The 72,089-nt window shown below is 38.1% G+C and overlaps 1 long non-coding RNA gene across 1 annotated transcript; it reads left to right on the forward strand.

Annotated features, from left to right (window-relative positions):
- The first annotated feature begins 9,824 nt into the window (after positions 1 to 9,824).
- Positions 9,825 to 54,232, forward strand: LOC309671345. Its single transcript, XR_014269130.1, has 3 exons — positions 9,825 to 9,864; positions 27,166 to 27,286; positions 54,207 to 54,232. It is a non-coding gene; the product is annotated as an uncharacterized lncRNA (long non-coding RNA).
- The last annotated feature ends 17,857 nt before the right edge of the window (positions 54,233 to 72,089 follow it).

The following is a 72,089-nucleotide window of genomic DNA, read 5'->3' on the forward strand; positions in this document are numbered from 1 at the left end:
TAATACATCAGAGATGGAAAATGGAAAATGTAGGCTAGGTCACGTTTTTTGGTTGTGGTTTTGTTTGTTTGGTTGGTTGGTTTTTTGTTTTTGTTTTTTTTTTTTTTTTTTGTTTTTGTTTTTTTTTTTTTAAGATGCAATTTGGAGCTAACCAAGCTTCTACATCTGGAATAATTCAGGAGAAGTCAGGAGAGGGAGGAAATTAGTGGATGTCTTGACGTGGTGGTGATCATGGTGGTGGAAATACCAGAGCTACCATGAGCTGTGTAGCCAATACTGTAATTGGCTTGAGTTTGGATCTCCCTTGCATTTCATATTTCCTTAATTTCAAAAAGTTCCACAGGTGGGTCACACAGAGGGTTAAACTTACTGCCTTTCCATGCTACAAAAAGAATAAAAGTTACTTTGAACATCCTGACCAAATACTAACAGAGTAGTCCAGATCCTTTTCCCTTCCTGACAGATTAAAGACGCTAATCAATGTATTGCTTCCTTTTCCTGTAAATGCTGACAGCTTCAAAAACAAGTGTGTGTTACTCTGATGTGTGACACATGCGGCATACCTTGTATCTCTGGTCATGAACCTTTAAGCTTTTGCACTACGTGCTGTAGAAACACAGAAAACTCTCATCTCTGCTCACCTGTGAGTCAGAAGATAAGTTTACTGCATCTATGGCACCAACTCCAAAGACAGGGAAAGGGAAAACTATTCCTTCACTTAATATAGGAGAATCCACAGGAAAAAATTAGATGGAAAACGAATCTTCATTTAACTTTGCATGCATGTCTATTTATCCATTTATAGGAATGGTATTTACTGCAGTGGTTCAACACTAGTAAGAAATGTGTAGGAATGGTATTCTACTCCTCAAACCTGACACAGAATCCTTCATCACCACCCGTAAAATAATAGGGACTTCAGCCTGGATTGAGTTGGATGAATTAAATTGTAGAATGAAAGCAACTGGTAGCTCAGAATTAGTATTTTGTGGTTCTTTATGAATTGGTCTCGGAAACTTGCTTACCAAAACTGATTTAGATGCTGTTCATGAGGAGAGTGACACTAGTTCCATTTGTTCATGCTTAGAGTTTTTTACAAGATGGAGCTGAGAAGCTAGAAGCTAGATTGCCAAGGGTAAATATAAAGCCTTCAATGGCCAACTTGTTGGATATGAGAGTTCCTTGCCAGCAGCCAAACAGGTGTTGAGTAAACATGTGATTTAAAGGAAGACTGTGATGTTTTACCTTGAAGAAAGCCTGAGGGCTAGAATAGCAGGGCCTCTTTTAAGTTTGCTTTCTCATTTCACAAAAAACTTTTTGATTATGAATATAGCTGGATTTTTACTAGGCTTTTGAAGTGTCCACTGAAAGGTTTTCTTTGTGTCTCCTGCAAACTTTATATCTGCTTTTGTAGTATTAGGATTTTTTTTTTAACCTGTATCCCTTTTCATTATTTAGTCTTTATTAAAATCACTTTTTTCTTCTTTATGGGAGGGTATGTGTGTGCATGAGCCAGAATCATGCCTTCAACATTTCCAGAGCTGTTTGCCCGAGAAACCTCATCTTGATATCATTTTGAAGTTGAATGGGGAAGGCAACTACACTGAAAGCCAGAAAACACTGCTTTAAAGCCACATCTGGAATTCTTAGACAGTAAATGGATCCAACTTAAAACAGAGAATACAGAGATTTTATATGCCATAAAACTCTAGGAGCCTTGGATTCAGTATAAGGACTGTCACCCGACCTTCATGTTAAAATCCATCTACACAATGCTTTGAAGTATGATTGTAGTCAAAATGGTACCTGCCTATGTATAAAAAGAGAGGGAAAAATCAGTTTCAGTATAAGCTTTAGTGGGGTGGAAATAGTGCCCAAATCTTGCTTTTATCCTCTGCAAACAAAGTTGTTTTGTCTGTGGAGTCCTACACTCATCGCTCTAAATTGCATCGTATGAGAACAATACAAGCATTTTGGCCATATCCACTTATTTTTATCTCATAACAGCAGTTATGATTGCAAGGAAAAGATTTTAGTTTTTGCTGAGCACCTGCAGATCTCCAGACTTTCCACTCGGATGACCTGTGCCTGAATTTTTGTGGTCTAAATCAATTATTTCTGTAATGATTGAAAGTAAAGTTTGTTGCAATAATTGTGATGAGACAGATGAGAGACACCATTATCCACATGTTAATATTCCCTGAGTATCACTTGTTTATTTTAGGTATTACAGAAGATGACATTTTGTTCAGGAGGACAAATGCACTCCTCTAACATGGAAACATTTCTCTGATTTCAGGAGTGCTCCTCAGAGAACGAAAATGTTTAGGCTTTTGTACGTAATTTGATTTCATCAACAGCTTTCTCAAAGGCTTAAGTGGAAGCAGGAAAGACTTCTTAACCCTTAAACATTGGGTTCAATTGGGTTGCCTGCTGTAAAATGGACAACTGCAGCTGGATAGTCCAGAGAAGGTTGTCAGCAGGATTGCTCATGTGTCATTGAGTTCTGCCTTGTTTATAGTTCATCTACCACCTGTGAAAAAACAATATTTTGATCATTTGGTTCAGTTGTTTCCAGATAATAAATACAATAATGAGACAAGATCATGTTTAAGCATAACATCCTACTAGGAAAAGTTTAGCACTATTATAGTTTATATTTAAACTACAATACAGTCCAAAAGATCCAGTGTTATATGAGAAAAAAATTCCTATCGTTCTATGTGACAGCAGAGCAATAAACATGCCATCAGAGTACAGTGCAAAATGCTAAGTATTATTGACACTTCTTCATTAGAGACAGTTATTTTTAACTCCTATTTTCATTATTTCTTCAAGGAAGACTACTGCTTCTTTCTGAAAACTAAAAATCTGTTTGACTTACTTGGTAGTTAAAGATACTCAGAATGGCAGTGATTCTTCATAGTTTTTACTGTTTTGCTGTGAGTATTTTTAAAGACATGTACGCTTCTAAGGTCCACAATGAAATGGCTTTGCAAAGAACATTAAATTTTTAAAGTTTTTCTTTGTAAACTTTCTTGGCTATTTTACTTGTAGTAGTTTGGTCATTTTTCTCTCTGTACAAAGAAAAAAGGGTCTCATAAAGGTCAATCTTACGTAGAGATTGGGTACAGAATTTTCATCGACTATTAAAACAACTATAGCTTGTTTCCTTTTCATACAAGCTTCTGGTTCTGGGATGTCCTTCATTGACAAGAAATTCTCACAATATGAAATACATCACGTGCTGGAGAAAAGTGTATTTAAAGGTGGTGAGTTGATGGAGAATTCCAGGACAGCCTCATTCAAGCACTAACAATAGAAGACCACATCTTGTAATATATGATTCTTTCAAAAGAATATTGTGCCTTTTCTATAATCATAGTTGGGATATAAATGCAAATTCAAAGCAGCATGTTCTGTCTGAAAGATGTACAGAAAGAAATGAACATTCTTCAGTCAGTGGTTTTCTGGAAAAAAAAACACTTTCTTTTCACATTTTTAATGTACTTGAAAAATGAAACATAAACGTCCTGATGTTCCATTTCCATATTTAAAGATGTGTCTTGATGGGGGACCGATGTGTTTTCTCTCTCTTATTCAAACAGTTGCATTGTCTTCAGTTTGAGGATTTGCTGAATATTGGCAGCGAACTGAAAATCGTGGTCTGTCTAGACCAATCATACACTAGACAGTTTCAAACAAGCAAACTCATCTTTTAATTTAGACATACTTAATTGACATTTTTTACCTGTATGTAACATGCAACAACTCTTAAGTTTAGATTTTTCTACGTAACCATGTAACTAATGAAAGAAAATTCAGTCTTTTTACTCATTCTTGGTTTGATTATTATCCTACATGTGTCTGTAGATCTTGAAACTAATACTAAGGAAGTAGGTGCCTTTCCACACTGATTTTGTGAAGTCAACTCTGGAAGACATCATTGATGTTCATTAATGAGAACTTGAGGAAATATCTGGCTGCCTGTGGAGAAATGAATCTGATTGTATTGAAAGCCTGCAGAGTGTGTGCTAACTCTCCTGTCTTTAAGTCTGTGCCTGAATGTTGGAATACACAGAGCCTTTATTTTGACAGAAAAGGAGTAAGTCACTGTTTTCTTAAATGTGACAGGATAGGGTTTTCCAAAGAAATAGACTTATCGTAACTAGTAAAATAAAGACAAAAATGTAAACTAAGAGCTTTTTAGCCAATGGCTTACAAAATGATCAGTACAAATTACAGAAGGCCTGCCCACTAAAACCCAGAGATTTTTGCCTGTGTATATCCCCAGGGAGACTACCACTAATGTGAAGAGTTCCAGCATTGAAGAGGATTTTATGCAGTATGAATTTATTATGCATTTCATGGTTCCTGCGGAATTTTCAATGTCTGCTCAATCTACACATGCAATTTTAATAAAATATGTGGTTATAGTACATTCTGCTCTTGTATCTTTTTCTTCCTTTTCTCATAAAACACTCTTATTGTTTCAGGATGAAAATTTTCTAGACTTGCATGTGTCAAGGGAAGCACTGCAGTTTACAAGGAAACTCCTGCAGCTTACAGTTTTATCAGTCAGCCATGAAAACTATGAGAGAGGGGGCTGAGAGTTCTGTGACAATGGAGTTTCTGATTTTGGTCAGGGCCATTATAATGGGCCTACCATCTTCTTTTTGTTTGCAGACTACTACAGGTGTGTAGATGTGTTTTTTTTTCCTTTGGTTATTTTTTTGTTTTAGTAAGCATTAGTCAGCCTGTAATGTTGTTATTGTTTAGTTATCTTCTGAGGTTCCTTTAAGGGTAGTCGTGAGCCTTTCTGGGAAGTGCAGCTCACAAGTTTAAAACTATTGCTCTAGAATAACAGTTTAAAATTTTTCATTAATTATGTCTATATAAAATCATGAAGTACAGAAGCATTTAAAGAAACAAGACTAAAAGGAAAGAATAAAAGAAGATTATAAATGGAACAGGCAGTATTTGAGGGGTTAGCATGTTCCCATTTAGGACAAACTCCATTTTACATCCACCACGTACCAGAAAGTTGCTGGTATGTATTGTCTGTCTGGGTTTGTACATTACCACAAATGCAGGTAAGAACCCAGTGAAAGCTAAGACAACAGCGCCAAACCAGGCAAGGCTTAAAAGGCAAACTTCTGAAGGAAATATGACTCTTGCCCCTTCAGTTAAAGAAGCGGAGCAAAAGAGCAACTGAGACCCTGACCTCAAGACTGGATCTCTTGTATGTGAGATACAGAGTAGGAGCCAAGACAAATACCACTCCTTTATCTGGTGGAATGTTCATCTAGAATAGCCTTCTTGTGGTTTCGGCCCTCAATCCAGGACACTTGTGTACACAAAATGTTAAGCCTGTCAGTGTAAGAAATCATGTAGAGTACTAATGTTCTTCCACTTTTCTCATTAGAAAAGCAAGCACTGTGTACCATGTTGTTGCTGCCTTAACCTCAGCTGCTTTGGGATTATTTGTCTTGGGCATGATGGCCTTGGCCTTTCATACTTAGGGTTCACGTGGACTTTAGCTATCTTTGTGGGACTCCAGCAGCTGGTTCTCTTTGGACTCTAAGCTGCTTTATCACTGTGGCAGATGCTGGATCTCTCTCACACACAGATATTTAGGGTTTCCCGACCACGCTTTTCAGTGAGCTTTGCTATTTTTACTGTCTCTGGAGCATGTTTTCGTGGTCTGTGGGTTTGGGGATGTGGTTTTTTTTTTTGTTGGTTTTTTTTTTTTTTTTTTCCTCTACCCTCATGTTTGTGGAGCTGAAAGCAACAGTTACTGTAGTATGAACCGGTGTGTCCTAGTTTGCCATCTCTCTCTGTTTCTGCTGCTGCTTTCATGTCAGTTTCCAGTCAACACCCTACTTGCTGAGAAACAGAGAAAGTTTTGATATTGTGCAAGCACTGTCCAGCAATAGCCAAAATATCAGTGTGTTACCAATACTGTTTTAGTCACAAATCCAAAACGCAGTGCCATATCTTCCACACAGGAAGTTCCGTTCAAATACACGGAAACAGTTCTTTACGGTTCGGGTGACAGAGCACTGGAACAGGCTGCCCAGGGAGGTTGTGGAGTCCCCTTCCCTGGAGATTTTCAAGACCCGCCTCGATGCAGTCCTGAGAAATGTGCTCTAGGCAATCCTGCTTTAGCAGGAGAGTTGGACTAGATGATCTCTAGAGGTCCCTTCCAACTCTGATAATTCTGTGATTCTGTGATATGGGCTGCTGTAAAGAAAGTTAACTCCATTGCAACCAAACCCAGTAAACCTTTGCTTCTTAACTAGAACTGTGAAGGCTGGAGCAGGTGCAGTTCTAGAAATCCTGAGATTTTTCCATATTGGGCAGAAAATGCTCTTCTGATGTAGCCAGAGCTAGTAAAGACAGTTGCAATTGCATGTGACTGCTCTATTTTCATATGCTCTGTCTCTACTTGTATATGCTACTATCTATGGAGCACCAAACGGCAATGTAAGTGTGAAGCCTGCTGAAAGAATTTGTGCCAGATCTGGAAGTAGAGCACTGCAATTATTTGTAGGAAGGTTTTTATTCTTGCCGTGATACTTTGTTAGTACAACAATCACAATGGTGATGGAAAAACAGTATGAGCTTAAGTGATGTGGAAGTAACTGAAATTCTGAACTGAAATTAAGAAAGTGAAGAGCTCTGAATTACCTTTTTCTCTTAATGTTTCTTAATAATACATACTTCATCTTTTGACCTCATCTCTCCATTGTTCTATATTTTGTTTTCTCTAATGCTTCCATGATGAGCAATACGGATCAAAGAGATTAGACCTTGTTTACTACTAATCTGACATAAAGGTCATGATTCTTCTGCATTTCAAGGTAAAATGATAAATAATCATGGTAATGAGGCAAGTCTCCTTGTTTGAATTATGATACAATTAAGTTGCGTCTGGTAGCGCTTCATTTGCAAAATGTTTACAGAACTGTTCTAACACCATCCATGGTGCTGATGCACAAACTGGGAAATAATCAAAAAGGCGTATTTGTTACAGGCTTCATTGGAAATAAAGAGGAAAAGAGAAGCCCGCTGTTCTCCAAGTAGAAACATACTAATCCTGCAATGAGTAGGGGAGATGGGGGAACATTAAAACTTCAAATCAGCACAGAAAAAATACCAAAGGAATTTAGTGTTTTCATTAATATTGGTCTTAAGCATGGTTCTTCACTAAAGAACTAGTTGCATAAAAGCTGCAAGATAAGCTTGTTCAAAGTACTGAATATCAGCATTTCTTGCTTTCAAACTGACTTTCAATTATTCAAGTGCTGCTAAATTTGCTTTAATTAGTAATACTTTAATTGTAGGAGGACAGAAAAGTGCACTTGGAAGGTGGTAAATTTCTTGATGTTTTAGATTTTTTGCTTTCCTCTGGTACCATGAGTGTTTTCAATTCAGCCTGAAAATATAAAGCTGAATCTGCAGCTTGATGATTATTAGACATGAGCATGTCTATGAGCTCTGTCACAGCCTCTCTGTGGACCTGTTGACCTTGCATTAATTAGAAGATGTCATTCCCGTTGGGATAACAGATCTGCCCTTATTGCTCATGATCTGGGATTAATTTAAAGGGTGCAGTGCAAAATGTTATGTAGACTTTTGTGAGAACAGTCTGCTATGGGAACAGCTGGTTTAGCATGTTCTTGCCCTGGTAGGCTTTCAAGCCACTTGGACGCTCTTTCTGCGGCAATCAGTGCTGGCAGATGCCCTTTTATGTTCAGAGGTGAATCTTGTCCCTGGAAAAGTCATTTTGTAAGTGCAAAATAAGGGCATTGCGGCTTCACTGCAGGAGTCAGTACTTGATCTTTTCCTGACACTGCTGAACAGGCCTTGCTGTCTTGTATATTAGAATGACTTAATTGGAAGATTGGAATATTGTTGAGAACTTCAGCAGTTGCTGAGGTATTTCTTTTTCCCCTTCTGTCCCATTTGTTAAAATTGAACAGTCTCTGTAAATATGTGTAGAAGAATAAAAATCTTCCCTTTGCAGAGTTCTGCTGAACAAGCAGGACTGTATTGGTCTTCCTCAGAATTAAATACCAGCCAGACCTGCTGTTCATATGTGACACACTTATTTGCATTTGCTCTGATCTTTTGCCCAAATGAAAAAAGCAGGAACTGAATAGGATTTAATTATGGGCTTATTTAAGCTTTCTTTTATGCAGACAGTTGTGGAGTGTATATTTATCTGAGTAGAACTTTAGAAGCATGGTCCTTTCTGCTCTCCATTTTCTTTTTTTAATAAAGAGCTATCTAGCCACTGGTGTTTGGTTTGTTGCTTTTTGTTTCATTTCCTTCTGATGGAAGCCTACGTTTAGTGTAATGACATCAGGCTAATTCTTTCATAAAGAAAATAGAAAATTAAATTATTAATTTTTCTCTCGCTGGAAGTCCTAAGCAAAAATACTTGCATTTTTGTTTCTGGGGTATGTAGTTTTATAGGGTTCTATTTCATCGTAAGGAATTTTATTCATCAGAGTGTGGGGGGCATAAAATTTGACTAGATTAATCTTTCTACTGTTTGATAGGGCTTTTCATTGCTTCTCAGAAGAACTTGCCAAATCTAACTTCTATCACTTGGGTTTTTGGTTTCTCTGGATTTATACTAAATGATACTTACCCTTATCACCCATAAACCAAACTGTCTTAATTGTGGCTTAACCAGTTCAATTAACATCAAAACCAGACATAAATCTTCAGCTGTCTTTAGAAGCAATGTTTTTTTTAAACTAAATTTGTGTTCTTTTTTCATGTTTTTATGACTTTCTCATTTACTGGGAAATGCGCACTAGAAACGCTAGCCTGTTTCCACAGAAAGTTGCCTGGTGGGTGAGCAAGGTGTACTCAGTATGGTGAAATCATGTTGCTAGATGAGTTTTATCCTAACCTATGATCAAGAGGTGAGTTTGTTACTGATCCTTTCTGTCTTGCAGAATTAGTTTTGTAGAATTCTAGTGCTGTTATGTAAGTATGAATCACCTAATGAGAAATACAAGCGAACTTTTTTTAAAAAGAACTCTGCCTGTCATATAAAGATTTTTTTGATAATGAAGTGACAGTTGGGAGGCATTTTTTTTCTTCAGTTATTCACATGCAAGAGATACTAAAGTATTTGTGTTTGTATATACACATACAGATATATATAGAGAGAGATGTGAAAAGAGAGAAAGTATCTTAACCACGACATATGTTTCTATTGAGTTTCATCTATTTTCTTCAGTGACAAAGCCACATGATTATCCCTGTTGGGATTGCAGGCTAATACAGATATGGAAGAATGAGCTGGATGCTATATTGCTCAGTCAGCCAGGTGGTTGGTTAGTCTGGTTATTTTGTGCAGGGGACAAATGTGTAGCCTCTGGCAGAAATAATACAACATGATTTTTCAGATCATCTCATTCTTTCTCTGCTGGCAGTTGGGAAAAAGATACATGCTATATAACTAAGCTTTGTGAATTGAAAGTCAGTAGTAGTGAATTGAAAATCAGTGAGGAAGAGCAAACAGTATCTTTTTCAGTGTTGGAATGTTTCTTGGAGATTAAGGGAGTATACGGAATATTATTTTAAGCACTTTCTGGTTACTCACTTCAGCTGTCAAAGTTACTTAGGCAAACCTCCTACGCCTCTTAATATTGCCATTAGAGAACAAAGTGAACATGTAACATGTAAGGGAAGCTTTTTAGAATTTAAGGTGGTGTCCTCCCTGCTGAGAGAAGCATGCGCAGTGTGGTCTTGCAATACTTTGTTTTAACTTAATGGTGCACGTACAATGGCGAAGAAAGAACAGATAATATCACAGAGAAAAGCTTTCCTGATAAGCCAAAGGTAAAGAGACTTTCACTGCTATTAGATTTTATTACTGTTCAGGATTTCATAAAAGCCATTTTAGATTCAAGCAAAGCTCTTAAATTTTTTTTATCCTGTAATACATAAAATAGAAAAATCATGGTTTGAATTAGCTTGATATTCATGGTGAATATAGTAAGGAAAAAGTCCACTGTTAACTTTCATTTAATCACTCAGTAAAATTCAGTTTGGTGTCATTTTAAGAGATTAATTCTACTCTATAAGACCGAGGAATTCTGTGAGAATTAATTTTCCAAGTAGGTATAACTTTGTCCCACACTTTGGAATATTTTTTCTGTTTAAGCCAATGACAAATCTTGAAGGCACCATGTCCCTGATGATACAAGGGTATTTTTCTGTGTGTCCAGTTTCTTAAGTTGCAGCACAAATGAAAGCTCAGTATTTCATAGGACTTGATTGTCCTTTTTTCTTGTGCCTATGTTGGCTACATTAATGAAAAAATGTTTCATACCTGAAAGTAGAAGTAAAGGAGAAAATGGGGGACTGATATGAAGGAAAATTCACAAATGTATGCATTTCTGCTACAAAAAAAAAAAAAAGTCTGTTCTATTACTACGTAAGAGAAATGTTATGAATTAAAAACAATCCATTAACTGAATTGGCAGATCATCCTGTAAAGAAAAGGGTCATGTAGGACAGTCTGTAACCTCTGGAAAAAGAAATCAAGATAGTTTCCTGGAATTAGTTTAGCTTAGGATCCTAATAGTACCCCTGGATAAATCCATCCATGACTTTTCCACCTTCTTTTGTTGTTACTCTTCTGTCAACTCCATTTCCCTCTCTGTTTTGGTCATCTTGTATTTTGTTCTGATGTGCCCTATGATTCTGTGTTTAGGGCTATTGTGGTTAAGAGATACGAAACTTGTTATTGTGCACAAACTTGGTATTTGCCGAAGTAAAGTCTACTGTGCTTGATTATGTGCTAGCATTAATGTCCATGATTTTATTTAATACTTTAGATGTCATTTGAATACATTATTTTTGCAGCTATCTCATCCCCATTGTATTTTTTGTCTATACGTTAAACTTCGGAACTAGATAATCTCAGAGAAAACCTTATTTGTTTAGCAATTGTAGCAGCAGAACACTTAAGCATGACTAATTGTTGTTAGAAGGAAACCTATGTTTTTCTAGCTAAGTGCAATGGTAAAATCTGTCCCTGTACAGAAGGCTAATAAAAACTTGCTTACCACTTGATCAGAAAATCCACATTGATGGAAACAGGTGTTGCTCAGCTGACTTCATGGGAGCAATGCAAATGTACACATTTGGATTTGGCTCGGAAACTTGAAGTGATATAGGTCCTTGAAGGTTCAAGTGGAGAACAGGCCTTTTAGCTAGGTCTTTGCACAAGAGTGAATTTTACCCTGGGTATATGGATTATCCTACATAAAAGGCCTTCATCGGTTTTTACCATATGGTTAAAACACATATACATATTTTTTCTGTTACCTCCAGGCACTGTGAAGCAGCTGGTATTAATGAATAAAAATAGCCAGCAAAATCGTGGCATGTGGTTGCTAGGAGCAATTTATAGGAATCTTGTAGATTACTAGAAAGAAGAAAAAAAGAACAACCCCAAAACACATGACCTCTGAAAGCATGTATGAACTCTAAGTTTCATCTGCATTTTGGGCACCTGTACTGGTCAAGGCAACAGAATACGGAACTGATTAAAAGATATTAATTCTATTCCTATTGCTAAAAATTATAGGGAAGGGAATTGGAGACAGTGTGGTGTGTTGGGTTTCTTCTTTACACACCATTGCTGTAGTTTGTCATATAGTTGATTATAGTATCAACATATTTTTAGCTTCATGGAGAACTTTGGAAGAGATTATGTGATTTTTGAGTCTTGGAATAAATGAAATGTAACTTGCAAGGTGAGCCTTGGAAGGTGGTCTTACTGTAATGCAAAACTACAAGCTCTAGTAATTTATTTCATAGCCCTTGTTTAGATTTTTACCTTCTAAAAAATAAAGCTGACCTTCCTTCTACACAGAGCAATGACAAAATGCAAGATTCTTATTTTTCAGAAAATTACTCTTAGTGTTTCATAATTGATAGTTATCGAGCTCAGTGGATGAGCGGCAAACTTTAAACATTCACTGAGGGTCATCTTATGGTTTTTTTTTTCTGTTTGGTTGGGTTTTTTTGCTGTTTGGGGTTTTTTGTTTGTTTGTTTTCTTAAATGCGAGCCAGTGAATTCATCATTTATTTGTCATAAGGCCTATGGTTCAAATAGTGGGAAGATCAATAAAGCATGCAAATTCTGTAGGGTGCAAACACTAAAAGAGGTTATGGCGTTGTAGTGAGAAAAATGTTGAAACTTTATTTGTAGTGAGACTATAATAGCTACTGCTGTTATTAATTTTTATAAACAGGGAACAGGAGCAGCAGTAGGAAGGGGTGTAGAATTCTGTTCTACAGAACTGGGGAGACTGGCATCAGATTCTACCTTAGGTTAGTGTGGGAGCGAAGAATACAAAAAAATCAGAAAAAGATAAAAATAAATTTAGAACTGGAAAACATTTTACAGAAAGACATTTGAAATTCTCCATCATTCATTCAATTCATACAAAAAGAATCTGACAAGTGCTCAAGTTAAGTTAAAGTTGGGGAGGAACAGAAATCCTTGATATAGAGAGATGCAGCAACAGTGTTTCAAAACTTGTCAAAGAAATTCAAATGAGAAATAAGGATGTATTTTGTAGTGAACATGATTACCAGTTGGAACAAATTACCTAGAGGTGTGGTGGTTTCTCTTTTTTTTTTGTTTCATAAGGAAGGCCACATGCCTTTGAAAGGTATTGTAGACAAAACTGGGCATGATGTAGGAGTATCCAGGTGAAATACTGTAGGTAAGAGGAGGAGGAAGGTCCTCTACAGGATATAGTCATCTGTATTATAATTTGTCTTGAATGAGAATTCCCAGTTTGCATATGTCACTCTGACTGCAGTGACAAAGAATGTCACTTGCAGAAGCATTCAGCTGTGAGCAGATTCTTCTTCCTTATAAGGTTGAGGGGAACATAAGCAGGCTAATGATGTCAAAAGAGGAACAACGTATTTCCTGATTATGCTGCTTGGAGGATTTATGAACTCCAGAAAATCCAACAGGGGTAAATGCCTGGTGGTTTTGTAGCTTCATTACAGAAAAACTCTTGGAATATAGAAATCATAAACATCAGGCAGGCAATTCTAGTGAGAAATTGTTTTGAGATTAAAACTGCTAAACTGTGTTTTTGCGCCTTTAACTTCTTTCAAAAGGCAATGCTGCTCACTATTGTTAAGTTTAAATTTTTGTTTATCCACCATTGTTCATAATGGCTTATTAAAAGTTTGAAAATATGTATATTATTAACCAGCATTATCCATTATGCATTTCTGTTTGGCAAGTGTGAAATGCACGTGTGGATGGTTCTCATACACCGCTTTGGCTTTGTGTCTGAAAACTGATCACCTGCATTTTTTGCTGATTTCCAGTGGCCAGTGTCAGCAACCATTTGCTGTTAATGTCAGCTGAACAAGAGTACCTAGGAGAGGCATACCTTGATTTCAGTAAAAAAAAGTATAAAGATGGAAGTTACTTTTAGTTTAGATGTTTACCTAATCCTAACAGAAGATGTAATTGCAAAGAAAAAAAAAAATACTTTAGGACAATTAATCTTTCTTGTAACAAGATATTAATACAAGCCTTGAACAGAAAATAGTTCATTGTCGTTTATAAAGATGGAAATAAACATCTGTGGTAGTAAGGGACTTTAAAACCTCTTAGAACAGAAGTGTTTGTACACAGAATTGTTGCATTTTTGCTAGGCAAATTCAATTTCTAAACTCCCACATGTGAGGCATTTCTAATTTTACCCAGCTGAAATTTAGCATGCTAGCTGCCGCCCCTGATTGCTGTGGTTTTTGTTGCTGGGAGCGGGTTGGAACTCTTAATTTTTGGAAAATTCTTGCTCATAAATTGCAAATCATTCTTCATTGTGGTCGGAAAAAAAACAAACCACTCCTTGAGTGTTTTATATCAAGTAGTGTGACTCCCCCTGTAACATATTCTTCTTACTAATGTTTTTAAGTGGAACTGCTGCATGACAACTTGTACAACTTGTATACAAATTGTCTTCAAGAGGAAAGTGCCGGTTCACTCACAGAGGTCAATGGTGCAAACTCACAAAATGGTAGTGGAAAGCAGTGATGTTAACACAGAGAGAGCAAGCTGCCCCCTGGAAACTGCTCGTGCATGCAAGTTCTTACTTCTGCTGCCTCATGGAAAGTTCTCGGTCAAAAAGAGTGACCCAAGTTAAGTGTGCATATCTGTGGTTCTTTTGGAGTAGCAGGCTTGCTGTGACCACATAGCCTAGCCCCTACAAAGGTAACTTTGTTATCTGGTGGTAGAAAAATGTGTAGAAAGTAAAGAACTTTTAAATAAAAATTCTGGACTCTAGGTACTCTATTATGCCAGTGTGATGTTATTGTTTGTTACAAAGAGTTGTAACAATATAAAGTAGTTTCAAGTAGACAGAGATGAAGAATAAAATAACACCTGTCCCTGCCATGGTCAGAATACCTTTTCTGTTTGACTGAAGCAAAAACTTTTTTTTTTTGCACTGCAAGCACTGTTTACAAGGAATGGAAGTATTTCAGTTGCTAACCTGATACTGTACTTTGAATAAATCCTCAGTTACAACCCTTTATCAAAATCCTGAGAGTTCAGACATATGGTTTTGGATGTCTCCATTAGTGCTACTAAGAGGCCCAAAGAAAAAGGTAAGGGGTATTGCATTCCAAAAACACCCAAGTTCGAAGGTGGCCATTTTTCAGATGGTTTCAAGGTTTTGTATTTGTATCCAGGCATACAGAAACGCACACTCGTAATCACAGGGTTGCCATTTGAAGAGTGGATCGTTAGCTGGCCAAAAATGAAATATGTATAAAATTGCATTGATATCCATATCAAATGGATGTATGTATCACATCATTGCCTACTATATAGTCATCTTGCACACAAATTGATAGCAACTGTCCTGTATAGAATACTATTGTTGCTTAAATGTACTATTAATTCTGAAAAACAAACTTATTTTGCTGCAGAATTTTCTATGCCATCTTAGAAATGTAGAGTATTGGGATACATCTAAAAATTTCTACATTAAAAAATCTGAAAAAAGAAAATCTATATAAAATCTTTCTAAAAATCACTATAAAACCACAGATAAACTATTGTATACTTTTGAAGTACATGAACTTAATACCCCTCTTCTCTGTATTTGATATACTGGAAAGTCCGTTGAGACTGTATGGGAATATTACACCTATTCATGCTTTTAAATTGACACCTGAAGATAACGTTTTCAAATCTTATGGTACAAAGTGTGCTGTTATTACATCAAATTGTTGATGGTGATAAGAAGTATGGAGATCTCAATGGCTGTTTTAATGCTGGCATATATTGCATGTGCCTGCTGAAATGAATGCTGTGTATTTGAGTTAACTGGGAAGCAGTCTTCCAAAGACAGTACAGCCTTTCACTATCAAGGAAGAAGAAAACATTGGAAGATAAGAAAATATAATGGTAATAAGGCATACTGTGATGAAAAGCAAATGCTGAGTACATTTGGTGTCCTGTCTTCGGATTTATAAACTTTTTTAATTCCTCTGTTCTCTTTCCGTACTTGAAAGAAAACTGTACTGTCATTTACCCCGAGAGCAAGGTCCGAGGAGGTGATTTGATTAATCTTGATAAGTAATGCTAGATAGAGTTGTGGGAGGAGGTCAGAGATTTACCTGATCACCAGCTGGAACCATTAGTTTTACTACAAATAGCATAGTATTGTTTGTTAGTTAACTCTGGGAGAACTTATTTGTTCTATAACATGCAAAATTAAATAAGCAAACAAAATACATAGTCTTCCCTGATAAAGAAATTTCATAGAATTAAAATGTTTAAAAAATATGTTGTAAAGGCATAATCCTTTCCCCAGAAGACCTTTCTTTCAAACGAATTTCTTCGTACATTCTGTGTCTTGGTATCGTGTAAGCTGAGTCCTCTGGCCGTAATGAATATCGGTTAGCTGACCTTTTTAAACAACAGTTTAAATAGTTTGGTTTCAGCCCATAGTTTTTTGTAAAGGAAACACATTAAATTATTGCTTTTTATTTATTACTTGCATTGAATCAAATCATTTTTCCATAAAAATTACATTATTAAGACACGACATTGAACTGAGAGGTAAAGAAACCCGATTCATTATTAATCATGCAAGGTATAGCCCAAATAACACATGCAAGAGTGCTATAATTGTAGTTTTTATATTCTGAGGGCATTTGTAAGACTCTGAATCTTTGCCCAATCACCTTTTCACAATTTAAGACTAAATCCAAGCTCTTCAGGAAGAGAATCAATGAACTTCTAAGACCCTAGTAAAGTAAGACACTAGGATCTTTCACCAGAATGCCTACTTAAAATTATTAATATTAGCTCCTTTTTTTTTTTTTTTTTTTTTTTGCTTTAGTGTTCAGTAATAACAATGCCAAAAAGGACCTGGGATTCCTAGGAGACAAGGAGGACATGAGGCAGGTGTGGCCATGCATTGGCAAGCCCAGGGGAGGGCCACTAGGATCATCAGAGGACTGGAGCACATGAAGCACAAGAGGAAGGTGAGAGAGCTGGCTTTATTCAGCCTTTGAGAAGGCTAAAGGGAGACCTTATGCCTGTCTACAGCTATCCAATAGGAGGGTTTAAAAAAGACACAGACAGACGCTTCTTGGAGGTGTGTAGCATAGCAAGAAATAAGAGGAAACAGGCACAAGTGGCAATAAATGAAATTGTTAGTTATTAGAAAAAACATATTCACAGCAAGGGTAGTCAAATATTAGAAAAAGTTGCCCAGAGAGGAGGTTAAATCTCCATCCTTGGTAGTGTTCAATATTCAATTATCCTGAGTAATCTGCTTTGCACAGGGTGTTGAATCAGATGAACTCCAGAGGTCCCTTCTAACCTAAATTATTCTATGATTCTTGCAGGAGAAAAGGGAAGAATACAAGGTTTTACTTAGAAAAAAAATAATTAAAAAAATCTTATTGCTCTGATGAAAATTGCTTCTTGTGATTTTAAAACTGACCCATGGAAGAAAATACGGACACTTTGAGGGGCATGCTTTGGAATAAAAATACTTGCTTTTGTTTGTTCTAACAAAGCTAGATGTATGATATTTCCCCCTGTCTTATAAGACAACAAAATTATTTATCTTTGTACTGTATCACCTTCCTCAGCTGTAGAAAATCATCCATTCAATGGGAGTTACCATCTCTTTTTTAACCTATATCTTCAGGTGGCAAAAAAAGGGGGATAAAAAAGAAAGGAAAAGGTAACTAGGAAAAACTAAGGAAAAATACTTCTCAATTGTTTTCTCATTGTAGTCTTTCTCTCACGTTAAGGAAGAAAGTTATCCTTGCAAAGTGTAAAAAAAGGCTTTGAGACCAAAGATTGCTCAGTATTAGCATGTCTTAGACCTCCTATGATTTCCATAAAATGTACTGAAATGCTTTTAAGCTCAAGCCTAGGTTTTACTACAATAAAAAAAATAGAATAATTAACTTTAAGAGTGAAGTAAATTAAAAGTGATTGATAGGGAGAGGCATGACAGGTTTGAAGACTTCCCCTGATCCTGCTCCCCTCCAATTCTTCTGCCTACTCTATTTTTGCAGGCTCATCCTTACCATTGTCAATTCAGTGACCCTGTCCTCTGCAACTCTCTCACCTGTTGCATCTTGTAATCCCTCTGACTTTCTTCCATCAATTTTGCCTTGTGTCTGCCAAGCACAATCTTTTACACCCTTCTCCAAGTTGTCCACCTAATTTCTTAGAGGAGCAATGAAATGTAAATAAATAAATAAATAGATAAATAAATCATCTTGTCTGTCAAGAGGGCACTGTACGGTTGCCATGAAGAGGGAAAATGGACATAAACTACCATCTGCTGCAGAAGAAGCAGCCTGAATTTGAGGAGGATTTGCTTTGGCTGTTGGACAGCTGAGTTTCTGCACCTGTAAGTCAAAAAGTAGTGAATATTTTGCTACTTGTTTTCCACTGTAAACTAATTGTATTCAGGAAGGGAAAGAACAGAAGCAACTCCTGTCACCTATATTCTTATTTTTACAGAAAAGGGAACATAAGGTGTATTTTGTACCAGAGCCCAACTGTGTTGAACAACTGTATGCACAATGTTTTATTATTTCATTTTTCTCTTGGCCTTTTTTATGATTGTTTCCAGATGTGCCCATTCCAAGTAAATATCTACTAACTTTCCTTGGATCAGTCAGAAACCACTAATGAGCTGTTACATAGCATCTGTGTCAGACTACTACCTGTTTTCAACTAAATTATCGGCTCTTCCAGTTGCATTTCTTAAGAGTGTCTGATCCAAAGCAGCACTGGATATTTTTGATTTCAGATGAACTCAAGGGTGGCTAAAGCACTCAAAATCATGCAGAATCAGCTTTATGAAGATATCCAAGATGGACTTTTGCTAACGTGTCTTTAAAATTTCAATGACAGACACATTTGTTGCACAAAACAGCCAAAGGCTTATGTCTTGTGCCAGTTCATAGAATCACAGAATCATAGAATGGTTTAGGTTGGAAGGGACCTTAAAGATCATCTAGTTCCTGGGCAGGGACACCTCCCACTAGACCAGGTTGCTCGAAGCCCCATCCAACCTGGCCTTGGACACTTCCAGGGATGAGGCCTCCACAACTTTCCTGGGCAGCCTGTTCCAGTGCCTCACCACCCTCAGAGTGAAAATTTTTTTCCTAATATCTTTTCTAAATATACTGTCCTCCAGTTTGAAGCCATTCCCCCTCGTCCTATCACTACATGCCTTTGTAAAAAGTCCCTCTCCGGCTTTCTTGTAGGCCCTTTTTAGGTACTGGAAGGCCGCTATAAGGTCTCCCCAGAGCCGCCTCTTTTCCAGAGTGAACAGCCCCAACTCTCTCAGCCTGTCCTAATAGGAGAGGTGCTCCAGCCCTCTGATGATCTTCGTGGCCCTCTTCTGGATCCGCTGCAACAGGTCCATGTCCTTATGTTGGGGACTCCAGAGCTGGATGCAGTACTCCAGGTGGGGTCTCACCAGAGCAGAGTAGAGGGGCAGAATTACGTCCCTCGGCCTGCTGGCCACACTTCTTTTGATGAAGCCCAGGATGCAGTTGGCCTTCTGGGCTGCAAGTGCACGCTGCTGGCTCATGTTGAGCTTCTCATCAACCAGCACCCCCAAGTCCTTCTCCTCAGGGCTGCTCTCAATCCATTCATGTTCTAGAACAATAGGCAGAATCAAAAAGATCACATCCTAGGATTGCTGTGCTGGGTTAGGATGTGTTTTTCTTTTCCACTTATTTCTGTTGCTTTGAATGTCAGAATTGGTCTCCTTGTTGGGCCGACTTTGACTAACTGCTGTCATGCATATGCTCATTTCACTGCACTTTCTTCTTCTCGTCCCACAGACAGCTCAACAAGCTACATGCCAGAAGCTTGATGGGAGCTGGAAAGAGCATGAAAGTGTCCTTCTTGGCTTTATTTCAATATCTTTGCCAGATCCTGATGTTGGGTGGAACCCGGAAAGTATTCACACAGAAAAACAATTAAGAAAATACCATGAACAGTATTAATTTGGTTTTTAATGTGAATTTATCTGACTCATTTAAACAATATTTATTTCAAAGACTGGAAACACTTTTTTTTTTTTTAAGTAGCAATGAAAATGTACTAGCTCTTTTTTGTAGGTACTAAGTGAGCTGGATGAAGAGTAAAAACTTTATGATTCCTTAAGTTCTGAAGGACAAAATAGGCTTCAGATTAATTAAATTTGTCGTATGTTGTAAATATTGTCTGTTCTTGTTGCTTATAATAATGACTATATAGTATAAGAAACTATATAAAGCTAATTATTCTGTAACAGGCTATGTTTCAATAAATGCCTCTTATGTATATTGACATAGGTGAATTTGTAAGTTCCAAAGGAAATCAAAGGACTTTAACTACTTCAACTAAGATTGACCAGAATGGATGAATAATGCATCTGGATACACTGGAGACTGTAGAAGCACAGCCACTATACTTTAAAATAGGTTCGTCATTGTAGGGCTTGACCTTCAGGTGTTGTTCGTCTGGATTTGTCTCCTTGACACAGTTTTGTAAGTATTCTCTCCAGCTCTAGCTCTTCAGCCATTAATTTTCTTCAAATATGCTGTGTTTTAGTTACAAAAAGGCACTTCCCGCCAATTGTCTCACCTTTTAGGCAAACAACAATGTCGAGCAGCAGTAATGCTTTTTGATTCCCTTATTCGATTTTGATCATGATGAGTGTAATTCTCTTTTAGTTGGAGAATTGAAGATTGAATTTTGGTCAAGAAGGTTTGTCTTGAAACAGGAGCAGCATAACTGAGTAACACTTCAGTCATGGGAAAAGACCATAATAAAAATGTCAATAGATAATCAGATATAATGCTCATTGCAGTTGTGCTACATGCAGTTGTATGTACCTTTTCAAAATTTTCTATTTTTGTTATGAAAAGCATAGACTTGCATTGCAGTTCAGAGACTGGGAATTCTGAGACTAAAACCAGACTTCAGTACCAGAAAATTCCTCTGTTGGCAACACTCATATTATCCAGATTCCAACCTCTAAATGTGACCAGGTGAACTAGAAATATTATCTCTTCGGGAATGGGAATGTAAGATTCCATATTTCTACTCTTTTTCCAGAAAGGAGTGAATCCTTTCTAGAAAAGGTAAACTCGCTTGTTCATTTTTTCAGACAAGTATATTGTAGAAGCATGAAGTCCAAGTGTAATCTCATCCCTTCCTCTGTCTTAGCATATGTCTGGTGATTAATCTATTTTCTTTTATTTTAATGACTTGCTTCTTTACTGCATTGTTTGACTAAACATAGTCAAGTGGGGCCTAAACTTTGCTCTGTGGCAGATACCCAGTTAGGCTTATGCTGAAATATTTACAAGCTCGGGCCTTAAATAAGGAAAAAAGAAAGGTGGAGGGGGGGAGGGGGGAGCAGGGTCAAACTTGAAACCATCTTAAAACTTAGAGAAACATTCAGTGCATTTGCAAAATAATTTTACTCTTGGTTTGGCTGTTGCTTCCTTATTTTGAGTATTCTGATACACCATGTCCATTACCTTTCTGCTTGAATTTTGGCTGAGAGTGCCACAGTGTAAATTGTATAATGAATTGAAACCCCCTGTTCAGCATTTGGCATCTTTAAAGGAAGGCAAAACTAAATTCATGTGACATATGAAGACTGAGAATATAGCACTTCAGCTATCAGTTATTCTGGCATTAAGTAAGGAACCGACAAGAACAGTTGCAAACAATTTTAACCACCATTTTACTGAGAGGAAATCACAGAGACTGAAAGTAAACTTAAGTGTATAAGTTAGGCTCATAAACTTTTCACTATAGCTTGAAGGCAAGAAAGCTGACGGCAAAGGGGAAGTGTAAATAATTTCCTGAGCAGTGAGGTAGAGTTTGATGTCAACAAGCTAAAATTAAACCAAATTAAATAATAAAGCTCATCTGGCAAAATCTCTCACTTGTTCCACAGTGAGTTGGAGGAAGACAATGATCAAACTATTTGCTTTTGCATTTTGCTAGGAAACTATTCATCCCAAACCCCTTCAAGTCAATGGAGAGATTATTTTTCTACTAATAGGAAGACACTGTCATCATCAATTGCACTGAGTACCCTGTTACATTGCAAGTGATATGGAGGATTATTACATGAATAAAAGGAGAGAATTTAATAAGTCAGATACAGTTCATAAAGTTATTGTCCGAGTTATAGTTACAGGAGATATTGTTCAGCTGGCACAATGTATATTGATAAATTAATAACCCATTTGTTGGACAATGAACGTTAAACCCTGGTGAATAGTTTGCATCAAGTGCCTGAATGTTTTGATTTTTCCTATGTAATGTCTGTGAATGTCTTGTGTTTACCAAAACTGGTCCTTCTACAGTGGTTGGTTTGTTTGATGTGGGCTACTTGTCGATAACAAGTATTTGTTATTTCTGGCATAGGAAATAAGAAATCTGGAGCTGGCTTGCTGTAGCTTTTAATACCTGAAACCTTCCAGATCAGATGCATTAGTTAAAAAACAAATTAACAGCTCTCACCCACCCCATTAAGTTCTCCTCTCCCAAAACAATCAAAAGCCCCAAAATAGCCCCAAACCTTTTGACTGCAATTGCAACTGCTTCAAGGGGAAAACAAGTACATCTATGTTCTAGCACTCCTGTTTCATTCTTGTCTCAGTGTTCTGGGTGCACTGTTCTTATTCTAATTATAGTAAATTCAACCCTAAAAAGAAGGGCTCTCTTATGATAAAGAGCATGGGTCTTGAAACAAATGTGTTTGGCTTTGCTGCCTCTTTCCCATGTGACCTGGAGCAAGGCACTGTGGCCAGATGTTCAGAGGTGCCTAGCTGAGTGGGATGCAGCTGTCCCACAGGATGGAGAGCTCATGCTGCTCTGTCCTACCACAGCAATTTCTTCTGCCTGGTTGATGAATCCACCCCTTCTTAGACATCTATCTTCTACTGGTTTCGTTGCTCCTAGACTTACATTATCTATCTGATGATCCTCTGTCTAGAAGGAATTTTTTCCTCTCTATTAAATGCTAAGTTTTCTGTGTAAGCGCAACCCCATTTTCTTGTAGCTGCTAGTGAATGCTGTAATACAAATAATCATCACTTAGTGTGGTTGAATTAAAAGACACACCTGGCAAAGTTGATGCAGAGAATAAATGACTATACTATTCCTGCCTCCTCAATGGGTAATTTTTAACTCTTCTAGGCTCTATTTCATTAAATATACAGGATTATCAAGTGTGAACTAGTGATGAATAATATATTAGTACCACAGTAGTAGTGTGGCTTTAATGTAGTAGCTGTTTAACATTTTGCATTCTAGAGCTTGATTTGGCCCTGTTGTGCCCCTCCTCACCTCTGTGCCCATGCCCAAACCCTGCCAAAACTATGTGTCTTGATACTTTACACATTTCTTTCTACGTCTACAGTTGGCATTTGCTCCTGCCTCTTTGGGAAGGACTTGGAGCAGAGCTCCTGCGTTGGTGTGGTCAATGCATTTCTGCTGGCAGAAGTTGTGTTGATGTAGGGGGTTGCATATGCCTAAGGGACACAGGCTCAGGTCCCCCTGCCATCTTGAACTGCAGCCTTCAGAGGGAGTGAAGTTCCTTAGTGACAGTTTTGGGCAACAGATGTGGGACTAGGCATTATAGAGAAAAAATAAGTTCCCTAGTACACCTGAAGCACTGTTACTCCTGCCTTGGAAAGGTTTAAGAGGGATGGAAAACTGTGGTATTGGTGTCAAAACAAGATTTCAGTGGTATCTTTCCTATTCTCAAAAATACATTTTGAATTTATTGGATGTTTTCTACTGACAGTAGTTGGTTGTTGGTTTATCGACGTCAATATAAATTTAATTAGCAGTGCTGTTAGCCCCTGTAGTCAGTAATGCTGTTGTTTTCTAGAAACTTCAAGTTCCTTAGTGAATATATTCCCCACGTAATTTCCCATCTTGTTGTTCTGTCTGGTGGACGTTATAAGACAATGGCATGTAAAATTACATTATTAGATCAAACCTGTTGTTAGAGTACCATTGCATGTATCAGCTATATTTACTTCGATATTGCTTATATCTTGCAGATATCATGTAATAATCAGAAAGTTCATCAGATGTTAAAAAGCTGTTCAGAAAATTTACTATCTGCAGCCCCAGAAAGCCATAGTGTTGTCAGAGTTTGAGACAAGACAGATAATGCCCACTAGTTTTTAACTTGATATGGATCCTAAGACAGTAGTAAACCCAATCCTGAACTGCTTTCTCAGGCAAAACTTCCACTCAAGTTTCTCTGAGTGAAGACCAGAGGCTGTGACATCTTCTGTGATTAAACTCAACATTAAAAATCTCTTCCCCTAGTCTTTCATGTTGACTTCAGAGTTGGTTCTAACAGTTTTTCCTTTTAATAATTTGCCTGCAATAGCATGGCAGCTTCTGATGGATAATTCATAGTATTCATGAAAGATTATAGCAATGGATGGACCTCACTGAGGCGTTTTGAATCATTGGCGATTCAGAAAATAAACAGTACAGATCCAAACTGTTGGAGTAAACAGTGCTCTTTTTGTTGGAATAGACTTTGCATAAAGACAATCAACTAGCCAGCAGTGCAACAAAATTGTGTGTTTAAATAAATTCAATATCAGTTGTTTGAGTTTTAAAAATATTGTAAAAGTAATCTGTGGGGAAAAAAAATGCATTCAGCTGTAGCACAAGACTAATTTGCCAAACAATCAGCTGAAGCAGGAGGTTCCAATTTTGCAGAGCTCTAGGGGCTCCTGGCAGAAAGGAAAACTGTGTTATATACATGCTGACAAGTACAAGATAAGCAAGATTTCCACTTGCTGCAGTCTTGTTGGTTTAATTACCCTCCAGTGCATATTTGTGATAGCCACTTGGGAAGTCAGTACTGAGGATACAAGTTTAACTCAGATTCTGCTCATTATCAAGTAATTGCACATTTTGGCAGAAAACATAGGGCCTGGCTTAAAAGGGGTGAAAACTACCACAGAAGTAAAACTCAACAGAAGCACCTCTCTTTAAATCAGTTTCGAAACCTATGATCAGCAAAATTCCAAAACCAAAAAACCTCTTTGCAAAGTGAGTCAAAGCTACTTAAGTGTTAAACAATACTATGTCATTTGCATAATAGACAACCAACCACAAAGCTTGTCACTCTCTGCTTTAATATACATAAATATACTGGAAGGAATCTATAGTATGGGTTGAAACGTGCAATTTTCTATTAACATAGCCTGATTTCTGCTTGATGTCATGCGAAATTGAGGCAGATTCTGTAACATTTTGATGATATTTCTTTTTGCTGTTCCAATGATGAAATCATATGAGGAAATGCTACCTATCTGGTAAAGCAGTTATAATTTCCTACTCTTGGATATAAAGTAGTTGATCTTGTTACACAAATAAACAGTCTAATTGCTTTGTGATATGCTAATACTGTAGAGGTTTGCCCTTGAGGGTGATACTCTATTCACATTAATAATACATAACTGTTTTCTTTCTGACTTTCAAAACTGCATCTGATATTTATTTTAGTTAAAATTTCCAAGTTTTCACTGTCAATATTTGAAAAGAGCTTTTAATCATACCCTACTTTTAATATTTAGCACTCTGATTTTTTCAACATAAATTAGCCTCAAATTATTTGTAATTCTCATGTTTGAATTTCCCATTTCATTATATTTTTCTAGTAGTGTAACTGTAAAGGGCACAGTATAAGAGCACATTGTTAACAGCTGTGAATTTATACATAATTAACAGCAGAGGACCACCTCTTTGGTCCATGGCATGATGTAACTTTAAGCCATACTTTCCTGATTTCCTGTCAGAGAAAGACGACTTTGGGGTCTGGACTTAGGCTGTTTGGGGTTTTTTGTTTGTTTGTTTTGTTTTGTTTTGTTTTTTGTTTGTTTTGTTTTTACACAACTCCTAGTGCAGTAGGTCCATGTTCTCAACAGGTCTTCCAGGCACTGTTGCAATATAGATACATAATAACATTAACTCTCTTTGATAATGCATTCTTCTTCCAGTTGACTATTGGTGTTATCAATTATTTTTCTCTTAACTGTACTGTGTTAGCTTCCATCCCTGTTCCCCCTTCCATATTTATTTCATCATTTACAACCCTACTAGGTCTTCTGTGAATTATTTCTCTGTTGTTAATGAAGTTCAGAATATGTCCCAGATAAATATAATATTCAATTTTTTAATTTAATTTGTTGTTAGCAACTTCAAAGACAAATAGATTATTAAATATAAAAATGAGATATAAAACATTCTTATCCACTGTGATACTTTATGCGATTGTGTTTTATATTTTTCTTATGCTTCCTTGATTCTGATTACAGTCATAGAGACTTTCTTAAGATGTTGTTTGGGTTGGTGGTTATGTGCCTGAGAGTAACATTACTCTCTTAATATGGAAGAAGCTACATCAAATCCATACCTGTGAAGTCTGTGCCAGGCAAGTTGTACAGGACAAAATTTTTCTTGGCATGGTCACAGAGCCAATTACTTTTATTACTCAACAGGATTAGTGATTCTTCATCATTTGCTGTAAACCATAATTTAACATACTATGAAGATACTGCCTGTGAAGATACTGAAGTTGATAAATGTTAGCAGATAAAAGCATACTCTGGAACAGTGTCCACAGCTGCTTGCTGTGTTCTTGTACTCTTCCCTGAGTCGTGTGTCTGACCACTTTTGGGGAAAGGGTGCGGGGCTCAATGGACTGTTGATGTGATCTCATATAGCTGCTGCTTTCACATTCTATCAGTGTCATAAATTTTCCACATCTGCATATCTGTGCAAAGGAGGGAGAGAAGGAGTTTAAGAGAGAGTATAGGCAAGTTTCCCAAGAATACTTTTCTTAGCTTGCATCAAAGTTTATGTGAAACAAAGGGATAAAAGCAGGAAAGAAAATAGAAATGAGGATATAGAAGCTTCCATAATGAAAGAAAAGTGAAACTCAGATCTTGATGAACTGAAAGAAGGAGAAGCTTATATTAAAACTTTAGGTATAATACCAAGTATTTTCAGTATGTCTGTCTAGTCAGCTTGTCCTTCAAGAGTTTCTCAGACAGTATGCATATTTAAGGCAAGGCAGGAAGAAAACTTGGGATGATTATAAGCTTCGTTGCAACATTATTCAGGACTTTGGAACAAATTTCAAATGAAAGGATAATTTGAAGGTAAGTGGAGTATGGAATTAAGTACAAAATAGGATTACTAAATGGAGGTCACAGCCAACTAACCTGATAGTGCTTTTTTGAAATTATAATAACTGCCAACGCTACACACTTGGATCACAATAATGATCTTCCTGAAGTCAAATACTGAAATTAAGTAGACACCAGACTGAGTTGGATCAGCTCCAGAGCTTATTTGACAATGATCATGCAGTTCTTTCTGTTTGTCATTAACAAAAATAAAGTTGTCAGGACAGTTTGCTCTTTTGCTGCTGTTGGTTTCATTGGCTTTCCAATGTTATGCTAATAAAATCTTTTGTAAGCAGATGCAAATGAGACCTCTTTTAGCAACAGCAAAACTTTTTAACAAAACTTTTTTTTTTTTCCATGCAGAGATACATTTTAAGTGCTGAATGGAAACCACATGAAGAAGGCAGATATAAATGTTCTTAATGCAAATCTGCAAATCTGTTTTTGCTGGCTTTTTTTCCCCCCTGCTTTCATGTTCAGCCAGGTATGTCCTATTAATGTAAGAGTCTAACCTTCTACAGATTCCTAGAAAACTCAGATGGGGACTGAAGGATAAAAAGTTTGATATTGTAATTTGACTAAGGTCAGTTGGAAAGAAAATGCAAATAAATCTAAACAAAATACAGGATCTTCCTGCACTAAAGATCCAAACTTAATTGCTTAGGTCCTTATTTAATGCCCTGAGACAGGCTTGGAAGATTATTTTTGTGTTAAGGAAACAAACAAAAGTGTCCTCCTTTATATGAACAATGACATCTAATTTATTATGTCCATAAAGGCACAGTATTACTGATATTTTAGATTGAAAATCTATTGAACAGGAGGAAGTTATGGCTGGGTTTGGTTACAACTCTGTAGCTGTCACAGGCTGCCAGGGAGTCTCCATTAGCTGGAGTAGTAAAGGCTGGTGCTTTGAAGAAGAAAGTCTCATGTACTATTACCATTTCCTTATGAAGTTCTTAGTCGTAACTCATTTATTTCAATAAATAAGTTTACCAACATGGGCTCAGTATAATATATAGAAAACTGTCATAAATGGCCTGTTCTTCAAATGAAAGCACAGTAAAAAGAATAAGAATTCTTCTTAAATGTCAGAAACTGAGCTGATGAGAAGAAACATATATAAAATGAAGAGCTGCACTGCAGTCACTCCTGCTTCCTTCTCTTTATCCAGGCAAAAGAAAAAAAGAAACCATCTTATTTCCCTTTCCTTTGATTATCTTTGTAATCTGTGCTAAATACTGAAAGCAATGGGTGTATTCTTTGAAAGACCACCAGAATTATATGAATGTATTTTTGTTCACAGAGTATAAAATTAACAGGTAACAGACTCAAAAGACAACATCAGAGAAGCTGAAAAGTGGCAAGGATTGCCACTAAACCTGTTTGAATGCACTGACATAACGGCACATCCTAACACAAGTCAGGCCATAGGTTGGAAAAAAATGATACCAAACAGCTCATATGATCTGCAACCTACTAACTTTTTCTATTTTATGTTAGAAAACTTCTGCACTCTAGAGACTAAAAATTAATGTAGAAAATAGGAATGTCTTTGTTAAACCCCAGACAATTCATCATTTCTTAATTAGGAAGTTCTTTGTTTGTACATCTTTACTCAGAAATGGGACCACTATTCTTATTTCCTTTGCTCTGTTGATGTCAGAAATAGTTCTTTTAGGAAAAAATAAATTTTAAAAGCAAATTCTGCAGTAGGAGAAGCCTTTTGTGCTCCTTAAGTTTCTTACATTTTAAGTACTATAGGAAATGCTTTTCATTAGGTGAAGAATAAAAGAAGCAAATGTTATTCTGCATGCCCATGTTTGGCATTTGATGATAAGCAGACAAAAAGTCAATGTGACCCATATGTTCAAACAATATGCTGCTGGGCATATTTTCTCTAATGCATTGCAAATGAGATCATGCATTGTATACCTTGCATATGCATTCTGTCATATTTGCCTTTGCAGAAAATTATAAAAGAATATTTTGCGGAGTCATGTAATTGATTTTTCTTCTCTATTAGTCTTTTGCATGGAGGGTGGAGGTAATGTGATTGGTCCCCTTGCTTAAAGCCGTTGTCAGCAAGATGGATGAGAAATGATCGTTGTGAATTATTATCTTGTTTCATATTCTAGGCCACTTGTGAAAATGGAAGTATATGGTGGATAGCAGAAGGGGTGTTCTAAGTGTGGCAGTATATGTGGTGTAACACAACACATGAGTTTTCCTCTTAGTCATTATCTTTGTCATGACTGTTTCTCAGGAAGATCTCACTTCTTAAAAGAGCTTGCCAATACCTGCTTGCAGAAAAAGTTTGTGCCTTCAAACTATAGGAGAAAATGAGGGAATTTCTAGGTCGGTTGCTTGACACAAGCATCTTTTGTTTCATCTTGGTAGCTGTTCCCTTGCCAGTCCAGCTGTGCTCAACAGTTATAGAGCCAGTGGAGACGCAACCTTAACCTTGTCTGATGTTGTGATCCATGTCTCATCATGGCTTAGTACTAAAGGTAAATTGTACTAACCTAAAAATCACCTTTGGTTTGAGAGAGGTAAATTATTTTTTTGAGTATTCCAATTTGAAATATTATTTTTTTTCTGTGATAACGCTAAATAATAAACCAATCACTGAGGTGGAGATGCAGGGAAAAGCTGCCTGTTTTTCTGTAACCTGTGTGCTGCTAAGCTAAAGTATTCTTTTATTAATTTTAAGTGTCATAGCAGAAATATACTTGAGATAGGTAACCTGTTTTCTATTTCACAAATGTATATGAAATACACCTGTTTGCAGAAACCATGGCCATTTTTCCCTCAAATGTGACAAATGACTTTGTACACTGTGTTGTTTTCAGGGATCTTACTTTTTGCTCTGCCATTAGTGAGGTTTTAATCTAGTTCAAGGTCAGATTATTTAGGGACTAAAGAAATAGTTGTTCTGTGGCTGTTTGTATTTTCTTTTCATATTGGAAGTCACAAAGTTTACTTAATATTTTTGTTGGCTTGAATAATAAACAGAGCCTCTATGACAACCAGGTGATCAGGCAGTCAGCATGGGTTTATGAAAGGCAGGTCCTGCTTGAGTAACCTGATCTCCTTCTATGACCCCCTTAGTGGATGAGGGAAAGGCTATGGATGTTGTCTACCTAGACTTCAGTAAAGCCTTTGACACAGTTTACCACAGCATTCTCCTGGAGAAACTGGCTGCTCGTGGCTTGGATGAGTGTACCTGTTGCTGGGTAAAAATATGGCTGGATGGCTGGGCCCAAAGAGTGGTGGTGAACAGAGTTAAATCCAGTTGGCGGCCAGTCACAAATGTTGTTCCCCAGGGCTCAGTACTTAGGCCGGTTCTGTTTAATATCTTCATAAACGATCAGGTGCACCCTCAGTAAGTTTGTAGATGACTCCAAGTTGACCAGGAGTGTCTTCCTGTTTGAGGGTAGGAAGGCTCTACAGAGGGATCTGGACAGGTTGGATCGGTGAGCCAAGGCCAACTGTATGAGATTCAACAAAGCAAAGTGCCGGGTCCTGCACTTGGGTGACAACGAGCCCACGCAGTGCTACAGGCTTGGGGAAGAGTGTTTGGAAAGTTGCCTGGCAGAAGAGGACCTGCGGGTGTTGCTCAACAGCCAGCTGAATACAAGCTAGCAGTGTGGCCAAGAAGGCCAATAGCATCCTGGCTTGTATCAGAAATAGTGTGGCCAAAATAGCGTGGCCAGCAGGACTAGGGTGGTGATCTAGGCAAGTGAAGTCCAGTACTCGACAATGGGGAGGCTGAACCTTGAATATTGTGTTCAGTTTTGGGCCCCTCACTACAAGAAAGACATTGAGGTGCTGGAGGCTGTCCAAAGAAGGGCAACGAAGATGGTGAGGCGTCTAAAGAACAAGTCTTATGAGGAGTTGCTGAGGGAACTGGAGTTGTTTTGTCTGGAGAAAAGGAATCTCAGGGGTGACTTTATCACTCTTTACAACTACCTGAAAGGAGGTTGTAGCAAGGTGGGGGTTAGTCTCTTCTCCCAAGTAACAAGCGATAAGACAAGAGGAAATGGCCTCATGTTGTGCCAGGGGAGGTTTAGATTGGATATTAGGAAAAAATTCTTCACCAAAAGGATTGTCAAGCATTGGAAAAGGCTTCCCAGGGAAGTGGTGGAGTCACCATCCCAGGAGATGTTTAAAAGATGTAGATGTGGTGCTTAGGGACATGGTTTAGTGGTGGACTTGGTAGTGTTAGGTTTATGTTTGGACTTGATCTTGAGGGTCTTTTCCAAGCTAAATGATTCTATGACTAGATATAGGCATCTGATTAAGAGGCTTAATTTAATTTAATTTAATTTTACTCAGTGGAGTAAAAAAATTGAACCTTTTAATTAGGTGCCTTAGCATGGATTTGAACAAACAGCTTTTTTCATTCCTTATCAAAGTTTGATGGGCATTGTTGAATTTTGATTTCTGGCACTTTGTGTTATTTCACAAATATACGTAGATGTGTGCCTATACATCTGTGTACATAAGCTATCCCCAGTGTAATCTCTTACAGTTTTGCAAAAGTTAATAATGAGAATCCCCCATCAGGGGCAGGGATGGGGAGAACTGAAGGTCAGTCAGTCATTCACATAGTCAGCAGCTTTCAAACTCACACTGAGAAAAGCTGAGTTGGATGGAGTGAGATCTCAGGGGACAGTGGCTAGAAATACTGTATGATGTGCTAATATTGGCCAAAAGTCTTGAGGAATCTTTTAGCTATGTTCTGCTTTGGACTAAGAAGGAAAAATGCTGCTTTCAGTTTTGCTTATGCTTTTATGAACAATTTTGAAAAATGTAGAGAGATCACAGATACCAAAAGTGGATGAGGGGCACCCTTGGGCTTTGTTGCATGCAGAGGTGAGATCCTGTCTTATCTCCCACTTGCATTCCCTTCTTTATACATCTGAAAGGCAGGACAGCCTCTTATGTCACAGCATAGCTGTGAGAAGTTGGTTTTCATTAATTGCTGTGGTTCCTGATTCTTGGTCCCTATTTTGAAAGTATGGCCTGAATGTCATGTTCCCAAATGTGTTACTTTTATATTTCACAGAATTGAAATTAATATCATCTGAAAGGATGCAGGTTACTAGGAAATTCAGATCAGTTTGTGTTAAACACCTGTCTTCCTTGTTATCGCTGTATTTTACTGTATCTACTGTCATCATCTTTAAGGACTTCTGGAGGTTATAGACAATGATCATTTGAGTGAAACCTAATACTGTAGAACCCACAAGAAATAATGCCATTTGATGTTTTTCCTGATACCGACTCTTAACACCTTGTTTTTAAGCCATCTAAGGTGCATTTCACTTCTTCGTGATTTACACTGAATGTGATGTGGAATGAAGTCAGAGATCTTGTAAAAGATCTGTTACATCCATGCAGTTTCTTTTTTCCCTTGAGGAGTCAAATGTCTTTGATAAGACGCTTTCTAAAACACTATCAACTGGCATTTGTTACCTTCATAAGTTACTAGTTCAGTAGCTGTCAACTGTACACAAGTCTCTAAAGACAGTCTGCAAAGGCAGACTAAAAGGAAAAAAGCACTTTTTCGGAGGGCTTAGATTCACTCTCAAGGAGTCTGAGATCCATTGCAAAATGCATATGGATATGGAAATTAGAAAAGGCAGAGGACTACTGTTTAGCTCTGTATTAAGTTAATTCCACGTAAGGTTTTTCTTAATTATGCCCTGGAGTGCCACCAAGCTATGTGGCCTACTGATACCTTGTCGTCTTCTGTATACCACATAGTGAATGGAGTTTTTTTGGCACTTACCAGGATTTCAAGATTAATTAAAAAAAATTATATGATTTTATAATCTATTGAAGGACTCATCAGAATTCTTTTCTTCTTTTTTAATTCTTAATTGTTGCTTCACATTATCCTTGTATTCTGAAGTACTGGATGATAAAAAGTTTCTGACTAGTAGAGCAGAACACTGCATTCAATGGAATGGAAAAATAGCTGACTTGGAGTACTCATTATTTTACATTTTAAATTAGACACAGATCATACAGAATGCATAACTAATCCAAATGGTGCAGATTCATTTGTATCTATACATTTCCTTGAAAAATAGGTATGTTCCCACTTTTATTTGGATATTCAGTGTGATCTGGACAGGCTGGAGAATTGGGAGGAGGGAAACCTTATGAAGTTCAACAAGGGCAAGTGTAGGGTACTGCATCTGAGGAGGAATAACCCCATGCATTAGCACAGGTTAGGGGCTGACCTCCTGGAGAGCAGCTCTGTGGAAAAGGATCTGGGAGTCCTGGAGTACTGTGTCCAGCTCTGGGCTCCCCGGTTCAAGAAGGACAGGGAACTGCTGGAGAGGGTACAGCAAAGTGCTGCAAAGGTGATTAGGGCACTGGAGTATCTTTCTTATGAGGAAAGGCTGAGGCACTTGGGTCTTTTTAGTCTGGAGGAAAGAAGACTGAGGGGGGATCTTATCAATACTTATAAATACTTAAAGGGAGGGTGCCAGGTAGATGGGAACTGCCTTTTTTCAGTGGCGCCCCGTGATAGGACAAGAGGTAACGGGCACAAACTTGAGCATAGGAAGTTCCATCTAAACATGAAGAGGGACTTCTTTCCTTTGAGGGTGGCAGAATACTGGAACAGGCTGCCCAGAGAGGTTGTGGAGTCTCCCTCTCTGGAGACATTCCAAACCCACCTGGACGCCATCCTGTGCAACCTGCTGTAGGTGACCCTGCTCTGGCAGGGGGGTTGGAGTAGATGATCTCCAGAGGTCCCTTTCAACCCTGACCATAATGTGTGATCTCTTTATGGAGCCTTGAGTTTCTTCATTATAGAAAAACCCTAATTTTTATAGAATGAGGGAGTTTTTCTTTGTGCTAACCACAATAAAATTGGAAGGAGATCTACTCTTATTAAAACTGTTTCAGGCAAAACAATTTATTACAACCACGAAAGTACTATTGGTGCACCAGTTATAAGGAATGAAATTTTAGAAGCATCTCCTGGGTTATTTCAACAGCCACAGAGTTCAGGAGGAGTATAATGTAATGCTTTCATTTATTTTGAAGGAGTAAGAGAAAATGGGGTTAAGTTTTATTATTATTATCATTGATCATATGAGAAGTTGAGAAAAAGCTATGCTCAACATATAAATTGTTGAATTTTGCTTTCATGGGATGAAGTGCAATCAGAAATTGTCTTTATTTAGATGCTATTAATGTTTATTTTTTATGGTCCAGTGAATATCTCCTAATTTTTTGAGGTCTATACTAGTCTCAGTTGCTTTCAGTCCACTTTTACTGTACATGCAACACCTCTGGGTCAAACCAATCACTACCACAAACTTCAGCGAGAGTGAAATGTGCTTTTGTATCTGCAGTTATGACATTCTTTCCCACAATCTGCTTCCACTTTCTTTAACAATAGCCTCCATGTCTGATCCAATAAGCTAACACATAAAAATAAGTCAGCTTCTGAGCCATGAGTACTTTAAATGATAGAGAAATGTCTACCTCACTTTTTATAAAGGCTTTTTTTTTTAGAGCCTTTCAGACCTTTATGCATTTACTTACTGTAAAAATATTCTACTCAACTACAGTTACTTTAATCATGTTGGTTGGAAATGGAAAGAGAGTAACAAACCCCAGACTGGTAACACTTTAAATAAGCAAGCAGTGAGCAATTAGAACAAGATCACAGGAAAAATGAGGAAATCTGTAGCTCAAACTATTACAGTTTTAATAAAAACAGATTTATGCAATTCTTGGTCAGTGTAAGCTGATGCTGCTGCTTTGAAGTCAAGAGATCTAGACCATTTAACTTAATACAGGAGTAGAAAATTATTGCTTTCTATATATGAAGTGTCATTTTTTTAAGAAGTAAACCAACATCAACCCACAAAACACACACACAAAAAAAACCTTATCCCAAAAGAGCTCCCTCCCATCCCACTTTAAATTGCTGGTTTACATCTGAAGTGTTCTTCAGGCCCATATAATCTATTGGCTGCTCTCTACCTGCCTGCACTGTGAGGACAAGCTTATGGGTCGTCTCTGACCCAAACACGTGTGCGTGGCTCCCAGTCTCACTACCCACATCACTCCACAAACTGCCCTGTCAACAGCAGGGAACAGGACAAACTACCATCTCTGGTGGTTCCAGGTGCACCTTGCTCTCACATGGAAGAGGGAAGTTGGTGGGAGGACAATTTTAGTGCTTTTGGGTGATAACCAGCCTACCACGCTTTAAGCCAATGTGTTTCAGTGTGGATGTGTTTCCTAACTAGCTGAAACCCTTTTTTCTTCCCTATCCTTATTCTCAAAAGCTAAGGTGAAAGCATGGTGGTTAGTAGATGAAAGATGACATGATTGGCTTAGTGAGTTATTTTGTAGCTATATGCCCTTCTGGGGTCTTGTTCTGCTTTTGAGACGAGTAACTCGATAGATATTCAGCTGTGCTTTCTGCATGCCACATCAGGCTTTCCTGTGATCCGTGTCCTACTTACTCATCACATTTTGCTTTGTGTTTATGTGAATAACATTCTTTGCTGAAGCTGTGTAGTACCATGCCCCACGTGTCAGCCAGAATGTTGTTCTCAGTGTGGGAAAATAGTGGCAAAGGAAAAGATTGTTGCTGGATTTTTTTTGCATTTAATGTTTATAGCTGAGAAACCTGAGTTAAATGGTATGTTACTACTAGGCCGGGGGTTTACCCTGTTTCCATAAAATTACTATTTGCGATGTGATATGAGCTCTTGGGACAGACAGGGAGTTAAAAGGTAAGGCTGTCTTCCTCCTTCTGACCAAGGTGCAGTGTATTACAGAGACAAATGCACATAAGGGGAAGATTTCTGACCATGAGCGAGAATAATAATATTTCAATGTAATTTAGAGTTCATCAAATCCGACAAAACTGTGTAGACCTGTAGAACTAAAGTGAGTGCAGCTGTGTTCTTTGCATTGTACTTTATGTTGTATTTCATGGGTAGCCATAACTATAGGTTACAAAGCTTGTTTAATTTATACTGGCAACACTGAGTGTCTAAGAAATAATAGTACAGTGGTGATGTGTGAATCTCAAAACATTTAGAGGTTTGTTCTAGTTTGGATAGCAGTAAAAAGTGCAGATGCTGATCTGAGCCTATTGGAGCGCTCAAAATGGGCTGGGGACCCCAGTACAGAAGTAGTCTCCTAAGTTTTTTGGCCACTGTGAGAATTAATTTTGAACTGGATGGAGAAATGCCCAAGGCAGCTGAGACCAAATGGTAGCAATCAGAAGCAAAGACAGCCAGAGAGAAATGCAAAAGCAACACAAGTAATGTAGCCAGTTTCATTTCAATCTAACTCTGGCATGTTTTTTCTTATTGGCTCTGAAATCTCTTGGCATATAGATCAAGATATCCAAGCAGTTTAAGCAGAGATTTACTCTTCATCTATTTGAAAATGCTTTATGCGTGCATAAGGAACTTCAGCAGAAACTATTGTCTTCAAACTGAAAGTCCAATATCAAATTCTAGTCTTTTTGCATCCATACTTGTTCCACCAGAGCAAGTCTGCCTCTAAATGTCATGCCCCCTTCAATGTTTGAATGCATCAAAGGAGAGTAATCTGCTGTCCAGTGTGGAAGTCAGATGCTGGGGTAGAGAGTTGTCTTGTCTGTATAGCAAAAGAAGTTAGCATAAAAGGTTTGAGACGGAAAAACAGTGAAGTTACAGGATCAGAGATGAGCTTAACTACAAATTTCCAGATTTTCTGACATTTAAGGGTTGTGTATTTTAAAGGACAGTCCTCAGCTGTAATTCTGTTTTACCTAAGTATTTTTATGAAGAAATGCCTTTAGATTTACTAAAATGCCTAAAATGACTAAATAATTTGCACTTCTAGGTGTTGTGAGACCTGCATTGCATCAGAAGTTCACCTGAGACTGACCGCTCTCCAGAAGGCTGTCGAGTGGTGGTGTCCCATGAGGCACCATTTATAGTTCTCAGGAGACTGCAGACTTAGAAATAGCATGAGCAAAAAGAGTATTGGAGGCCTCACAGAAGTTTATCAGCTTTGCTGGCATGACCTGTGGAGCCTGCAACTTCTGTGAGCATTCCTAATTAATGAGGCTTTTAACTTTTTGGCAAAACCTGGGCTTAAAAAAAGCCTAAACCAGATTGCATATAGTCAGAAACCAGAGTCTCTAAAGCAACCATCCATCGAAGAACCCCTTTTTGATTCCATGATACTTAAGGAAATCTGTGTTATTTAGATATGGTAGGTTCTTGATAATGAAAGTTAGGACCAGGAGTTCATTACAAATCAGATTTGTCAATATTTATTCCTGTATAACTCTTGCTGGCAAAATTCTTTGGCCTAAAAATTGTGCTGTTAATCCCTGATTGAATTAGATGTATTTTTAAGTGTCAAGTAAATTGATCAACCCTTCCTTGTTTTTTTATTTACAGAACTTTGAAAACTGCCAGATGCTGCTGGCAAGTGGTACTTTATAAGGGTTCTTGTCAATAGCCTGAGGCTGGGTAGAAACACAAGGGCAGGGAGGTTATTTTTGGAATGTGCAATGTGATGTTTTGTGTTGCATGTTTATTTTAAGAGAGGCAAGGGACTGTGAAGGCATTTTAAGTTTTAACCTTTTTCCCCTGATAGTTTTGGGTTGTTGTGTTTAGGAGAAAAATTGTTTGGGTGTTTTTTGAGAAAATGACTGATGATTGTCTGAAATTTGTCATTGGTCCTCTTCAGCACTACAAACCACATGACATTGGATAGTCTGGAGGAAGGAAACATGTCTATAGGCAGCAGTATTACTTCTGTGTGTCTATAGTTTAAGAAAATATTCTCCCTATTAGACCTTCCTAGTTGGCACTGAAGTTGTTGGCAGTGGTAGTTGATGCTCACTGGGAAAGAAGAGTTTGTGCCTGCGGATCCACACTCTTCTGATCACACTCACTGTTCAGAGAATACCAAACATGTAGTAAGTGTCCAGCCAGTTTGTAAGAAAACTACAGAAATTGGGCTAATTGCTTAGACTTCATGCAGTAAATTTGGTTTTGGTCACTTGAACCACCTGTGATTCTTGGGGGAAGAAAAAAACCTGTAACAGGTGTGCAAGCTGAGCTGCTGGTTATATGCTATAATTTACTTCCATAACAAAAAGTTAACAGCTCACTTGTCTGAAGTTAGTCCCCTAGATATAGAAGCAAAAGTATTTTTTCAAAGATGCTGAATATCCAAATTGGTCCCATGATTTAACTGATGCAGGAATTGAGCTGCAGCTGTACAGACCCAAAACAATTTTTTTTGGTAAGCAAAGATGTCCTTGAAGATAAAATGTAGTCAGGTAAAACACAAATATGACAAATTTACGTAAGGCAGGACAAAGACTGTAATTTTTGTCAGTTATGTCAGGGAAGATCCTGACTCCTGTGCCAATCATTTCATGTCTATCCAAATTATTCTTTTTATTGGAAATAGCCCTTTGTGCCTATTGAGGGCTGGTTTGCATAGAAAGTTTTACATTTCTTCAGTTCTTTAGCCTTTGAATAGGAGAGAGGAGGGAAAACAGAAGAAAGAGTATAATTTTCAAACAGCACCCCTGAACTCTAAACTTTCAGATTTTTCAGTGTCTCATAATTAAAAAATGGTTTGTCTGATTATTTTGCAATAAATATCCTCCTCTGGGTATGGTCTAGACAGGAGGAGGTATTTTAAATCGAAAGGCACCTTTCATTCCCTCTGTTACAGGAATTCAATATTGGGATTATGGTTTAAAGGAAACTCTTACCTTTTGACTATGGAATTATTGGCATGACCTTATTATAGTGTGTTGGAATGGGGTTTTACTGGTTGTTACATTCAGGAGTTTTTCTGGCCCCTCCACTTTAGGGGAGAAAGTCAGGTTGCTCAGGAAACCTGATGACTGCAGTGCAGAAGCTGGCTGGGAAAGTCCGGATCCACATGCATGAGCAGTAAAGGATGCAAATGAGACATTCCAAGAAGGAGTGATAAGTTTGGCAATATTCATGTGGCTAGTCTCAGTGAAGGGAAACAGACATTATAAAGCCAGAACTACTTTATTTAATCATGATGAATCTCAAATAAGAATCTGCTAGTTCCATTAACCTAAATGCATTGAAAAATTAATATGATGTTTTGTATAGATACTTTTTGACAATGTAAATCCAGCATCTACATTTCTGCTATTTAATCACTTTATATATTTAACTGAGTGATATTACATACAGAAAAATTAATCTGTGTTAGGTTAAAAAGGGGAAGACTGTTCCTTACCTCATTCTCTATGGTGTAAACTGGCATAGTTTCATGAGGGCAAGGGAGTTATCCAAGGGATTAAATTAGGCTCTGCATACAGAAAAAGAGAGGCAGACCTGTAACGTGAATTTCAAACCTGTGCTTGAGAACATCATTAAAATGCACCTGCACAATCAAGAGTTTTTATTTCTAAGTGGCTTGTTTTACGTCCACTAGCTGTTCATAGTGTTTGTCCACTCACCAGTGTACTCCTGTTGGGAGAGGGCACAAAATTTCCACTGAAGATCTTCCAGCAAGCCAATAAGTATTTCTGAAAATGAGATCCTGCCACCCTTGGGGAAGATGAATTGTTTACCATCAGTAAAGTAAAAAATACTGTATCTTAGTTAAGAAATAGCACTGGTGGTATTTGCTTTCACTTCATAGCTACCAGCACTATATAGTTGTGGTTTATTAATTTGTCTTTATTGCAATGTGGCTGTGCTTTGCCTGTCCACTCTACATACAAAGTATATCTTGATTTAAAGCTGATTTTTTTTTGTTTTCTTTTTGTCCAGGTTTTGATATTCTTTACTTTGCATGGGAATATGGTTTGAAAGGGACAACAAATGCAATTTTATGATAATCTCTGGTCTCAGATCAGAAACCAGAATAATCTCTGCACTGCAGACTGACACCTCATTTCTTTCTCTTTAAGTTATAACTGTGTAACAATTTCAAATTAAAGCTCAATGCAAATCCAAGTCACTAGAAATAAACAGCTACCATTTTAGTAAAAATGTACTCACCATCTATTTATCTATTACATTATAAAAAAACAAATTTGAGATCAGTTTTTTATTTTTAGTTGCTCCTATTCAGCCTGGAGAAGAGAACGCTCCGAGGAAACTTTATAGCAGCCTTCCTGTAGCTAAAGGGGGCCTAGAGGAAAGGTGGGGAGGGACTTTATCAGGGAGTGCAGGATAGCTAATCGCTTTAAACAATCTCTGGTTGCTAGAGCCAAAGAAGATCATACAGATTTAAATGTTTAAGCAAATCAGTGACACTATTAATTCATAAATGCCTTGTTAGCAGGCTGGAGAAAGAATGTTTATTTTACCACATACGACTGAACTATACAGATGGATATGTGATTTCTACTGAAGTTTGAATCTCATCTGAGCTGAGTTTTAGGATTTTATGTTTATCATGTGTCAGCATATTCCAGAACAATTTCAGTTAGTTCGCAAATAACCAAAGTAGTAGTAGTAGTTCAGGCATCCTTTCAAAGGATTATACTCTTATTACATGTTTAATAATAAGGTTTTGCAATCATATACTGTTCAAACCTATGTCTGTTCAAGGCCAGCACTGTAAAATTCTGCTTTTATTGTATCTTGCCTTTACTAAAATTTCACTCAAGTACAGAATAATATGATAGAAATATATGTTATGATATCAATCATGTCTATGAAGCATGATGTAAATTCTTGCATTTGTCTTTACAAAGGCAATGGGTGGATAGGACTTTGCATACACACCTTGTGAAAATGGTTGTTAGCAGCTCCAGAATGAGAATATGCTAAGTGCAAGTAATTGCCTTTATGGGTAGAACTAAACTTTGGATTGGGAGACATTTATTTCTAAGTATTGACTTCTAAATCATTAAAATTACTACAAGTTTTCTCTGAAGATCTTTATGGATAAGAAAGCTCTAGAGAAGAAATAGGACATACTGAACAGGCAATTAAAGCTGCATTGTCATTATCTAAAATCACTGAGCAAAGTTGCATTAGTTTGAGGTGGTCATTTGAGACTATACAAACAAGATGAACAGGTAGACATTTATTGAAAACAGGAGTTAAAATTGGAGCATGTACAGTTACATTTTTTTTTTTTTTTTTACATTATTTTTAGGAGAGGAACATGCCTGGTTGTAACTTTTGAAAACAAAACAAAAGGCTGATACTATAAACTATGTTTATCCAGTAAATATATCTGTGACCAGAAGGGAAAGGTAAGACTAGCCACAAGCAGCTATCTTAACTGAATTGTAACATGCTTTTGATCAAATACCCGTAAATCTTCATCGTATTCATGGGCAATTGTATTTTGGCTTGCATGAACCTGAAGTCTTCATGTACCTGAGGTTAGGGAAATGGGATTTCTATCCCACATTATTTTTGGCCATTGCCACCCACAGTGCGCTGCTGCATAAATAAAGTCTAAAAAGCAATCCCCCAAAGTTTGGATGAGTCCATTTAATAAATCATGCACAAAGGAAATAAAAAATTCCCTTTAGCCAAAAGGAAGTGATAGAGTGGAGTATGTGGGTTCATCTGGTCAGAGTAATGTAAAAATGTGTTTACTCCTCATTTTACATACACTCAATGTGTTGATATGACATCATTCCCTATAAAGCTAGGAATACTGTGCACACATAACCATGAGTTTGTATGAGATGTAGTGAATATCCCATGAGAGAGGGAACAAGACATAATTTAAAGTTGGAACCTGGAGTGATTTATGAAGGTCATTGTCTTACTGATTCAGATACTTTCCATATGTTGTTGTAGAAACCCCTTTTTGTACCGTACATGTAAAACATGTGTAGCAAATTAGTTCCTATACAACTTTCCTCCTTTAAAATGTTTTGGTTTTAAAATGTTGATGTGTTTTTTATCTCCAATCTGTGATATCCCAAAGTATTTTTATTGAAAGAACACTTCAAGCTGAAAGATATTGAGATGACTTTGCTGAAGTTTGGTGTGGTTGACAATAAACCTGGAAGTGCTTTTGATGCTAAAACATCCTGTTGCACTGGATTTATGGCTTGACTTCTGTATCATGCTTAGCTGATACAGACTACGCCCTCTATCATGCTTAAAGCCCTGAAGGTACTGACCTAGTATGGGAGGAATAGAAGAATTTTTCTCTTACCAGCTGTAGTACATTATAATTCCATATCATTCTATTTTAGAAATTATTTGAAGATGGAACTAGTTACATTAAAATTATGTGATGGAAACACGATTACTAAAAATACATTACTTTTTGAGGCATTAAAAGACTCAATTTAATTTACTATAATATATAAAATACTTTTATTGCAGGGAGACTTTGTATCACTGGTTGCTTAGTAAGTGAACAGACATTTATTAATGAAATAAATCAACACCACCCATGGCAACTTGCCGCAGAAGTACCTGCAGAGGAGATATGGATGAACAAAGCATGAGAAAAAAATTGTCTGGTCCATGCTGTGCCTTTCTGCTTGTAATTTTCTAGAACTTATTCATTTTCCAGCATTATTCACCAAACAATGTCTGCAGAGTAATTTGGCTTGTAGCTTGTTTGGAAGCAATTTGTAGTAAGTATTCAAAATATACTTCAAATGAAGATTTTTTTTGTCATTAATATGGGGATCAGTTTTCATTCTTTGTATGTGATCCCTTACTTTAAAAAGTCTATAGATCACAAATGAGGCTCCTAAATGTTACTGTGATGCAAGTTAATAATAGCATGAGTCATGATATTCCTATAGCTTGAATTTAGATCCTCCATAATGATCTCCACAGACTTTAGTGGTATTCAAAACAAACTTTAAAATACGTTTTTCAGCACAGACATTTGGGACTGACACTATAAGATAAATTAGGCACACTTTCTGTACTCTTTTTTTAGAAATCGTTGTTTCAGTGGCTGTGTCTGCTGTTAAACTTTTTGATAGAGTATCCATGGAAAGGATGTTCTTCAGTACTGAAGAACAGTAATTGTAATTCAGTTCCTGGATTAAATGAATCAAAAATAAGTGTGCAACTTGACCAACAATTGCATTTCCTTGGTTTATTTCTTTCCTTGAAGTGCACCCCAAGGAATGAAGCTGCTGAGCGTGCAGAAGGCTAGGCTGAGCATGCCGGTGAATAGCACAGTAGCAGGCCTTTAGACGTCCTTTATTGTATCCTGCGCACTCTTAATGTACCAGTGCCCCATTGTTCTCCAGGCTTCCATGCTGTGTAAGCTTGTTGCTGGGAGGGGAGAACAAATGAGGCTGTAAAGCTTTAACATCTGCTGTAGCCATGAGTGGTCTGTTGGATGAGCTGTCTAGCAGGTAGGACAGCTAGTTCCTCAGGTCTGCTATCATTAGCCAGAGCCACTGCTGCTCACCCCCTGAGGATTGTTAATATATCTTTTTGGGCTTGAGAAAAGTTTGTCAGCCAAAATAAGTACTTTACTCATAGCCTAAAGGGAAAGACAAACAACTCTTTCCAAGGCAACTGTGGAAGCAGCTTCTACATGCATAGGATATAAGGCAAATTTGCTGGGCAGATTTGTGTTACTAATTTTCATTTTTATGTTTTCACAGAATGAAATTTATTTCTGGACAGGGGACTGAAACAAAGTGTGTGTTATTTTTACACTCTCAGAAGAGGAGCTGAGGTGAAAACGAGAAGTGAGGGGATAGAATGCTGGCTCTGAGTGCAAATTGTTTTTACGTTATGGTCATCTCTTACTGTATTACCCTTGCCTACAGGGAAGCAGTAAGGAGTCAGTGTTTGTGCTCAGGCACTAGCCTGCTGACCACAGATTAAAGAATTATGAGTATGCCAGTTGGCAAATTCAAAATGAGTCCATAGTTGCCTCTTCCAGGTTTTTCTTGGTGCTTAAAACAATTTATCATTAGCTGCTTTCTGCTGCTTGTAGAACCACTGGAAACCCCATCCCAGTCAACTGCTTATTATCTCTTATGTCAATCAGTTTCACTTCTTTAGTCTCACTGGGTGATAAGGCTAATCAGAGAAATGGGAACTTGCACATCAAAGCCCTGAGACAGCCTCTTCCAAGCAGAGTCCTTCCTAGGCAAGGACTGCACCTCTTCTCATCACTAGTTTGGCCTTTCCTTATGCCTGATGCTTCTCTGCTTCAACAGCTCTCCTGTTTTTCATTGAGGCACATGGTTATCAATTTTTCTGACTCTGTACTGAGTCATCTTCATTGGGTTGATTCAGGTTCTCAGCAGAAATTAAAGTGGAAACCAAATGCATCCTCAGCATGGAATAATTCCAATTGTCTCGGCTGAAAAGATGAGTAATTTATTTTTCTTGATGGTGTTCTGTTCACTCGTGAAACTGGTATCCCAGCCTGAGGCGTGATAGCCAAGGATGAATATTAAAGCTTTTCTATCCAGAAACACAGTTTTTGTATAAGTGGTATACAGCAGTTTTGTTCGTTTCCAAGGACTGCAATGTGTGGAAGACATTTCTTTTTTCTTCGCTCATGTATCATCAATTGTTTATTAGATTCTGGTTCATAATCTTTGTTAGCTGCAGTAGTACGGGGACAGAAACAAACAGTTAAAGTTTCAGATCTAGAGCAGGCTTTGTGGCTTTATAGCACTGACACTAAAGGGGGGAAAATCACCGTTCTTTGAATACCTTTGCATTGGCAGTTTGTTCGTAGAATGATAAAATAATTTAAGTTGTACAGGCTCGTAGGACGTCATCTTTTCTAACTGCATGCTTATATGGATATTCCTACATTCAGAAAGGAAAGTTGCATTTCAACTTTGACAAATGCCAGCTCATTTGCTTCCACAGCGCGTATTGCTTCTCATCCGCAGCAGGTGGCGCTGGAATCCCTGAAATGCGCCATTTACCAGACGCGAACGCGGTTTTACACCACAGGTTCTGCCTAAGCTGTGGAAGATGGCCTTGGTAACATGTGTCTTCTAATATAAATGATTTAAAAGCGGAGTGATACCCACGAAACAGGAGAGATGGGGAATAAATAATAAGAAAAAAGGAAGTTTTGGAATGAGTGACCTTAGGTTGGGTATAAGGACTATTATTAATTTCCTTGGAATGGATCCAGGAAAGGATGTGAGTACTGTTCTTAACATCCTATTCGTAGCAGAAAGCACTTTCCAGAATTGGGAACTACATCCCTAATACATGCATTCAAATATATAACTAGCTTATGGACAAGTAGAAACAGCCAGTCCTTTTTTACACAAAAATTAATAAATTACAGTCTGATTTTTGGTGCTTTTTATCTTCTTTCAGGACAGGTGTTTCAGTTGTTCTGTGCCAAGCGCAACAGAATTTCATTTAAGAACATGCTGCTAAATTTTCAGTTTAACCTAGCAAAAGCATGACTTCATTTTACCCCATTTAACAGAAGGCAAGGATTCTGGCATGATTTTATACTGAATGCCTACTCTAGTGACTAAAACAGAGTTAGGCAACTCTGATATTTAGGGCCATAATGTATGATTTGGAGGCTTAATAATGCAGGCCTGATAGGCAGAAATGCAGAAAGATGCAGAAATTCTTCAGGCACAGGACACTGTGCACCATGAATGCATATTTCAGAAGCATTTTTTTTTGTAATTTTCTGTTCTCTGAACTAGCAGCCACTGCCTCCCAGCGCTTGGTAATCCCTCCCATCTTTTTACAAAGATGTTCTGTTTCTTTCCAATATAGTAACTAGTGGGAAGGAGTAAGTGCTAATAGAGAGACCCTAGAAGAATGAAATTAGACATTTCAATGAAAAAGGGTGAATAGGAAGTAAGATCTGTCTTTCTGGGTCTAAATAAAATAACTTGCAAGCAGAGTCAATAACAAAAACACTGACAGGACGGGATTTCAGTTGGTATTAGATCATTATGGGGCCATCAAAGGTCCCTTTGCTGCTTTTCTGTCTAAGTACTTAAAAAGCCCCTGTAATAATGCTTCACCTCTGGTCTTGGAAACTAAGGAAACTGGGATGACTGTAAGTCTATGAAGATACCAAAGATGAAGTGACTTCTATGTCATTAGCCATAATAACTGGTGGGATTCCAGCTAGACCATAAATAGTGCATTAAGGCAGGATTATTCTTGCAAATCAAAAGAAAGAATTACACCTAACCATGTTTTGTGAGTGTCTGTCCTGATTCCGGCAGGGATGGGGTTAATTTCCCCAAGGAGCCGGCAGGGGAGGCCGGCATTCCATCCCACGTGACCCGTGCCCAGCTCTAAGAGGAGCTAGCCGGGACCCATGCCCAGCTCTAAGAGGAGCTAGCCGGGAAGAGGGGGGGGCAGTCGCCACTCGGGGACGGGCTGCACGGGTGCGGGTCTGGTCGGTGCGCGGCCGTACTGTAGCGGCGGTACTGTAACTACGTCTTTATGTCTCTTTATCGGTGTTACTGTTTTTTCTCTTCCCGTTTGCTGTTCTGTTAAACTGCACCATCTCAACCCACGAGTTTTGCCTTTTTCTGCCGATTTCTCTCACGGCTGTGGGAGTCGAGCGAGAGGCCCCGTGGTTCTTTGTTGCTGGCTGAGGCCAAACCACGACACTGTATGTGCGCATACTGTTTTGTGTTTCAAAGAGATTTTTACCTGTGGTTTACCTGTGATATCTGTCACTATTGCTGGTTTCTGGTCCTATAATCAAGATACCAGAAAACAGGAGAAACATAGTAGAAACATGCTGAGTTTCTACTGATGGGTGACAGAACTGAATTCAGGCAAGAGTCTGACTGCTAGGCTGCCTGTCTGCCAAAATCTTTCTTCTTTTCTCCTAGCATTGCGTGATTACTTCTGCACAGGAGCCACTTATGACCATTATGCACTCATCTTCATAAAGTCTGCTTTTTTTTCCCAGAAAGATATCTATATGGTCAGTCATACTTAAAAGATTGGATTTGTCTGGCACTTCTGGTCTGCGTACTTTTAGTCTGGAAGCACATAACTATATATTTGTATCTAGCTTTGAAGTACTTGCCCCCTGTGTACTCTCTCACGATCTGGAATGGGAGCAACCTGGTATCATGACATTAGACACTCTACTTGAGGGGACATGATCTGAATCCTAATTTCCTGGCTGCGTTGTGGGCCAATTATATGTTAATGAACCTGCCAGTCCACTGAAAACAAGTTATTACTTATCATTTTGCTTTTAGAGGAAAAGGAATTAATAACCTCTGCTTTTCCTTTTCTATATTCTAGAAAATGCACTTCATACCTTTGCCTGGCCTTCCCTTGTTGGTAAATACTGGGCTTGATTCTCCCTTGTTTTCCATTCTGTTTTGATATTACCCTTTGTTCTAGGAAGGTGTAATAAGTTAACATGTCAGGAACAGTGGCATTTAAAATTTATTTGGCAAAAGAATAACTAACGGAAGAATCATGTCTATTAACTTTGCCTGAAGTTCCTGCTCATAAAGGGCTTGACCTCAAGCCATAATATTGCATTAATTGTGTAAATATAATTACAGAATATGCAATCCTCAAAACTAAGTGGTATATGACATGGTATATGACCTGTTCCGGGTGAACCTGCGTTGGACTACATGATCTCTGAAGGTCCCTTCCAACCCCCTACCATTCTGTGATATGTGCTATCACTGAAAGGATATGTAGTTAAAAAAACCCAAACATCTGCGGCCATTGTTTGTTATCAGTGTACATCACCAGTCAAGAATGGCTTCGACATACAGAAGGTTCTAAAAATAAGTATTAATAAATTCCAACTTAAATATAAAGCCCGTACCAAGGAACAAATAGTATGTTATGGTGTACAGTTGAAACTTTGAGCCTACCGCAAATCCCAGAAGCACGCATTCCCAAAACAAATGCTTTCCAGCAAATACCAAACAAAAATAACTTTTCAACAGAAGATGTCTCCGGAGTGTAGAAAAATACCATCCCTCTTAGGACAGTCATGCAGGAGAAAGTTAGTAAATAGTCATCATAAACTCCAGCTTCTTCTGTGGACTCAGCCAATAACCATCATGCCTGGGTGGTGGCGAGAAGAACAAGATTATTTTCATCTTCTCTATGTGACAAATTCCTCTGTCTTCCAGATTAAATGAACTAAAGCCCTTCACTGCATCTGGTGTAATAAAGTTATACTATTACCTTCTTCTAGTCCAGATGAGGCAATCATAAACGAACACTTTTCCCTTACAGCTGCTGCTGCTGCTTCTTTTGATCAAAATCGCTCTTGTTCTTAGTGACTGTAAATCTGAAGGAGGAAGTGTTTTTAGGAGATAGAATAGACATGCATCACCCTCTTTGGTAAGCATTCAAGGCTTTTTGTACTCTGGGGATTGCAAAAAAAACTCTGCATATTTCAAGATCTCAGATGTTGTTCTTTATTAAAGGGATTTTCCACAGCGAAATCTCCAAGCATCTCATGGATACTATTCAGCCCAAATGAATTCATAATTAAGAGTTCAAACAAAGCAAAATCCGGGATTTTTTAAAGAATCTTAATAGATCTCACATTACTAGGCTGTTACCAGCCCAATCCAGAAGGGAATGAATAATGCTTAAACCATTAATCCATCAGGGTATTTGAGGAAATGGAAAGCATCCATCCTATCTAAGAAATAATTCCACAAAAATTGTTCCATTGTCGAACAGTCTGGGAAAGCAAGTCCATTAGTTTGTTGTTTTTTTTTAAGCTAGCAGGGTTTTATTAAGACAGCTTCTTTAACTGTGTGATATTATGTACGTTATTTCAACATAAGTTGACCTAGAACATTCAGATAGGGTGTATTCAGGGCAAGTGCTGGCACATAGGCTTTATTCCCAGATTAGTCCATTCTTACTTCTAAATAACTGGTGGCCACAATCCTTTCTTCTTACTACCTGCTGCAATGGCACCTCAAGGTATTTATCTTGGTCTCTGCCATCTGAGAACAAGGATTCTGGGTAGATGCTATGGCTGAACGAAGGTAGAATCACAACTTGGCAGCAACCTGGAAAGAGGAAGATGAGGAGATAAGTGCTCCATATTGCCTCATGCATTCATATTGGGTAGGTTGGATTTCAGAAAGTCCCAACCCAGATGGAAATTTTAGAATATTTTAGAATATTAAACCATATCTCTGGTTTATCACAGGAGATATACTTCACCCAAATATCCCTTTTCAAGACCAATCACTTCGCATAAAGCATTTCAGTCTGAGCAGGAGGTTAACTTGAGGCAGAAAAGAGCAATGTTTGAGGCTCTTGTAGTGACAGGAACCCAAGTAGGTGCTATATTCCTCACTGATCTGTGAAGCAGAAGGATGTTTCCCACAGAATCTTTCACAGTCCAAGTTGGGAAAAAATGGTTTTATGACATCAGACCTGGTGATCTCCTTGGTCCCAAGAATTCCGTTGTTCTAAATTTCCTTCTGAATCTGTGAGAGCAGGTGTGCTTCACATCTTACTATTAAAGACTGAGGCGAAGAAGAAGTTAAGTACCTCATCATTTTCCTCAGCATTTGTCCCTGTGTTTCCCCCCACATCCACTAAAGGATGGAGATTCTCCTTAGCCCTCCTTTGGTTACTAATGTATTTATAGAAACATATTTTTATTTTCTGATGTCTTACTTCACCGAGTTTCACATATGTCGTACCATTGGTTGAAGAATAAATGTTTATTATCCCGTTCGTTACCTTTAACTCAAACTATGATATAGTAATATGCAACCAGAATATTTGAAAGAGACAACACAGGTAAAGATTTTTATAAAAAATGTAGGCTAAGGAATATAAGAAAATCTCAGGTATTTTGTACCAAAATAAAACTATAAAGCATTTGATTTGAACAGATTGATGTAGGTAGTCAGCAATTCTCTTCCCCTTGATTTTGTGCTTCTCAGGTTGAGCTTCTCAAGCAAGCAACGTTTCCTGATGAAATAGTTGAGGTTTCATAGCTAATCTTTTTTCTCAAAGTCATTCGGACACATCACATCATGTAAATTCAGTCTCCTATCTCATCTCTCTCAGCAAGGTAATTGTCTCTAACTTATTCAGGAGGCAGCTTTGCAATTCCTCCCATTAAAATTAGTTCCATTTCTTTGGAGGTGTGACTGACACTTTGACAGGCATCTTTCTGTACATGACTGGTCTACATAACATTCTCTAATTATAATTGTCCTTTTGCTTCTTTGACTTAGTGTGTTACACTTTAGTATGAAGTGTTTTCATCTAGGTGCAACATAATAATCAGGCACTTAGATGATGAAGGGTTTGGGAAGAATGGCAGCCAGTATTTTTCCTGAAAAGACACAGTAACAGAAAGCAAGACCAGTGGTGTACCTAAGAGGATTCCCTGTTCACCTCAGGGAATCAGGTTTAACTTATCCAGTGTCTTGTCTCTGGCAGTATTCCAAATCCAGTGCTTCAGAAGAAAATGGAAAAATACCTGTATGGTATGAAATATCTAGCCAAATATATGTTTATATCACTGTGTAACTCAGGACAGTGAAGCTACAGATTCAAAGTCCTAAAAGGGGAAGGCTGTAGAGTGCTCACCTGGGATGGGAGTCTACAGAAACAGAAGGTGAGATAAAGGTTTCTGGAGAAATCTGGGTTCTGAGAACACTCAAACTTAAAAGGAAGACTCAGGACTTGGTTTAATGCCTCTCAATGGAATGTCCCAACTGGCCTACTGCCATCCTTGTCACCTGGGTGACAGCACTTTTCATCTTTTAATAGAACTTTTAAAGAAATTGAGTAAAATAATCAGTGATCTCGTTAATAGGAGTCTTTGAAGGGTTATCTTCCTACTAGTTTTCTTTTGAACTTCAAGACCTTGAAAGATTCTGGCTTTACTGGGGCTAATACTGAATCTTTAGTTAGGTTGACCCCAAACCAACCCTTTATCATGATCAAAAGAGGGTGACAGTCCTGGTCCTGTTACATTATTAAATCTATACCTGGAAGAATGTATAACATAAGGAAATGAAGGTTCCTATGTCATGTTGGAAATTGTTCTTCAACTTTGGTTGGCCTTCTGGCTTTGTCCATGACATCAGAAGCTCCTGCTGAGCAGCAATATAGTTCAAAGAATAAGGCACAGTCTTAGACTCCAGAGTAACCAACTCTTGAGTAACCAACTTACCAATTTACGCAAGGCGGTATTTCTGTACATGTGTTTCATTACATGCACTGCTGCCAGACATACTTCATATTCGTTGCTAGTAGGTTCTTCCTTTGACAAGCCAGGCAGAATCAGTTTTGATTCTGTTTTACAGTGAGAAAATTAATGCCTCTCCAAAGGCCAGGGCTCTTTGGAGTCTAGGCTCTGGCAGTGGCTGGATCCACACCTGAATGGAAGGTAATTCTGCTGAGCTCTATGGAACAATGGTTGTAAAAAGGGGTGTAAAGTAAAAGAGGAATCAAGATATTTCCATTTAGATAAGCCAATAAAATTCTTCAGTGAAGGGATTAAGTACATTTTTTTTTTTTAAAGCTGAATGGATGCTTATTCTCTTGCCCCATTTTCTTCATCTTTGCTTTGTAGGCCATATGGAGTTTATTCACTGTATATGGTAGCTACAGAGTAAACCAAAGTTTCCATGTTTCATTGATTGTCTTCTGGAGGAGAATTGTCAGACTATAAAATTCTGATGATTTTTCCAACTGCATTAGGGCTACAAAGATGATTAGGGGATTGAGGCATCTTTCTTATGAGGAAAGGCTGAGGCACTTGGGTCTTTTCAGGAGAAAAGAAGACTGAGGGGGGATCTTATCAATACTTATAAATACTTAAAAGGAGGGTGCCAGGTAGATGGGAACAGCCTTTTTTCAGTGGTGCTCAGTGATAGGACAAGAGGTAATGGGCACAAACTTGAGCATAGGAAGTTCCATCTAAACATGAAGAGGGACTTCTTTCCTTTGAGGGTGGCAGAGCACTGGCACAGGCTGCCCAGAGAAGTTGTGGAGTCTCCCTCTCTGGAGACATTCCAAACCCACCTGGACGCCATCCTGTGCAACCTGCTGCAGGTGACCCTGCTCTGGCAGGGGGGTTGGAGCAGATGATCTCCAGAGGTCCCTTCCAACCCTGACCATTTGGTGATTCTGTGACTAGTAAGCCTGCAATGAAAAAGGAAAAAAAAAACTCTCAAAGGGTTCTTTTTTTTTTTTTTTATTAGAGACCTATAATGATAGAAGGTAAAATCTGTATATTGCAGATGGAAACAGGCTTTATAATTCTAAGGTCGAAAAAATCAGCTGACTGCTTTGTGGTTTTCAGAGTTAGAGGTTTTAGCCTTGGGATTCAAACAACTGCAAAAAGTTCATTTCATTCCAAATTTTACTCCTTTTAAAAATTCTGCCTTATTTCAAATGAATCTTGTGGATCTGGATGGTTTTATACTTAGATATACTATTACAAGATGAATAAAACAGCTTACTGTATTTAACCTGCTGCAAAACATTTTAGCTCAGAATAATAGAACAAGATGATTATTTTTGGTTTGTTTATCAAAAGGATAAAGTCTAGTTTAAGCCACAGTTAGCAACAAATGCACATAAATATATGAACATAAATTCTTTTTTGTGTCCAGTATCACAAACTTACTTAAATGTAAGGAAAGGCTATATAAAGAAGAGACTAGAGTAGAGATTAGAGTACATTACAATAGAGTACAATACATTGATGTATTTAAATCACTTACGGTACCTTTCTATTTTGCCATCCCTTCCTCTCAATTGAGTGTCCATTAAAAAACTATTATGTGGAAATCTTTAAGAACATACATTACTATCAATATATTCAATGTTGTGTATATAATCTCTTTTATAAGTTTCATGTCACAACTTGTATGCACAAAGTAAAATGCATACGCATCAGATTTGCAGGAACATAGGCTTTTATGACTACTTTTGATTCACTGAACACTCCAGTAGTTCCTGTAGAAAGAATGTATTTTGTGGCAAAGCCATATTTCATATATGCAGAAGGTGGAAAGCTGACCTAAAATGATAACTGACAATAAGTTTCAGCATTTTCAGTCCATTCAAATAATTTAATCTTAGTGCAATTTTAAGCTATGACAATCATTTTGTCTTAATACCTTTTCTCCTCTGCTTTGAAAATGGACTTGTGTAGAAGAAGGCACAACAAGTAATAAAATAGCTAAATGTTTATGATTTTTATCACATCACTGCAAAGTTGCATCCTACTTTTTTCCAGTTTATTTATTGAAGGAATAACTGGTTTTAGAGAAAAATAACGTGCTAGTATTTCCTACTAGCACTTGCGAATAGCTATAACTATCAAAAATATTATTTTCTTTTTTGAATTATATTCCTGATGTTTGATGTGCATATCAATACTTTTAAATTTTTATGTACAAAACCCCCAGCTAACTATTTCAAATTGGGTCTCTTCCAGTCTCACTGTCAAAAAATGTCCATATTCTGTTATTGGTGTATTGTATTCTAAAACAAGCCACCTCCTTCCCAAGCAACAGAACCTCTTAAGAAATGTTTAGCTATGGATTTTATTTAAGTACCTCATTTATCTCATACGGTCAATTTGAAAATCACACTGTTGGTTTTTTACCCCTATGGTTTTACACTTAAACTCTAGTGATTAGATCTATTTCATAATGAGTCCTGTGTCTAGAATGCCAAGAAGTTTCCTCCGTTTTCTTTAGTAAGGAGTGATTTATATCTCTGCTTTTCAGGGAGCAGAGTTAAGGCTATATCACAGAATCACAGAATAGTCAGGGTTGGAAGGGACCTCTGGAGATCATCTAGTCCAACCCCCCTGACTGAGCAGGGTCACCTACAGTAGGTTGCACAGGACGGTGTCCAGGCGGGTTTTGAACGTCTCCAGAGTGGGAGACTCCACAACCTCTCTGGGCAGCCTGTTCCAGTGCTCCACTACCCTCAAAGTGAAGAAGTTCCTCCTCATGTTAAGATGGAACTTCCTATGTTCAAGCTTGTGCCCATTACCCCTCATCCTATCAATGGGCACCACTGAAAAAAGACTCCTCCCATCCCTCTGGCATCCTCCCTTTAAGTATTTGAAAGCATTAATAAGATCCCCCCTCATTCTTCTTTTCTCTAGACTAATGAGACCCAAGTTCCTCAGCCTTTCCTCATATGAAAGATGTTCTAATCCCCTAATCATCTTCGTAGCCCTTTGCTGGATCCTCTCCAGCAGATCCCTGTCTTTCTTGAATTGGGGATCCCTGTCTTCCTTTCCCTGCTGTTCCACAAACTAGCGAATTTCTACTTGTTTTTACTCCAACATTGTTCAGGTTTAGATACTCTTAAAAACATGTATGATGGCACAGTTCACAAATCATGGAATAGTTTTGTAGCTAGTTATGTCATAAAAGGCAAATATTTAATCCGTACTCAGTTTTCACTGTTGTTTTTTAGGGTCTTCAGTAAAGCACAAGAGGAAAAACACTTGTCGAAAGTGATAGTTTGATTATAAGAAAGAAGAACTGATCTGAAGACTCGGGGCAAGTAGACCAGGAACTAAGTTTCTCTTGTCCAAAGCATTTACTAGATTTTAGGATTATGGTGACTATGTGTCAGTTGTGACTAATAAATATAGTAAACTGGACATAAGTGGAGATATGTATATTTGCTTTGTTGCATCTGATATGAATACATGTTTTTATTTATGGAGATGTGTGCAGATTATGGAAAGAAAGAACAATATAGCTGCCTTACTATATGAGATGTAAACTTTGAACATTGAAGGAATAGGGCAAAAATTATTATGTTGTCTATGTGTTACATGGGCTCTGCTGTAAGACTGATTCTACATATTGGAAAAGCGTAGGCATCTGTAGCTGATGAAGTTTTACATTTTGCTATGATATTTGTAAAGTGTGTAAAATAAATAGTTTAAGCAATTCAGATTAAATTAATCAAAAAAATGTCAAAATCCCTAAAGGAAGTTTTTTTCATAATAATCAACATAATAAAGATTTCAGGCAAAAAATTTACAATTGGCTGCAACATCAAATTATAAATGAATAAATCATCCTGCAAAATGCACTGTTAAAAGTCTACCTTGAGACAGCATAACATGAAGGCTACTTATTTTTTCTCCTCAAAATAGAGGAGGAACTCCTGCTGCTAATATAAAACAGTCCTTTGTCTGGTTCAGGCAAAATGTCACTGAAAAGATGGAAAGCCCAATGTCAGCTCAGTTCAGCAGCAATTTTGTGCACCTGTATAGTCTCCTATGTTAATATTAATGATCTGTAGCTAAATGACTTTGCATCCTGGGAAACTTGCTAGGAGGACACTTAAAATTAATGATAATGTCTGCACAAAAATGGTTTTGGGGAAATCATTCAGGATGACTGATGACATTGCAACCATAGAAAGAAGATAATGAGTCCTTTCATAGTGAGCAGTTGTGTATATATAAGGACCTAACTTGTCCTCACTGCTTAATATGAAATTATTGGTCAAGTGTTTGTGTGTTTGTTTTTTTGTTTTTTATTTTCCTCAGAAATGGCATTTGAGGAAGAATGTGTCCTGTTTTACTGTTACAGAGTTTAAAAGGAAGGAAATTACAATCTCAGTGTGATCTGCAAGACAAAGTCATCCTAGGTGTTAACTGAGACTCAACAAATGAAGTTCTTATGTCAGAAGAGCCTTCAGGATAAGGGGATGTTTATTGCTTGCAAATGGCCATAGAAAACTGAATATAAAGGCTGATGTAAGAAACTGTAGCCTGTGAAAAAAGAGAATTGTTTTTCCACTGCACTGCTGGTGATGTTTCAATGGTCTAATCTAAGGATTATTACTGCAGAAGGAGGAAAACTTGATCTCTTTCAAGCATCTTTAGTTTTAATTTCTTCCTTTCTTGTTGCATTGCTTTGTATTTCTGCACACTTGTTAATAATCTTTTCCGTTATTCTAGACCATCTGGCTGAGTCCTGGAGATGCTACTACAGTGACAGGTAGTCAGAGGCATACATCAGGGATAGGTTTTCCCCTTTGATTTTGTGAGGCAGCAAATGATGAGGTAGGCAGTGCTTTACATGAGGACAATACTGCTGAAGGCAGCAGATGGAGGCAGAGTGCAATAAAAAAATCCTATGATGATGTTATGTCTCCAGCCCAGGGGCACCCCTGGCTATTTGGTGCAGGCATACTGCTGTATGCTTTGTAGAAAAAAAAATGAAGCTTGTACTAGTGGCCAAAGACAAATGGAAGACCAGAGTTGAAGTGTTTTTCTTGGATAAAGAAAAAGGAAGGCCTCTGAGTTGGCTTGAGGTACCTGCTGTCTACACATGCCTCTCGGAAGTACATACAGAGAAAACAGGAATTTGGTGAAAGCATGAGATGGCTGGGGTAGTAAAAGTTCATGGCATGGCTGCCTTCTTTCCTATGGCTTGACTGTGGAAGGACAAGCTGGCTGCTGCATCTGTGGGAGGATTTCTGGGGTATTGGCAGTTACTGGGAACATTGCTGGGACACACATAAAAACACATAAAACCAAGGAAAGTATAGGGTAATCTGTGCAATACACATATTTAGAAGATGTTATCTTATATATGTTAAAACATGTATTTGAAAATGCCTTGTAGATGTCTTCGTAGACTTTACCCTGATTTTGCAGGTGAAGGAAGAGAGGTTTGGAGCAATTCAAATATTTTTTTCTTGTCAAAACATCTAAAGAGTAAAGGAAGCAGAGGGTTTCTCAGACTAGCCAGAGGAGGAAGAGTTGTCATCATTCTCCTTTTGCCAAATAGCTCACAGGGTAAGGAATGCTTTGAAGATATTTTCTCCTGCAAATGTGATGTAACCAGCAAGCTGAAGTAGGCTGATCAGATTACAAACAAACAGTTCTGAGAAACTGTCGAGGTTTCTGGAGGGTAGGAGTACCATGATACCTCTCAGCAGGTAATGCTGGAGAGACTACCCTTCTGCTCAATCTTCTGCTACTGTTGGGAATGATTAACTCCTAGGACTTGCAGGTTTGGGTCAGGAAGAAGGGGAAAGGAGCGAAAATGCCCTAGTCTGAACATAAGAAGAGTGTCTAAAATGTTTACAGGACAGCAACCAATGCCCTGCGGGGCACCTTTTGGGTAAGGCTGGAGAGGTTTCAGCTGGGGAGGGGGGAACCAGGTGTTCCTCATCTCCTTTCATGGCTTTCAGCTACAGGCCACTGCAGCTACCAGTGCAGTGTGGGAGGCTGGGCTGTGAGGAGAAGCTTCATGTGCATGCTGGGAGAGGTTTGTTGTTTTTTATTTTAGCTTTGTTTTACTTCCCCTGTAGTTTCTGTGGGGTGGTGGAAAGGTGGCTGTCTCTCTTTGTATCATGGAACTGAATTAAGAAGCTGTACTTAAGACTTGCTGCAGCAGGACAGCATGAGAAGGGGCTCAAGTCTGGCCTAAACCTGGGTTTTGCTATATATTTCTGAGGTTCAAGTTCTGTTCTCTCACATCTGTGTAAGTTATTTGGGCCTTTCCAGTGTTTGGATATAACACAGAGGGGAAGTTAGCCAGACATTACATTTTATTTCCCTTCTAACCCCGTGTTTTGTCATTTTTTAAGTGATTGACTGGAAGGAGTTTAAAGAGGATGCATTACTGTTTAACTGTGCTGCAACAAATAATTGATGTTTTAAAAATTTTCTTTCATTCAGACTGGTCTGGAGCTCTCTAGCATAGTTTATTTTTGATTATAGAAATTCATTTCAGTTAAATCATTCCTTTATCAGCAGGATCTGCCCACATTTGGTTAGGCTAAATAGTTCTAGAAACCACAGTGTTTTTTCCAATTGCTTTGAATCAAAGTTGCATTAAGAAAAAAAACTTTTGCTGAGATTGAGCTGGATCTCATTAACACAGAAAAATTATATTAAGGAGTCTTTAATGCATAGCTGTGATGCTGTGCTAGTCAGAGCCTCAACTCAGTTTTCGAGAAAAGGCTCCTGATTCTCTAGTTTTCCCAGTTGCAATTTTGTGTATTCTTGGAAGCTTCTACCCGTCCTTTACTTTTGTCCCTGTCTTGATCACCAGTGTCTGTTAGTTCTGGTGCTTTACAATGCCTTATCTTTTGGCAGGTAAAGCTAACAGGTGAGAAATGAAAAAAGTTTGTCAAAAGCTGCATTTATTTTGTTGATACGTCTGCTTTTACTGGGTAGCTTCGTACTGCTACACAAGAACACATTATGTTTGTTTTACAAATCCTTCACTGAGCTTGTCTGATCTTACTTGTAATTGTATATGCCACCAAACATTATGGGGGGTCTTGGGGAGGAGGGTGAAGTTGCACAGTTGTAAAATAAGGGTGGCCTTATGCTGCGATTTTTATTTTTTTCAAATTACTCCAACAATAGAAAGGGAGGTGCCAGTTGATTTCAAGGCTGTTTTATGTACAGCTCTTCAACAAAGAACTGGTAAAAGACTTTAGGGACAGTGAGGACCTTTAAGTGACATTAAAAAGGTTTTTAAATGTACACATAACACTACAGTCCTGTTATACCACCCCAATATGTGAAAAGGCGATAAAAGCATTCTGTAGATTTATAGGGATATTTTTCAACTCCAGGTCATGTTCTGAATCCCTTTGCTCCTGCCCGTAATTGCATTCAAGTATTTTGATGGATTTACAGGACTGCATCTTAGCTCTTAAGAACAACAGTGAGATGTCGTAAGTCAGAGCATCTCCATGGTAATGTATTTATATTTATTATTCATTCCTTCTAAAGTGTTTTTCTAGTTCTTGGTAAATAAGCATATTGTCTATGTTCTGATTCTCACAAATCTTACCTGGTTTATTTACATATATGATTAGTTCCTGTGTAAGACTGTATTCCTAACTTACATCCTGTGTGTTTCTCCTGCTGATGGCCCTAATTTTGGCACAGCAGAAATGCAGAAAAAATTTTACTGCTTCATGGGACTGGAGATCATATAGTATATCTATTGAAATGATTCCTCCTCCTTATTTTGTAACACTGGTTCCTGCTTTAGCCAATGAGTAAATTGGCTAAAATACTGAATTAATACACTCTGCCAATTCTGAAAAATTTATTCCAGGTGAGAAAAATTGCATTTAATGTGCTTGAGACTGTATCTGTAATGTATTAGTATATCAGTAGATTGAATTTAGGAACTCACCATTCAAAAACTATTTATAAAGACTTCAGGTTCACTTGTCTTTGTGGACTTCCGTGTCAGCATAAATAATCTTTGTCATAGTGCTGAACCTTTGAGGTTGGTGCCCAGAGAGAGGGAAACTTTAGATGGAAAGTACTCAAAAAAACTTAAAAGAATTTGCTTTTTAAAAATGTACTATATTGTATATTGATAGGTACAGTCCTCTTATCTCTGATTACTACTTTTAATGTAGATTTTCAGGTTGGGAAAAGGAATAAGAATCATCATGCTGTATACTTCATACTGGGACTTCATATTTTGCAGGCACTGGCTCTGCCTTGGGTTAACACTGTAATGTGGCCTGTTACTCTGGAGATAAATTCTACCCTCTTGCAAAGCAGTCCTATATCATGTTGGCCAAATGCGTTACTGTGTAAGAAATACATAAAGGGCAATTTTCTCCCAGGTAGTCTTAGCGTTTCTAAGAGATGCTCAGTTCAGGTGTAGGAAGCAGAAATCCTCGTTTTCAAGGAAACGAACTGGAGTATGGGAAAGTCTCTTGTGCCCACCAGTACACAAAGGGTGTGGTGCGATTTTACTGTGAGTTGATTGAAACAGCAGCTTTTCACAGGTGATCCAGATCTGGGTCTAAATGGACGGCTGTTACAAGCACACACATGGCACCTGTAGAGCATTGCTCTTAACTTTTTCTCCTTTGTTAAAAAGATCAAACCTACTATTCCTTAGTTTTAATGTAAATATACCTCTATTTTCTTCGTTTCTTTGCACAAAGTTCATGTCAGTTTCAGAACCTCTATCCATATTGCTGCACATCAGAACTCTGAATCCTTCTGTTGCCTGCACCCACTTCCCCAAATGAAGCATCTGGATCCAGATTTGGATCCGAAACTCCATGGATCAGTCATATATTTGAACCCTAAATCCATATATATATAAAAACAGGTGTGTGTTTGTGTATATATGAGTTTATGTAATTCCATATAAGTGCATACAATTCTTAAATTCTCGGAGGAAAAACAAAAATAATCTACATCTTCAGCTAGAGTTGGTTATGCCCTGCTGTGATCAGAGGAACGATTACAGCTCATGACATGTCTAAACTGTCCAATTAAAACTGGTATGTACATGCACAGCTGTAGGTCTACAGCAGGGTAGACTTTAGCTGCTGAATATATGCTGGGGTTTTGTCAGTCTGCTGAACTATTGTGTTTTTCTACCCTGGCTAGGATAGAGCTGGCTGCTTCAGGTACATCTAAAACATGTCTGTCACAGTATGGTATTGACATGTTGTTTTGAAGTTTCTATGTTATAAACCCTTAATATTGTATTAAGCCTTACAGCACTGAAGACTGGGCTCACCCTTGAGATTCAGTGCTTTTAATGTTCCCACCCTCCCCCCCAAATAATTTGATCTGCCTTCCAGATGTTTGCTCTTCCTCTATCTCATGAATATCTGTTACTATGTGATCTACCTTTAAGGTACTAGATCTCACTTCTGTGGTGCTAATCTCCATCACACAGTCCTTTAGTGCCAGCACCTATATCATGTTTCCTGTGTGTCGACCATGTGGAAATCACCTGTTTTGTTAAGTGCTTTGACCAAAAGGTGAAATTTCTTTGTTTGTTGATTCTCATAACCAATGGTCTCCTATCTATGAAAATATTCTTCTAGGACAGTTTTGAACAAGTTCTAATTATGGAGTTAGCTGGAAAAAATCTGTTGTTATCTTAGCTTATCTTTCTTTCTTGCATTTTTTCCTCTCTACTCTCAGACACAGCCCATCAAGAATTAAACATGCTTAAGGGGGGGAAGAACATATTAATAAGGAAAGATAAAAGTGACTAAATATGAGAAGTTTGGCCATACAGTTCCAAGACAGACCAAGGCTTTGTATTTGTTACATGGAAATTCCAGAGAGGGCAAAGAATTCAGACTTGGAAAAAAATGGAACTGTAACTGGGAATAGTGGAATTGAAAAATTCCAGCTAAAACATCTGGGAGGAAAAAAAAGTCCTAATGGTGAGATATATTGTGGAATAGCTTCTCCTGATGAAACCCTGTCATTTGAGGTTTTCCTTTTTTAAAATAATGGTTTTAAAAAATAGAACGTGTATGGAAGAAATCTGGCCCAATCGGGGATACGTTGACCTGAGTTCCAACCTGCTCTGGAATTTTATAATATGTTTAAAAAATCAACAATTGCATAAAATATTGTTGTGATTTATCACTTAATTTGTAGATTTTTAGGAGTTCCAGGTTACATCAAGCCTGCATAATGCTCAAGCATTGGCAGCCTCTTTTGCACAAGGGATGTGACTTACACAGATATGCCTAAATTGGGTCTGAATAAAGTAGTTTTATACCAGAAATGCTGTATCTGCATGCACACGGCATCCTGCTGTCCAGGTTAACACATCCTGCCTCCCAGGGTGTCTCGGTTAACTTGGGCAGTCGTGAGCTTGTGTTGGTATGCTGGTGGCGTTCCCAAGATGGGTCAGGAATATGTGCATTCGTTTGCATAAATCGTTGGCCTAAGATGATGCTGTGAGTTATGCCAACTTGTGATGGCTGCATGTTAACATGATCTAGTTTGATAAACCGATCAGTGAATTGATCTAGTTGAAAGAAAATTTCTCAGGTCTGATACAGAAGAACACCTCCCTAAAATTTCATACCCTCCATCTAAAAGAAAGTATTTGTTCCCCAAAAGTGACTGTTTCAAACACTTTAACATCCTTTTCCTTAGGCCACGTACTGGTTCTCTTTTAAGTACCTGAAGGTATAGTTGCACGTGCATATAGATAGACCTTTCTTGAAAGTGCTGAAGAAAAAAAGAAAATCATGAAGTATTAAGTTTCTGCCTTTCAGAAAGCTATAATAGGTGTCCAATTATGCAGCCTTGTAGAGAGAAATTGCTGATTGCTTTTATCCAGAGCACCCTAGGCCTTATGCATCCTGTTTTGAGCACTGTCTTTTACGTTGCTGGTCTTTTATGTTTATTCTGTCAAGGTTTAAACACTGAAAAAAAGACATTATTTTGTGTCTCAAATGGGATGCTTAAAACAATAAGAAGCGGTTTTATTTTCCTGATATTTTTTGTATACTATGTCTTATCTTTGCCATGCTTTTAGATGTATAGTTGAACAAAGTTCCCTTCGTATTTGTCATGGAAAGAAACTTGGTGCCACTGTTCAGTTTTGCTTGCCATCATTCTCACAGTGAATATGCAGTTATTTATACATGTAATTGCTTTGCAAATCTAATTCATGAGAGTTCACTAATTATACACATTCAGTTCTTAAAACTGCCTGTGTTATTTTTCAGAACATTAGCTCCAATGCTTGAGCTAGGAACACTTGTTCAATATCTGCTTTAATATTATTGGTAAAGGTTAGCTTAACCCATGGTGTCCACCAACAATGATACACTAATGTAGTCTCTACAAAGGACTTTTGTTCTGGCTATCTGACTTGTCTTTTCTGAAAAGCTAAGCACTTCACAGGTATTAACCCATGGATGCTGAAGTTAGAATTAGTCTCTGCATTTTAAGAAGAAAGCTTTATTTTCATTAAAAAAAAAAAGTCACTTGCAGTTAAACATCAGTAGGATGATCTTTCTGAAGATTTGGTTCGGGGTAACCAAAAGAAAAATAAGTAGCTGTCATGACAATAATGGGATTGACTTTTATAGTAAGGAAGAAATAGTTTCTGTGTCCGCATTCTGTAGGCTATATATATTTTTTTCCTCTCACAGGCATGAATCTCATGCTACATACTGTAAGCAGTCCAACCTCACCAACAAACCACATTCTGGGATTGGTCTAGGAGTTCCTTCTCCAGTGTCATGTGCAATAGGAGCAGCTCTCCAGCTGAAATTGACCTCTCTTCCTCAAAAATCCTCTTATTTTCCTTTGGACTCCCATGAAAGTCAAGTTTATGGAATAATGAACTCCAGGAAGGAGCTGGAGCTCATTTACTATTTGAATAGTATAAAATCTTTCATAATAGGTTGACATTATTCAGTGTGCAGCAAAATAGAGCTGGTGTAAAACTTCTTTTTTATAAATAATTCAGTTTGTTACCACGAGAAGAAGAGATTAATTTACAAATTGTTCATCTTTCCTGTTCACAATTCCAGAGCTGCTAGTCCACTTGTCTCTAGCTACTGTGTGCAATTACTGTGCAGGCTGCCAAGGAAGAGAACATAATGAAATATTGTGTCCTTCAATTAACAATGGCAGATCAAATGGAAAGTATTACTAAGAAAACATTTCCCAGCCGTTCTTCTCCAGAACACACAAGTGCAAGTAGGAATAAAAACAGAGACACCCTTTCTACTGCCTGTTGTAGGGCATAGTTATTTGAAACAACCTGCTTAGGGTAAGAAATAATCCTGACAAAATTTAGCCCACTGTTATGAAATGCAAAGCAGCCAGCCTGGAACTTTTTAGTTCCCAATGATTTATTAATTAACATGCAGCCTTTAGTGTGTTTATCCTCCAAAGTATGCCTAGAGGTAACGAGGTGCTATTTTTGATACTTAACCTGATTAAGAGGATGAAGAGGTGCAGAGGTCATAAGAGACTAGGAGAGCAGGGAATGGGACCAAAGGAATTCCAAGGGTGGTAGCTCAGAGCTGTATCAGTTTTATTCCTTGGCTGTCTTCTCTTTCTTCCTGTAGGAGAAAGTGACAGCACAGATAACGTGGGGACTTGGGTACCCTGCACTTAGGTAAAGCTGCAGATTTTTGTAATCTCTAACTAACTTGAAAAATGAACCTGCAGTGTGTGGAATAATGGACCTGTTTCTTCTAGGATGGCGTAGCCCTGCGAACTGATAGTAGTGTTACGTGTGGTACCTTAGGGCAGATGTTTCCAGAAGTCTTCTCTCTTATGTATCTTGGCTCCTATAGTATTCTGTGATAGCCCTGATGATAATGCAGGAGTCAATATGGAATGCTTTAAAAAAGAACTTGGAAAATTATACTCAATAATTTTTAAATGCCGAATTAATACCTGCAACCTTCATAGGCTATCATAGAGGCACATTAAGGCTTCTTCATCTGAAGGGAAGGTTAGTCAAAGGATTGTAGCACAGTGATACAAAGGCTGTTCAGCTTCAGAGCCAGGAGATGACCTTCTCTGCTTCTTGGATTCTCTTCTAGACACTGCTTCCACTTGCATAAAATAGAGCAGTGGTAGTTTGTACACTTTGAATACAATTGTCTTAAACATGGTCTTAAGGAAGGAGTGAAGATTTTATGTCATGAGGCAAAAATCAAGAGCATAAATTTCTGCTGTAGCCATTCACTCAGGAGTTGCTCTGCTCCCTTTCCCCTTTCTAATTTCACATGCCTTTCATCTCATTCCAGCTTTCAGGGTGGTGGTCTGTTCTCTTCCTTCTGATTCCCTCCTCTCTGCTGGAATTGGAGCTGTAGCAGAAAAAGAGCCTGGATACGCAATGGGAGGGATCTTGAATTTGTAAAAAAGAACAACTCATTGCCTTTTTCATTTTGTTCTTTCTTATTGTAGCTGCCTACTTCAGAACTTTCAAACATGAGTGCAGACAGTTTTGGGATGACATTTTTGTTCCATGGCTGCATACATGAAACTTTGCATATTTGCTATTATACTCTGTATGGAGCCCAAGTGAAAAACATGGAACTAATGCTTTGTGTAATTTAAGAGTATGATGGTGTTCTGTGAGAAGTTCTGGAAAGATAAGTGGTCAATTTGTATGTTTCGCATCTCTAAAAGCTAGAGCTAAGCATATCTTTCCCACTGTCATATTTAGCTCTTGTTTCTCCTTGTGGATTTTCTTTGATCGGAGTGTGATTTGCTCGATTTGAATTTTAAAATTAATGACATGACCTTTTCTACGTTGTATACCTTTGGGTGGTTATATGAGCATACAAAAAATCCCATAGGTAGAAAAGGTAATTAAGAATATTTTTTCTAGATGAAAATTTTTATCTGTGAATATCCATGTGCAACAAAAAATAGCATGGAAAATGAAATCAAAACAGTGTCCACATGAGGTTTTATAACAAAATCGTACCAGAATCTTGTCTTCTATAGTTTAACTCACTTATCCTTAGTTTAAAAAAAACCTTAGCATTACATCATTTCATGATATAAGAAGAATCCATTTGCATTTCTAAGAAAATATTTTAATCTGCAGTACAGAAAATTACCAGGTTTACTGTCCTTTTAGTTGAAAAAATTAATCTGTTCATAATTGTCTTGTTCTAAGGCTCAAATGACCTAGGTTACTCAAGTGACTACATCCATAACTACGTCTAATTATTTGTTTTATTCCTTTGTCTAATTCTTGTTATCATGTTAGATTAACTGATGTTCCAGTTTGAATACCACCCCCAAATGTGCGGAAATTGCAATATCTCAATTTTTTTGAAACAATCTCTTATCTCTTGGCACCATGATGCTTGTGTACCTTTGCTCCTCAAATGCTTTTATTAATCTTACAGCAAATAGCTTACAAATGGGATACACCTTAGGTATATTTTAAAACATCTGGGCCCATAATGAAAGACTGTAGATCCACTTTGTTGTTGAAAGTACGTCATTTTTATCAGTGCCACTGGCAATTAAAACTAGTAATGATTCATCAAAAAATTTTGGCAAAATAAAGACATTGCAGTGGCTTAACTCCAAAAGTTTTTATTGTCCTTGCAGCCATTGTTTTCCTCCATTTCCTTTTTTCAAAGAACATTCTATCTGCAAATATGACACTTAAATTCAGGAAGAAGTGACATTTCACTTAGGAATGTTTCTGCTTTTCCATTAATATTAAATGTTACGTTATCTTCAGAACAAAATCTGCTTGGATGAATATATATCAGAGCATATGATTAATGAAAAGCCAAGAACAAATGTGGGTGCTTCCCTGCGTGTAGGGAATGAGTCTAACACACTTATCTGATGTGTTCCTCCTCTGTGTCTCCTGGGACTCGAATATTATTGTTCACAAATATCTGTTCTTCTGTTTGGTTATTGCAACAGTGATTGTTCAGCAATTGAATTGGGGATTGTTTATCTTATGCATGGCTAGGTTGTTCATAATTACTCTAGGGAGGCTGGTTGAAAGTGTATGGGTTTTCTAGTCTCATCATGATTCTGGGAATACTCCTATGAATGGGCTCCAGATGCCCAAGGACTCCAGCTAGAGCTCTTCAGCAGGGCAGAATTGTGCCTTGGGTACCAGGCTCTGCACAGAGGAGGCTTACTGGGTAGGAATGCTTGACTGGTGATAACAGAACCGCTTCCTTCTAGTAGTCTTGCTGGTGTGGAAGTACGATATGTTTGGGGAAAACAAGATGTGGTGGTGACAGAGAAATATCAAGTTCAGGCAAGATGCTAGTCTGAGTGTGCCATGAGGGTCTTGAGCACCAGCTGGGTCATGCACTGATGAACAAGCAAGGGGCTTAGTTTTTATTGTTGGTCTTTCTGTAGTTCTGTTGCTGTCAATGCCAATAAAATAAATGTTACTTATATGTTAATGTTGCTATTGGAATTGGCATGCTTCAAACTGTATTACTTGTTCACGCTATACTGCCCATGATGAAATCCATGCTCAGAGTATTTACACTGAAACTTGTTCTCTGTCATAGCATTGTAGAAAGTAGGTCTAGAAAGCATCTTGAGCAGTAATCTATTTATTCCCGCATCCCAAAACAAGGGATCGATACCTGGCTCTGAGCCTGGTGTCACCAGCAGAATTTTGGGTTTTTTGATCATGGGTCAGTCAACATGGTACCAGGCCTGCTGGTGAAAGACTGGGTAGACCTGTCTCAAAAGGGGAAAAGGAACTTTGCATAGGAGTTAGCAGGGCTCATTGAAAGAGCTTTAAACTAAATTTGAAGGGGGAAAGGGATAAAACCAGGCTCACTAGAGATAAGCCTTGGGGTGGCATGTCATTGTTTGAGGGATCGTGTGCTAGTGAGGTCCTTTGGTTTGCCATCTCAGTGGAGGTAGGGGATGGACATCCATGCAGCAGCAAAGATGCAACGGTTATTGATGTGTTAGAAATCATGGGAGTGCCTGAGAATGGTCATCTAGGAATTAGGGCCTCTCCCCTCAACATAGCACAATTGAAGGATCAATAGCCCAACTGAAGTGCATCTACACCAATGCACGGGGCATGGGCAACAAACAGGAGGAGCTGGAAGCCACTGTGCAGCAGGAAAACTCTGATAATAGTTGCCATCATGGAAACAAGGTGGGATGACTCGTGTAACTGGAGCACTGAAATGCTTAAGAAAGAGCTTAATGATGGTGATGAGAGGGTTGAGTGTTCATGAATAAGGATCAGGGCCAAGGTCAACAAGGCAGATATCATGGTGGGAGTCTGTTATAGACCTCCCAACCAGGATGAAAAGGCAGATGAAATATTCTATAAGCAGCTGGGAGGAGTCTCACAATTGCTAGGCCTTGTTCTCATGGGGGGCTTCAACTTACCAGATGTTTCCTGGGAATACAATACTAGAGAGAGGAAACAGTCTAGGAGGTTCCTGGAGTGTGTGGAAGATAACTTCCTGACACAACTGGTCAGTGAGCCAACTAGGGAAGGCACCCCACTGGACCTGTTGTTTGTGAAAAGAGAAGAACTTGTGGGTGATGTGGTTGGAGGCCGTCTTGGGCATAGTGATTGTGAAATTATAAAGGTTTTGATTCCTGGAGAAGTAAGGAAGGGGGGTCAGCAGAAATGCTACCTTGGACGTCCAGAGGGCAGACTTTGGTCTGTTTAGGAGACTGGTTGACAGAGTCCCTTGGGAGGCAGAGGGCAAAGGAGTCCAGGAAGACCAGATATTATTCAAGAAGGAAATCTTAAAGATGCAGGACCAGGTGGTCCTCATGTGCCAAAAGATGAGCAGGCAGGGAAGAAGACTGGCCTGGCTGAACAGAGAGCTTTGTCTGGAACTCAGGAAAAAAAAAAAAAAGGAGAGTTTATGACCTTTGGAAGAAGGGGCAGGCAACTCAGGAGGACTATAAGAATGTTGTGAGGTTATGCAGGGACAAAATTAGAAGGGCCAAAGCCCAACTAGGGCTTAATCTGGCTACTGCCATAAACACAATAAAAAAATGTTTCTATAAATACATTAACAACAAAAGGAGGGCTAAGGAGGATCTCCATCCTTTATTGGATGCAAGGAGAAACACAGTGACAAAAGACTGAGGAAAAGGCTGAGGTACTTAATGCCTTCTCTGCCCCAGTCTTTAGTAGTAAGACCAGTTGTTCTGCAGGTACCCAGCCCCCTGATCTGGAAGACAGGTATGGGGAGCAGAATGAAGCCCCCATAATCCAAGGTTAGTGACCTGCTACACCACTTAGACACAGGCAAGTCTATGGGGCTGGATGGGATCCACCCAAGGGTACTGAGGGAGCTGGCAGAGGTGCTCACCTAGCCACTGCCCATCATTAATCAGCAATCCTGGCTAACTGGGGAGGTCCCAGTTGACTGGAGGTTAGCAAATGTAATGCCCATCTACAAGAAGGGCCAGAAGGAGGATCTGGGGAACTACAGGCCTGCCAGTCTGACCTTGGTGCTGGGGAAAGTTGTGGAGTAGATCCCCGTGAGTGCCATCACACAGCACGTACAGGACAACCTAAAGGATTCTATGATTCTAAGGTTAGCTATACCTAAAACATTTGTTATAGATTCAGCCAGTTCTTCAAAACCTCCAGGTATGGAAATTGTACAACTGTTTCAAACGGTCTGTTTCAGTTGTATGTACTATGCTCCTGGCTCATGCAAAAAAACCCCTCATAGGTCAGGAAGAATTCACAACTATAGATACCAGTGAACTTTCTTATTCTGGTCTCCACTTGTGAGAATTCAAATTTAAATTGTCCTGATAAATTACAGTGTAGAGCAGGATTTCTCTTTTTAGGCATGAGTTTTTCCATTGGAAAAGCTTCCCATATCTTGAAAGGCATTTGTGCAGTTGTCAGCATGAATAATGCTGAGCTAAATTTAAGTCTTGGTGAACTTGCTTCTTACTAATACCTATATTCTCCTCTCTGATTCAGTTTTCAGTCATGTTTGTGACCAAAAATTTCAATTTCATCAGCTATATGAACCTGGATCTCCAGCTGTATAGCTCAGTATATGTTTTCCTCAGAATATTCTGTTGAGATGCTTGTGAAAAACAGGATAATTGAGGATTGTAGAAATTGGGACAAATAATGATAGAAAACTATAAAGGAAATGTAAGCAATGTAAAAGCTCGGTAGTTTGTACAATATCGGGTGGCTTGTGCTGATCTGCATTTGAGTTTGAACAGTTAGTGTTTAAGCAAAACAGGAATTATCCAACCTGCCTATTTCCACAAGGAAATTTTATTATATGCAAAACACATGTCAGGGTAAAAAAAAAAAAAAAATCTTTTTTTTCTGTGGTCACAGATAGGGCAGTGAGCTAGAGTCCTACAGGATACAAAAAACATATAATTTTCTATTTTCTTATTATTTCTGGCTTGTTGGTCTTCTTTATTATATACTATGGCAGAAAAAGAAGAAAACATAGCACCACCAGTCTTCTGTGTTGCTGCACAGGATTCATTAGGTGAAAATGTTCAGATCATTGTAAAAATTTATTGGGCTCTGTCATTCTGTCAACAGTGCAGTGCTGAGAAACAGCTCTTATTGCAAGAAAGGTCTGAAGGTGCTCCATGTAAAGATAGAATGAAAGAGATGGTACTGGAAATGCTTATCTGAGGATATTGGTCAATCGCATCTTCAGCTGTATTGGCTTTGTCCAGCATGGCAGTGTTTGGTCATAGGTAACAACATGCTTCTTTAGCCATTTTAGAATAATCTGGATTGAAGCAGTACAATAAATTGCAAACAGATCTATAGCAAGAAATCACAGAATCACCGAATGGTCAGGGTTGGAAGGGACCTCCGGAGATCATCTAGTCCAACCCCCAAAATATTTAGCCATTGAATACTTTTTGTAGCAGAGTCAAGTCAAGTATATGACACGATGACATTTTTGTTTCAGCTGGAAAAGGAAACAATACTCGGAAACCAAGTGATTGATGGTGATGAGTTATCTTTTTTATATTTTTGTCTGTAATTCAGTTTTTCTTTGCCTTTTTACTTCTTTGACATGAGTTTTGCATTGCAAATTGATTTTAAAACAATTTCATCAAGGGTATCACTCTGGATGGAAGCCTCTTCCACCAGATTGACATCCATTATGTCTAAAAAGCATGAGTACATTGTATAATCTCTGGTCTTTTCTAGCAGGGTAGTGCACACTATTTTGTTAAATTGCGCAACTAAGGAGCAGTCCAGGCTGTGTTAAATATAAAATGTGTGACTAGTTGAAAGGCCCATAAGGGGGTGATCAGGTTGAGAACAGAAGAGGTGAGGTTGAGTGGAAGAGATGAGGTTGAGCAGAAGAGGTGGCTTGAGTGTACAAACTGTCCAGGCCTACTTTCCCAGCTATGTGAAGTGCATATCAAATATCCCAAAGCAGCAATGGATTTTGCTCCTCCTGTCAGGTGCTTTCACCTCTCTTCCAGATAAAAGCGCTCGAGTGTTGGTGTTTGGCATCCTTTGGCACAGATTCGAATGTGCTGTAGATTTTTCTTTGATTCTGGCAGAGGCAGACTACTCAGGAAAGACTTTCAGAAATAATTTGGGTTGTTAGTCTGCTTTTGGAGATCCTTTCTTTGTAAACTGCGCTTGATGCTAGTTTAAGCGAGGGGTGTGGATGTTTGGGTTTTTTCTTGCTTGATTTCTCATGCATGCTTTAAGTATGTCAGAGTAAACCATTTTCAATAATTCATCATCTTTGAAAGTTATGACTTAAAATAGTATTTTCTAATGAATCGATTCTGTTGTTACCCTAGCACGTAGGGTTAGTTCAGACTAGCCATGCAATGTAAGTAGCAATAATTTTGAATTCTCAGTAACATTTGTTCCAAAAATAATAAAAAAAGTAACTCAGGAATATCACAGGGCTGCTATTTAAAAAAAACTATGGTATCTATTTAGAGCTTAAATACCAGAGACAAGTTAATTGAGTGAGCTCTTTAGGGGCACCTTTGCTAGAATCTAGGTCCCTAGAGAAGTTGTTCAACAAAGCTCTGTATTGCAGCATCTTTCTTAAAAGAGGTTCTCCTTCTTATTAGGTCAAATCTGGCCCTGAAGTCAGTGAGAAATTTGCCTCAGGGAGAAAATATGGGGTTACATATCCATATGCATGGCACTTGAATAATTTTCAAGCCTCAGGGTCTCCCTGATAGCTTGTGTTGCATTAATAAGTACATCTGTTAGGGAATAATTTTCTTCTGTTCTGATAAAGCACCACGACTTTTTTTTTCTGTCACTTTTAGCGTGTGAAATTACTATTCCTGTGTTTCCTAATAGGAAAAGTAATGACAGTATGGTGCACTTTATGGATTACTAATATTCATTGAAATGTCCATATTTTTGGGAAGTTGTCTAAGGGTACAAAACCCCAGTCTCCTTTACAAAAGAAATCCTGACAATCATTTAATTTCAAGATGTCTGAATATTCTGCAAGAAATAAATTATTAGAGAAGGACCTGAAAATCAAAATCTTGTGTGTATTGCAAAGTGCTAGAGAAACTACAGTCTGATCTTTGGCTTTTGCTGCTTAGGCTCACATCTGGTCAAATGTATTGGAAAAATCATTAGAAAGTTAACTTTATGATTTGTTCAGATTTAAGTTCTGAAATGAATGGCCTTATTTTGGACATTGCTGTGCATGTAGCAGTAACATTTCCTTGAATTAGACCTGCTTAGTTAGTGTCTGTTAATGAGGAACAACAAAGGGAAAAATAAGCAAACAAGCAGTTAGGGGGAGGGCAGAAACAGGATAAGGCACAAGAAGCAGCAGTCAGAGGGCATCACAAGCCTAGTTGGGTGAGCTCGAGGAAAGGGTAGAAAACTGAGACTTTACTGTTATTTCCATAATTATGTTAGATTGATAAAATGGAGCTCAGGACCAAAGCATCAGCAGTATAGCTTGTAAACCTAAACCTGTTGTATTACGTTTTTAGACTAGTCCAGATTGTTATTGAGTAGCTCGGGTAAAATTGAATGTGGTCTTGCACCATGTCTAGGCAGTTATCTAACTGAGTGTAGACTCTTCAGCTTATCCTCTTGGGCA

This window comes from Vanellus vanellus (genome assembly GCF_965231255.1).
Source record: "Vanellus vanellus genome assembly, chromosome: 4".
Taxonomy (NCBI): domain Eukaryota; kingdom Metazoa; phylum Chordata; class Aves; order Charadriiformes; family Charadriidae; genus Vanellus; species Vanellus vanellus.